Raw genomic sequence first — 72089 nt, forward strand, 5'->3', positions numbered from 1 at the left:
GATCGTCCTTGGGAAGTAGGATTCTTTACGATAATCGTTGTTGCAGTGTGGGATTTGATACGAGTGTTCTTGCATTCCTCTTGTTTGTCGAGTTGGTGGAATTAGACGATTTCTTTTATCGATGGTTACAATATCATTTACAATTTTGAACATCATATTAAGTCTTTACTCCCGTCTGCGGTCTTGTAGTGATTGCCAATCAAGGTGGCCTAACATTTCGGTCACACTAGATCGATTTCCGTGTCTATGCAATACGTATTTTGCCGCCCTCCTCTGAACTTGTTCGAGTTTAGATATATCTTGCTGAAAGAAGGGATCCCATACCGTTGCGGCATATTCGATATTCGAACGAACCAGACTTTTATACGCTTGTTCTTTCACTTTTGTAGATGAAATGTTTAAATTTCTCTTTAAAAATCCAAGAGTTCCATTAGCTTTAGCACAGATTTTTTTGCGATATGCTCAGTCCATTTAAGCTCAGATGTGATATAGACTCCGAGATACTTAACAACTTGCACTGATTCCAAGGTGTGACCATGTAATTTGTAGTTGTACTTAATTGGATGATGTTTACGAGAAATTGTTATCACATTGCATTTTTCCGGATGAAATGACATTTTCCATCGGTTTTCCCAGATAGCGAGAGTATCAAGATCTTTCTGTAGAGTATGGGCATCGGATTTTGATGACACTGTTAGATATGCTATTGTATCGTCAGCAAACAAACGGACTTTAGATGTTATGCCCTGGGGCATGTCGTTTATATAGTATAAAAATAAGCTTGGTCCCAGGACCAAGCCCTGAGGTGTTTAAGTATCTTAGAGTTAAATTTATTTGTGCTTTGACATTCCTTTAATGTTTTGACCTTTTATATTTTATCATACTCCTGTGTATGTGTTGTTATTTGTTGACAACGATACTGCTGTAGTTATAAATTGCAGGATGTATAGAAGCGACATGTGATGGTTGTTATCATGAAACTGCCAACTACGATATGACAAGAAGCGACATGTGATTGATGTTATGGAACTGTCAACTATGATATGACAAGAAGCGACATGTGATTGATGTTATGGAACTGTCAACTATGATATGACAAGAAGTGACATGTGATTGATGTTATGGAACTGTCAACTATGATATGACAAGGAGCGACATGTGATTGATGTTATGGAACTGTCAACTACTCTAATTTTTTGGCAGATGGTTATTACAATCATAAACATATATAACAGTTCTTTTCATGTGCGTCTATGATTATAGCGATCATTGACATGTACGTTTATGGTTATTGCGATCATAAACAAATACATGTAATGCTGCGCGTCTATGGCCGTTGCGACCATTAACAGAATGATTAGCGATCATATACGTTTATTTTCATGTGCGTCTATGATTAAAGCGATCACAGGCATAGGCGTTTGTGGTTATTGCTATCATAAACAAATATGTGCAATGCTGCGCGTTTATGGCCATTGCGACCATAAACGCAATGAGTGCAAGATATAAATGGGCATGACCTTTTGATCTTCGGTTCGCTTTGAATTGTCATAAATATCTACTCGGCAAAATATGATAACCGATAGAGATACCTGCGATCAAATTTTTCCACATAATTATATATTTTTTTCTCGTTTATTTGAATCAAATTGTTCCGTTACAAAAATGTTTAATTCTTGACAATGTCATTTTGTATGAAAATATGCATAATAACAATAATGAAATTATAAGTTGTTTATTGTTCATTGGCAAATATTTGTCATAAAATAATTGTAACATACTGTTTATCAGTAATATGGTAGAATATTTTGGACCTCCATATATCATAAACAACTTATTGACATGATGTCTCAAAACAAGGTCAGTAAACAATTAGTTATCAATAAAGCCTAAGGGGAAATGACATATACATAGAAAAATGCATATTAATCGTTGCAAATCTAACAGCAGGTCTTTTTGAAGCATATAATACAATCAATCAAATAATAGAGAATTCAATTAATTGAGTCTGTTCATGTGACAGGAAAGGCCGTACCGGCGACAGTAACCATCAGAACAAATCAACACCCTTTACAATATTTACAAATTTATTTACATAAGATGATTATTAACAATGAATAGATATGAAAAGAAAAAAAAACTGATTATAAGAAAAAAAAAAAAGTTCAGTATCTCTAGATACAAAAGTTCTTATAGTCCATTCTAATCTGACGTGACACAGTTCTTTAATGTAATTGTGAACTTTAAGTAGCACAAACAAAACATATCTCAAAATCCAGTCCCTTTAAACCGTGAATACGTTGATTCCGTATTGGCTCCCTATGGTGGTAGGTGATTGCATCCCTGAGCTGACTTCAGAGGATAACAAAAATCATCGTCTTTACGGTTTACGGCACAACCATGGGACGAAAGCTCTGCGCTGGGAATATCACATCCAGGCGAGTGAAGACAAGTGAACCTCGGGCATTGTACTTCCGGGTTATGACATCACCAGGAAAAATCGTCTGGCGGAAGAAGCTAAAATATATAACATATGGTAAGCACCATAGCAAAACAAATAAGTCAGGGCATAAAACTGCTCCTTTGGGTACACCATACCTCCGTAGGCTCCCATAAATAATACGTGCTACTTGTACAAAACATATGTGCTACTAAGTTCAAACATCACATGATTAAAATACGTCACTTATTACTTCCATATTACAAAGATTACTTACTTCAAAGACTAAAGTTAAAGTATGAAATGATATGAAAAGTATATGATGAAACATTATAGATACGGACATGATAAACTGCAGCCATTATTTACAACTACAAATTAACAAAATTCAATATAAATCAAACGTTATATCATAGTTGGCATCCATATAATATCAAAAGCCATACACTACAACGGACATTAATTAGATGTGCTATAGACTGGCACACAATTACAAATTACAATAATATATTACATACATGGTACTAGACTTGCCATATAGATTTATACATAACAATACAATGCAGTAATGGCGTTCCATAATTAACAAAAATGTTTGACATAAGTTTTTGAAACAAAGTACTTTATAAATATCATGTTACAAATTTCAGTACAAATTTTACATCTTATATAAACGAAACATTTTAGATTCCTCTTTCGAAATAATTTACAAAAGTCTGAAAAATTTAATAAATCATCCTGACATACCGAAACTAGCTAAAATCATATGCCGAAAAGTAAATGTTACAGAATTCTGTAGAATGAACAAAAATTTACCAAATAAAAATCGTAATGCAAAAATCATACAAAAATCTAACAAATAAATTTCTTACCTCGATCGAGCATAAATTTCTAGCAAGAAAATAATTCAGACATAGATTCGTCTATAATGTCGGAAGGTGGTGTGCGCAAGGCATATCTAGTCCAGTCTATTTAAAGGGTAATGTCCCGCCAAATACTAAATTTCATGGGATTCACGGCTAAGCCGTGGACTCTTACTATTTCTATTTTCACGGGATTCACGATATAGCCGGGGAATCTAACTACTTTGGCGCGAATTTAAATTGACAATTTGAGGCCCATTATAGTGGTTTTGGGGATAAAAACATAAATTACTGAAGTTTATAAAATATCAACTTTCTTATTACTGAACAGAATTTAATGAAATTTACATGGAAATTTAAGTTATGAAATACAGAAAAACATGAGAGGTATTTCATGCGTGAAATCTGACATTTACCTCAATAACTCAAAAATTTACAAAAAGATGATGCAATACCTGCATTTACAATACATATAAAATAAGGCCCGTATGTCAATTTGTGACAGTTCATCAGAAAAATAAGAATAAGCAACACCTCCCTCTAATGCCGCTAGCTTAAGCACTAGCTGAAGCAGAATTCTGTTATGAAAATAGAACTGAATGAACCCCATGGGCCCATAACTGACAATTACAAAGACTCAGTGTACTAGTATTTCACTAGCCACTTTCATTGTCAAATACTTTCATTTCAACTATTAATATTAAGGAGCAAACTGAGGAGGCGTGAGATAACTGTAAAGTATACAATGCATTTGGAAATAAAAAAATGTACCATAAATGGTTTAGGAGTAAAGATATTTTTACTGAGAGAGACAGTTCTGTCGTGAAGGAGATAGTCATGTCGCCTAGGAGATAGCTATGTGCTGCATTAACAGTTTTGAGCAGTTTTGAATGTAACATGAAAGTAGTTTTCTCCATTTACGAGATACAGTTCAGTTATTACGTTTTTATATTTACACAGCATTTGTATAATAAATATTGCTTTATATTTTCTTATATTAATTTTGCTTGTTTTGTTTGTTACTATTGAACTAAACGCGCGGGCTATATTTTCTTAGAATCGGAACTACGTATTTCACTTGTAAACTCAAATCTGAATATGATGATGCCATAATTACTTTTCTTTGAGGACACGGCCAGTTTGTTTGAAAGTACCTGTAAATAAAATATACTTTGTACAAATATCAGACTCGCTGTGGCTTCATCATTGTACGAGCACGTTCAAATGCACTTGTGAATATACAATCTGAAGGTTTAAACAGTCATGCGGATTTACTAGCTAAAACAATTGATAGGACAACGTTACGCAGCAGCTTATCATCATGCATTACGTGTGATGACAATGTACGCATTAAATGAGCAACCACAATTACACATACAATAACTGGCAAAATGGCTGAGGTGATCGAATTCTAGATTTAAGAGCTTTCCGTATATTAGAATTCTAATTTTCATTTCTACCATTCTATGTTTATCTGAACCAATCAGACACGTTTGACTAAAACGAATTAAATTCGCTAGCATGAAATTACGCACAAACGACAAAAAGACAGTTTCGTGCGGGCTTTAATTCGCGCATTTTAAATTTAAAAAGTATTTTTTTTATAAATCGCCAGCATCGCATGTGCCACTATTATGTACCGCCTGTCAATAAAAGCGGTCCATTTATGACCTTGTTAAAAATCAATATGACAGCGCAACTGATAATTGGTGACCTAGTTTTTGATCCCAGATAACCAATTTTCGAACTTGATTTTCGAGCATCTATGGTTATACAAGCTCAGTGTTGATAGACGGACAGACAGACGACGGACGCCAGATATCGAGTAATCACAATCACTCACCAGAGCAAAAGTTAACAGAATGTACAACTATTCAAAATTTACAATTCTAGCCTGATGTAAAAATCTTTATTAAAACAATACTTGGCAAATTCATTATGTGTATCCCACGGAACAGTGACTGCATATTTTTTTCAAAAGAGGACAACCCAACGTAAATATTGTAAACATTTCAATATAATATTACAATTATGAACACAGAGTTCTCATATGAAAACAGAGCTATCTTCTTGGCGACATGACTATCTCTTTCACGAAAGAGCTGTCTCTCTTAATAAAAAGTAAATATGTTTACTCTCAAGCCATTTTCGGTACACATTTTATTTCCAGATGCATTGTATACTTTGCAGCTGTCTCACGCCTACTCTGTTTGCTTCTTGATATCAGTTAAAATGAAAATATTTGACAATGGAAGTGCTTTCATATCGAAAAGGCCAAATTCACTGCTAAATCAATCACGAGCACAAATCAAGACTGAATTAGCAAACTTTAAATGCTCTGTAAAGTTAAATCATATCTACATCGTCTGCCATTCCCAGATTTTTGATATTCAATACAGTGCTTGTAAAAATGCAAAACAATATGACGACACTCACCTATGTTGACGTTCTTTTATCGCGACATGCACTAACTCGGAAGTTGCGACAAAGCCACTTACCGTATACCTCTGTTGTTTACCAGGCGAGAACTGCCTTTGGGCACGCTGTACGAGTTTAGAATACATTTGTGTCACCAACTGTCAGTTGCAACATAGTACACTAATGCATCATTAATGCATACGAAAACTGTATTCATTACTCAAATTAGTGTTTCAATGAAATATCTATGATATGATTCATTGATACAACACATGTGTTTTTTTTTTCAAATACCATAAGATAAGTGTGTGTGTGTGTGTGCGTGCGTGCGTGCGTGCGTGCGTGTGTGTGCGTGTGCGTGTGCGTGTGCGTTTGTTTAGCATCTTCTTTGGCAGCTTTTATTCATATAAACGATGGTGTCTACTTGTATAGTAGCAGTAAGCTCAATACCAAACCTCATAGTGCTTCCTCACAACTAGTGATGTCAGAGGAGTACACATATATCATATATCCTTAGAAAGGCATTATTGATAGAATAGAAACACAAGGATGCATTTTCAACAAGACAATGCATAAAAAAGTAATGGCTTTTACTTTTTTTTTTAGAATTTTGACCCTTATTTTAGTATGGACTTCTAGCACATCATTAGACAGAAGATTAGACAAGGCGAGAACTTTATTTACGTTAGACAAAAAACTGAATAAGTGTACCAATTTGAATTCTTCCTGATAATTACTTCTTCGCAAATAAATTTTAGGGCCTGTATGCCTTTTATAAACATTAAATGAAGGGCCGTAACATTGGCATTGTAGAGAGAACTCTAAATAATCATGGTGTACAATTTTACATGTAGAAAAATAATCCTATGATATTTGATGACTCACGATGAAATAGCTGTTTAGATATGCACAACAGAATTTAGACAGACGGATATCATGATGGACGTGCTAACACATGAGTACTTAAGATGACATCAATAAGCAGCAAATCTAATTATTCTCTTACGTGGCTAGATAGAATGCAGAGAAAAGAAGTAGCCACACTAATACCCATTTGTAGAGACGGAAAGAACATATAGACAACAGTAAATCTAAGAGATCCCCACGCCCACAGAAAGAATTGGGGAATGGGGCTCGCTCAATAATTTGAATAAAATGGTTTAAGTTGCAAATAACATTGCGAAAACACATAACTGATTCATAAAAAAGTTCGGTTCTGGTTTTTGCGGGAACATACATGCAAATATTTAACTTCTTGCACCAGCTTGCACTTCATCCTAATTAGCAAAAACAAGTTGTGTTAGGGATTACAGGCTTAGCAGGATTAAGTAATTTCTTTTCAGGACTTTTATATATTTTTCTATAATTTTCCGCTCAAAAGTAGGTTAGTTGTGCACTGTACAAAGTCCTTTTTCAGTTATTTTTATTACAAACACGTTATAAAATGGCGCTTCTTTTCTCTTCAGATGCACGCGATAATTATCATAATTCAATCAAAACTAAGAATTTAACAGCGTTTCAAAGAAACCCATCTGCACATGAAATTCCAAATTGGGGACATATATAAATCTTACCATGAGGTTAATATCACCACTTAAATTTATCGATTTAAATAAGCGTTTGGTACACCCTGTAAATTTGATATTTTATCTGTATGCCTACACTAAATGTTTCGAATAATACGTTTGTAGCTCGACAATTCAAAGAATAGGCAGAGCTTTCAGACTTACGCGTGCGTCGCGGCATTTTTATCTGGTTAAGAATTTATATATACGCTGGTATATCAGTAACAACATGTGAAACAGTTTTAAACTGGACACACTAACTCAATGTAATAAACTTTGTCACAAACTGACATACGGGCCTCATTGTATCTGTAGTTTAAATGCAGGTATTGCATCATCTTTTTTTGTAAATTTTTGAGTTATTGAGGTAAATGTCTAATTTTTCGCATAAAATACCTCTCATGTTTTTTTCTGTATTTCATAACTTAAATTTCCATGTATTTCTTATTAAATTCGGTCCAGTAATAAGAAAGCTGATATTCTATAAACTTCAGTAATTCAATTTCAATCCGCGCCAAAGTAGTCAGATTTCCCGGCTATATCGTGTTTCCCGTGGAAATGCAAATAGTCAGAGTACACGCATATATCGTAAGTCCCATGAAATTTAGTATTTGGCGGGACATTACCCTACAAATAGACTGGACTAGATATGCCTGGCGCACACCACTTTCGACATTAGATGAATTTACGTCAAATTGATTTTTCTTGGTAGAAATTTATGCTCGATCGAGGTAAGAAGATTTTTTGTTAGATTTTTGTATAATTTTTGAATTACGAATTCTATTTAGTAAATTTTTGTTCATTCTACCGGATTTTGTAACATTTCTTTTCGGCATTTGATTTTTGCTAGTTTCGGTATGTCAGGATTATGTATCAGTTTTTCAGGCTTTTGTAAATTATTTCGAAAGAGGAATTAAAATTGTTTCGTTTATATAAGCTGTAAGATTTGTACCGAAATTTGTGTAACATGATAATTGTGAAGTACTCTTTGTAAAAAACATATGTCAAACATTTCGTTGTTAATTATGGAACGCCATTACTAATGTATAAATCTATGTGGCAAGTCTAGTATCATGTATGTCATATGTTATTGTAATTTGAAATTATTGTGTGCCAGTCTAAAGCATATCTAAACAGTGTCCGTTTTATTGTATGACATTTGATATTATATTGATACCAGCTATTGTTTAACGTTTGAATTGCATTGAATTTTGTTAATGTGTAGCTGCAAATAATAGCTGCAGTTTATCATTTCCTTATCTATAATTTTTCATCATAAACTGTTCATATCTTTTCCATGCTTTAACTTTAGATTTGTAAGTAATTAATTTGAGAAATAATGGAAGTAATAAGTGACGTATTTTAATCACCTGACGTATGAACTTAGTAGCACATATATTTTGTATAAGTAGCATGTACTATTTATGGGAGCCTACAGAGGTATGGTGAACCCAAAGGAGCAGTTTTATGCCCTGACTTTTGTTTTGCTATGGTGCTTACCATATGTTATATATTTTAGCTTCTTCCACCAGGCGACTTTTACCTGGTGATGATGTCACGACCCGGAAGTACAATACCCGCGGTTCAGTTGTCTTCACTCGCCTGGATGTGATTCTCCCAACACAGAGCTTTCGTCCCATGTTTGTGCCGTAACCCGCAAAGACGATGATTTTTGCGAAGCTATTTTGTTTAGCTTTTGTGTTACTTACAGTTTGAAATTAACGGAAACAACTGTGTCACGTCACGTTAAAACGGAACTGCCAGTGTTAAAACTTTATACCTAGAGATACTGAGCTCAGATGTTTTTTGCTTCATTCTTTCTTACAATAAGTTTTTTGTCCACTTTTTATTTATTCATTGTGCATAACCATTTTTTTTTGTAAATAAATTTGTAAATATTGTAATGGGTGTTGATTTGTTCTGGTAGTTATTGTCCCCGGTACGTCCATCCTGTCACAAACTTACATTGTACAGGTTCCATAACTCTGGTTTGCTTTGTTTACAAGTGATGTTCTTTTTTCGACTTTGGTTAATTTTTGGTTATTTTTTTGTTTGTAAGCTGGTACCCACTGATGGGAATGGATTATAATTTCACACACTTGTTCACTGTCATGATCTGACATGCAATGCACAGATTCAATAACTCCTTCATGCATTTTTACAAAACTAAGCGCCTGTTTCGACTTACATTATAGCAGGGTTTTGGACAAGCTTTTGTATATAATCCAGTATCTCAGTACCCACTTATTAGAATGAATTGAACTATACACACGTGTCACTGTCAAGAGCTGATTATGCATTGTGCAGGCTCTATAGCCCTGTTTTGCATCTTTATAAAATTATGCACCTTTTTCAACTTTTATATCCACTCTATTGACAATGACGTTGAATAGTCGATCGTTGCTGTCCTCCTACAGTTCTTGTTTAAAAAATGTCACCGCCTTTTGAAAATATCTATTATTTACATTGGGTCAGACAGTAAATAAAATTAAGCATCATACGCTGACCTCGCTGTTACTATTACACATACACGTGGCATTATACCCCATCTAGTCACATTATACTGACCCTGATCTGACCAGTCCTAGAAAAATCTTCCTTATGTTGAGCGCAAACAAAGGAAGCAGAAGCTACTAGTTTCAAGTCTTTGATATGTTGTGGTCAGGTGGTGAACCCACGGCCTCCTGCAATGAAAGAGCGCGCTCTTCCACTAGGCTACCGTGCCGGTGTTAAGATATGAACACAATATTATTGTTAGTTGTGCATGACCTGTAAGTGTTATAGATATTTTAAGTATAATGTAATTCGATAACTGATTTTTATGAACGTTTAAACGAGAGAGACACACATTTTGACGCACAGAATATGTTTGTTGAATATAACGATACTTTAAACGGTGACAATGTCTACATAGTGTTATAATTTCATTCCTGAGAGTAAAGCAATTAAGAGTTTACCTTATCTATGTATGTTTTATACCACGTTGATGCCATGTTGCTCTTTCTGGCACGTTCAAAACGGGGATCTTCTTTAAGAATTTCTTTTGCATCTTCCCATTTTGTTGATGTCGTAATTTCCTCATAATCTTCGAGAAATTCACGGAAGTCTTTCTACAATTCAGAAAAATGGTTATTCAAAGTAAAAATGGTAAATGATCAAATCAATTTTAGATTCTATCGATAGTAAAAAACAATATTCTATATATTTAACAAAAAGATTTGGAACATATTAAAATTAAAATATGCATTCGGCTGATTTGGAGAATTGTTTTGAAGTTAATTATTATTATTATTACTATTATTATTATTATATCACATTTATATAGCACTCTTTTCATATAAAAATACGTTCAAAGGTGTTTTTCATAAAAACATTTATATAATGTTCAATAAAAAGTGGTATTAGACATTTCTAACGTAAACGTAAATCGGAAACGGATTACTGAATCCGTAAATGATATTTGCAAATAATGGTCTAAGGGTGATACGTTTGCATTACTATTGGATGAAATTGTCTCCCATAGGCCACAAATTAGCCTAAAATTTTGCGGATTCAGTATTCCGTTTCGTAATTACGTTTACGTTAGAAAGGTCTAATTGGACTATTATAGAAGAACTTATAGTTACATTACGGTAAATAAGAATGAAGGTAAGCAGATCAAAACAGGAAACAAAAATACATCGACAAACATTAAACACGCTATTTAAAACTATAATAACGAGTACTGTTCTACCATTTTCCTCCACTATTATACGAATATAATAAATAAATTAAAATGATTATTTCATTACATCTGATATTAAGCATACGTTTTTGAAATGACGATCGGCACAGTAAAAAATACCACAATGGATATAAAAACAGCAGTCTTCCCAAAGCGTAACCCACACCAAATGAACGTGCAGAAATTGTTTTCTATTCATATTCAGGCAATACAGAACATGTCAATAATCGCATTATCATTTACTTAGAATTATAAGATTTTTTCAGTTGGTTTTAATCACTAAACAAACCAACAACTGATATACAGGTACCTTCTTTTTGAAGTAGTCGTGTAAAAAAAAAATTAAATCTTTAAGTCTTTTCCAAATGTTACGTATCTTGTCAATGACTTGGTTTGTTGAATTCTGTGACTCATTGCCCTGATTGTCACTAGATGATGTCATTTCATGTTCTTGACCCTCTCCATGGTTATAACCTAAATTATGCCGACTTCTTCCGTCCATATCATCAACACTTGTATTATTTTCCTTGATACCTTCTTTCTGTGAATACAAATGTGACATCCTTTTATAACTGACATTATAAATATCACTAATATCAGATTTATCACTTTCAAATTCGCCCTATGATCCGAAAGGACAAAAAATATGACACTAAGTCTTAGTGCGGGGAGACTTTTTACACTGAATGGATGTTGGAATATTGAAAGAAATCTATAAGAATATCATTTGGCACTGGAAATTTCCGAAATACTTTTCAATGCCTCCCATCTAACTAAGAGGCCAGCGCTGTTTTTCCCAGGAAAGACATCTCCCCGTGTATTGGTCCTGCACGCATTGCACGTTAAAGAACAAGACTGTTTATTTGCATAAAGCGTGACTAAGATAGCCGGACATCTCTGTATCTAAAAGTATTTCTCTCTGGCTATTCAGGGTTTTTTTTTTTTTTCTTGCTGTGTCTCTCTGTAAGATGGCTCTACGTCAGAACTTGTAGGGGCAGCATTTGTTTTTCTGGGTGGCTCGCTTTGTATGTAAAGTACCTTTGAACCAGCTTGTCATGGAAGTGGCGCTTTACAAATCTGGTACAATGTAATTTACAGAACGCAACTTGAACGAAAAATTGATTTAGTCTTAATGAAGTCTGCATTACAACTCACGTACCCCAGATCGGCTTTTGTGGAATTCTATTATAATAGCATGATATTAAGTAATGTTTATTTGATTTCAAAGAGCGTCTTTTAAAAACAACCATAATCTAAGATCCAAACTGGGAAGAGCTTTTTCAGCTTTTTCCTTCTTTCGCTCTTTCTAAAATACAGGCCATGCCTTCTCATATGTTCATGAGAATTCTGAATGTGTTACTGTATAAACTGTTAATTTTTCATGAAAGTCACTGTTCCAGTAACACCTACGTACCAATCAATAAACGCCAGACAGTCATACTCGTTTCCTATGAAACCCTACGGACCAAAAGTATCAATTTGAAAGCTGAAATTGCGACGCACAGATTTAGTTCAGAGTGTTGGTCGTTTAAAGTGTATCCACTGTTAAAAGCATATTTTGTTTTGTTACTGTCAATGTACAACACAACAATCCGTATCGAAACAAATCGGTAAGTATGACGGACCGGTTTGGACAAGATATCTCAAATGAATTGTCAAAACAAAAATCAATTATTCCTATTTTTATAATAGTAACATGAACAATCCTCCGATAACACGAGAAGTAAACGAAGAATCAACAGACCACATTCTTTGTCATGTTCTGGTGACGAGCAGGAAAAACGGCATCGTGTGTATAGAAATATACAGCATCAAGCGAATAATTACACACCAGTTTTCATTCTCTTTTAAGTTATAGTGAAACCGGAAACATCTATTGTTTTCCATATTAACATCTGAATTTCATACCGGGTGAGTATGTGACATCATTCTATTTTTTTCTTTATGTCAGTTTTTTCAATTTTATTCCAAATATTGCACGTTTTCATAACATTCAATTAACATACGTATGTGTAGATACTTATGTATTAGGAAAACAGCTGTGCATCGAAACATATGCACTTGCTATTTCGCGGAATGATATTGTGCTCCTTATGTCGAGCAAAATATTTTCGCTACAGAACTCTTGCATAATTTACGATACAAAGGTAGCCTAGTAACTCATAATGTCTTGTATGGTATATACGTAAGGTTTGTGGGTCGCTGAATAACTTATGGAATTTTAAGATACATATGTGTCTTGTTGGAAACGTATAAATTAAAACAATTTTGATATATAACAATAAAATCTGTAAAAATATAGTTGACAGAATAGTAGTGCGTTCTATATATTTTCTCACATTATGGTGCAATTAAGTCCCAGAATATAAACTACTGGATTGTTTACATGTAGCTTTTTTATATGATGTAATCTGCATCGAAAATAGTTACATCTTGGGACAGATTGCACTAATCAACAATTTAATCATACATGTATAATGTTTGCCTTATAGAATGTTCAGTTAAGGGTCTCGGTAAGCATTTTATTTTATAAAGGTTTTCTGTAGCGATAAAGGAACATACCTCAATCGTATCGTAGGTTGACTGCTCATTTATAACAAGAGGACTAGTTTCGTCGATGTTTTTCACAATTTGTCCTTCTGATTGTTGTCGTGATGTGGATTGATTACGCTGCGTAGTATGACCGCTTGCCTGCATCTCCAAGTGATTGTCTTCAAGAACATTGTCATTGCGCTTATCGATTTTTGATTCCATTTTAATCTGTAAAATTGCAGCATATTCAATCAGTTTTATACAGCAATATTGGCTAATACAGCGTACCTAATAGTCAGTAATTAATAACAAAGTATCAATGAGAGAGGAAAATTGACTGTACTGACCATTGAACTTTCTATCTTGCGTCGTCTTCTGAATAAAGCCAGTAACCAATATGCTTTTGATTTCAGCCTGATATTACAATTATAACAGAACCTGAAATATGGCCGCTATGCTGTTCAGATACATGGTCACAGATATAGTAACACCAAATATGTCAAATGATAGAAAAAATTTCCATCATGAACTTTTGAAAAGCCATATTTTCCAGTACAAAAAAATAACCATTTCATTGGTCCAGGACGTTCCTTTACCTCTGCTTTGGGTCTCTTGGTAAATATTTTACTTACATTTTCCTTCTTTGTTTTCTGTTCTTTCATTTCTTCTTTCTCTTCTTTCTCCTAGTGATAAAATTGTATTTACTTTACCTATGAAGTAACGGGCTGCATGTGTAACCATACAATTATTTACAACGACTGATAAGAGCATCCATCTGTATCAACAATAATTAAGACACCTTGCTAGAGTTTCATTGTAACACAGTAGTGAATGTTTTAAAGGCACATGCTTCTAGACTGAATTCACATGTTTCAAATAAAGGTGATGATTCTATGAAGAAAGAATGCATCTACAAAAGTACCGTGTTGTCTACCGTCAAATGGACATTTTTACTGCCTGCACCGGTCAGACAAATTGCAATTTGTCGTTTGGAAATAATTTATCTGTACTTTAATATTTATTCGTTGTATTATGTTTTCTATCTGTTTTATATTGTGAGGTCATATGCACACGTGATACAAATGTACAATATTGTATTTAATACATATTTTCTCTTCCAACAGCGATTTGCTTATGTGCTAGATGACCGTCAGATATAATTTCGCATTAAATATAAACACGAGGCAACAACTTTGAATCGAATATATCAACTAAACGATAACGGCCGTTGACCGATGAAAGAATGCGCGTGGACAACATCATCAGTGAACGTAAGACGCGATGATTTTATATAAGTTTAAGATAAATACAAAATTTTACCCATCAGATTATATTTGTTTTCACTCTGAAGAATAATTAGAAATATGTAAGAGCTAAGCTAAATAGAACAAACAAAAACGGCGGATAGTTCCTATTTATTGATTGTTCTAAGTTTCTATCGATAAGAGACCTTCCGTAGGAAAACAAATATCAGATTCGCCTATCGTCTTGTTCATTATATTTCTCTCGAATGGGTACTCATCCAAATATATCGCTGTATTGAACATAGCTATGTTTAATAACCTAATCACAATCCTTATAAAATTCTTAGACAAACTCTTTTATCAGAGACCTTAACGTTGGTAAGGTTCGAAAGAATTTCGGATATAACACATTCGCAATATCATATAGACGTAATTAATACAGTCGAGACATTATTTATTATTTGTTTGCTGCAACTTGAATATCAAATACTTAATTCTTACCTTTAAAATAACAAAGTGGTATATAGCAGCGTTTATAATAATATTATATCCGATGAACACGAGGTTTCCCAGCATCCATCCATCAATATATGTTAGATCTGACACGGGTGGTAATTTGTTGTAGATCCCAGCCCATTGCATGATAAGTTGGGTTGAGGCACCAGTAGAAACAATAATTCGAGAAGATATACTGTCGGCAAGGAGAAAGGACGTTAACGATATAATGACCAGCACAACGGGAGGCGCAATATACATAATTTCAAACGAATCCGCCGTGCGATTGAAGGTGATATTAGCTGTCAGTGTTGAATAATTCCCAACTGAAATATACATAATGTATCACATTATAATGCTATGTGGCTGTTTCATGTTTGTCTGTCATTATAGAAATACATACAGCAACAGGATAAGACAATTATTGCTAGATATGGTTAAAGACATAGAAAGTATCAGTCTGTCTATAACTATTATAAAAAAAAAAAAAAAAAAAAAAAAAAAAAAAAAAACAGACAGGCTACCTAAAAGCAAACTTAGTTTGTTCGTGTTTTGTGATTCAGTCAAAAAAGTGACCATTGTGCATTTTGAGCCTTATCAATGATGATCAAACACTTTCAGGAGTCCAGTCTGCACTGTAAGTAGCTTTGTTAATTTACAAAATGTTTCAGTTGTAGCATGGAAGTAAAGGTTAGTTTGCAAGATAAAATCATTACACAGCTTGTTGATGGTGTCCCGTTTCCTGTCACGGACAAACAGTGTAACTAATAATAGGTGATCAGCAAATTGAAAAAGAAACAAAAAGTGCTTGTTACCTGGATGATCGTATGGGGAGTCAAAACTGTGCAGTAGTACCGTTTTCCCAAATTTCAGATTGACTGTATTGACTTTAACATTTACTGCATTATCACCGTTCCAGTATAAAAGAAGCTCGTCCTTAGTAAAAGCATCTAAATTAGAATAAGCATCGACCTATAACTGTGATATTAAACGCAACAACGATAGAAACGAAACAAGTAATAGGAAAAAGTAATAGGAAAAAACATATATAGAGGGTCACTCAAAAAAATCCTATATCAGTCTAAATTTGTTTTAGGCCGCATGACGACAATCCACCTTTAATGGTGGAGAAAGACCCCAGGTGTCCCTTCTTGTATTATTTCATCACGGGCGGGCACCTGGGTAGAACCACCGATTTTCCGTCAGCCAGCTGGATGGCTTCCTCACACGAAGAATTGAACGCCCCGAGTAAAGCTCAAACCCACATTTTTGAGGGGTAAGTGATTTGAAGTCAGCGACATTACCCACTCCGCCACGGAGGCAAGCGGTTTCTGACACTGTATTTCTATGACATACAATTGGTATCCTGAAAAATGATAGCGACAGCTACCATGTTTGTGATGGATTGCAATGATTTTAGCAAACTTGGTAGATGGTCTCCTATTTAAGATTTTAAAATTTCATCTAGTTGACAGCGGGATGAGTGAGCATGCCGGTGGATGGCCAGGTTTTGTGACGAATATAATAAATCAAATATTTTTGGTTTAATCAATAAAGAAACATAAATATCGACCTTTGTGCAGCTGAGAACAACCGTTTTAACATTTTTTGTAAGCAAACAAGCACAGAAACATTCGTGCCATGCGCCGCAAATTTCATCTATATTGTCGATATTGTTTCAGTGGAGACGTCAGTTAATTATAATGAGTATAATGATAAAAGGAATATGGTCATAACAGTTAAGACAGAGTCCTCTTCTATTTATATTTTGTCTTATATCCCAAACTATTTCATCTTTCATATTTGTTTTTAACGCAACGACACAAATGAAACATCGCAGAAGTCAAAGTGTACATGTTAGAATTATTATTAAATATTTGTGTAAATCTTCAAGCGCTTTGCAATTTAAAAATACCTGTTTCAAGAATAGCATAAGAACAAGAACAAAACAATAATGTTGTTTTTTTCGTAAACATGGCTATCCAAACAAGGCGATCTTTAAATCTGATCGATGCTCCATGAGCACTATAGCATAAGGGTTTTTTAAATCACGGACGTTGTGTTAAAGAAAAATATGGTCAACTAGAGTTTCGGTTCTTTAACAATGCACTCTCTCTCAATGATCTCTACGAATATGACATTGCAAAGTATCAAGTCAATGCTTCTCATAGTATTTGAGTTATGCCCTGGAACAGTTTTTAAAATAAAGGGAGGTAATTAAAAGAGTGGGGCCAGCTAGATTTATGGTTTCTTGTCACTGCATTCCATCTCACTGACCTCTGTCAATATGTTAAGTATGAAGTCAATACCTTACAGAGTATATAAGTGATACCCAGGACAAGGTTTACAAAAAGGGACATAATAAAATTAAAATGCGACCACCTAGAGTTAGGGTTCCTTGTGACTGCTCGTCCTCTTACTAATTTCTGTCAATACATTAAGTACAAAGTCAATACCTTACAAAGTATTCAAGTTATGCTCCAGACAAGGTTTTCAAGATGGGAGATTAAAAATAGGACCATGTGACAAGAAATAGCCGTACCGGCGACAATCACTATCTGAATAAATCAACACCCTTTACAATATTTACAAATTTATTTACATAAGATGATTATTAACAATGAATAGATGATATGAAGAAAAAACAACTGATTATAAGAAGGAAAAGAAATCAAAGTTCAGTAACTCCAGATACAAAGTTCTGACAGTTCCATTTTAATGTGACGTTGCACAGTTGTTTCTGATAAATTCGAACTTTAAGTAGCATAAAAAATATATAACATATCTTCAAATCAAGTCCCTTTAAACCGTGAATACGTTGATTCCGTTTTGGCTCCCTATGGTGGTAGGTGATTGCATCCCTGAGCTGACTTCAGAGGAAAAAAAAATCATCGTCTTTGCGGTTTACGGCACAACCATGGGACGAAAGCTCTGCGCTGGGAATATCACATCCAGGCGAGTGAAGACAAGTAAACCTCGGGCATTGTAGTTCCGGGTTATGACATCACCAGGTAAAATCGTCTGGCGGAAGAAGCTAAAATATATAACATATGGTAAGTACCATAGTAAAACAAATAAGTCAGGGCATAAAACTGCTCCTTTGGGTACACCATACCTCTGTAAGCTCTCATAAATAATATGTGCTACCTATACAAAATATATGTGCTACTAAGTTTATATGTCACGTGATTAAAATACGTCACTTATTACTTCCATTATTACAAAAATTACTTACTTAAAAGACTAAAGTTAAAGTATGAAAAAGATATGAAAAGTTTATGATGAAATGAAAAAATATAGTAATAGAAATGATAAACTGCAGCTATTATTTAAAACTACAAGTTAACAAAATTCAATGTAAATCAAACGTTATATCATAGCTGGCATCCATATAATATCTAATGCCGTATAACAAAACGGACATTGTATGTATATGCAATAGACTGGCACACAATTTCATATTACAATAACATATTACATACATGGTACTAGACTTGCCATATAGATTTATACATTACAGTGCAATGCAGTATCGGCGTTCCATAACAACGAAATGTTTGACATATGTTTTTGAAACAGAGTACTTTATAAATATCATGTTACAAATTTCAGTAAAAATCTTACATCTTATATAAACGAAACATTTTAGACTCCTCTTTCAAAATAATTTACAAAAGTCTGAAAAATTTAATAAATTATCCTGACATACCGAAACTAGCCAAAATCACCTGCCGAAGAGTAAATGTTACAGAATTCTGTAGAATGCACAAAAATTTACTAAATAAAAATCGTAATTCAAAAATCATACAAAAATCTAATAAATAAACTTCTTACTTCGATCGAGCATAAATTTCTAGCAAGAAAAATTAGTCTGACATAGATTTGTCTATTGTCGGAATGTGGTGTACGCAAGGCATATCTGGTCCAGTCTATTTGTAGGGTAATGTCCCACCAAATACTAAATTTCATGGAACTCATGGCTAAGTCGTGTACTCCGACTATTTTTATTTTCACGGGATTCACGATATAGCCGGGAAATCTGACTATCTTGGCGCGGATTGAAATTGACAATTTGAGGCCCATTATAGTGGTTTTGGGGATAAAAACATAAATTACTGAAGTTTTAAAATATCAACTTTCTTATTACTGAACCGAATTTAATAAAATTTACATGGAAAATTAAGTTATGAAACACAGAAAAAACATTGGAGGTATTTTATGCGTGAAATCTGATATTTACCTAAATAACTCAAACATTTACAAAAGGATGATGCAATATCTGCATTTACACTAAAATAAGGCCCGTATATCAATTTGTGACAGAACACAAAGAGTTTTTGTTCCTTGTAACTGCACTCCTCTCACCGATATAGATCTATCGGTATGTAGAGTGAAGTATGAAATCAATACCTTGCACATTATTCGAGTTATGCCCCGGGCAAGGTTGTCAAAAAAGGGAGACAAAACTAGGACTGAAATCAATACCTTGCACATTATTCGAGTTATGCCCCGGACAAGGTTGTCAAAAAAGGGAGACAAAACTAGGACTACCTATAGTTCTTGTTTCTTGTCATTGCAGTTACTCTCATTGAGCTCGATCATTGTATAAAGTTATAACTTGGTCACTTTAATTCCTTTCGAGTTATCTTTCAGAGAAAAAGTGTGACGGACGGACGGATGGACGGATGGGCAAATAGGTTGCGACTACATGATCTTCCCTCTTTGAAGAGCATAAACATTCCATTAGATATGGCTAATTGATAACAGGTACAGGACATGTTCCGGTCATTCGTTGTGGTTATCTAATACAAGCATTCATCTGACTTGTTATCGCCTATTCTACCAGGTATGTTTTGAAAGTAGAAACTGGTGGTTCTGTACTTAAGGTTCTGATTAGTATCAGATATTCCTTAATTTCGGTTTTGTTTTGGATTGGCAGACTTATCAACGGCAGCATTTCCTCTGCGGGATTTAGGGCTATTTGATCCTCGGACCAGAATCGAGTATTAAGACACATTACGTAAAACTACAAAGAAATATTCATTTCAGTACAACAAAACAAGAGGACCTTGATTGTTCTGAATCGTTCACCTGCCCCCACATGAACTGAGTATGACGTTATTTTTTCTATTATTTGACATAGTGACCTTTTGAGCTCATGTGACCTACTTCTGAACTTTACCTCAACATCATCAAGATAAAAATTGTGACCAATTTTCATGAAGATCCATTGAAAAAATATGGCCTTTACAGAGGTCACAAGGTTTTTCTATTATTTGACATAATAACCTAGTTTTTATAGGCATGTGACCTAGTTTTGTACTTGATCTAGATTTAATCAAGGTGAATATTCTCACCCATTTTCATGAAGATTTCATGAAAAATATGGCCTCCAGAGAGGTCACAAGGTTTTTCTTTTTTTAGACGTGCTGACCTAGTTTTGACCGCATGTGACCCAGTTTCGAATTTGACCTAGATATCATAAAAGTGAACATTCTCACCAATTTTCATGAAGATCCATTGAACAATATGACCTATATGGAGGTCAAATGTCTTTCTATGTTGAGACCTAGTAACCTAGTTTTTGACCGCAGTTGACCCCGTTTCAAACATGACCTAGATATAATCAAGATGAACATACAGACCAACTTTCATACAGATTCCATGAAAACTATGACTTTTAAAGTGGTCACAATGTTTTTATATTATTTGACCTACTGACCTAGTTTTTAACCGCATATAACCCAGTTTCAAACTTGACCTAGATATTATCAAGAGCAACATTCTGACCAATTTTCATGCAGATCCCATGAAAAATATGGTCTCTAGAGAGGTCACAATGTTTTTCTATTATTTTAATTACTGACCTAGTTTTTAATTGCACGTAACCAAGTTTCGAACTAGACCTACATATCATAAAGATGAACATTCTGACCAATTTTCATACAGGTTCCAGAGAAATATGACCTCCAAAAAGGTCACAAGGTTTTCCTATTATTTGACCTAATGACCTAGTTTTAGAACGCACGTGACTCAGTTTCAAACTTTAATTAGATATCATCAAGGTAAACATTCTGACTATTTTTTATGAAGATCCCATGAAAAATATGGCCTCTAGGGAGGTCACAAGAATTTTCTATTTTTAAACATACTAGTTTTGAAATTTAAGCCTTGGCCATATCGATATTTTACATGAAATATATAAAATACTTACGAATTGGTTAAAAATTGTTTATTGCCTAAATATTATGCATTAATTAATTGACGTTGTCCGAATACCACAAAGCGCTTTCTGACCTGTTTAACAGGTTAGTGCGATGAAAATGTTTTTCACTTTTGGTACATAGTTATTTCCAATCTCCCTTTTGTTTTTTGAAGCGATTGTTTGTGACGTGTCCATCATTGTGTTGCCCATGCGTCGGCACCCCGTAGCAGTAATGCAACATCTATCACTACTGTGCGGTGTGACATGAGGCTAGGTAAAAGACCTAAACCCATTGTGACGGGATGCCTTCGTCTAAATTACCAATTTAGATTTACCTTGCTTCTCCTCATCTCATGTAACATGTTTATGTCAACTTCGTTTTCTTTTGCTTAGAATGTGTATGAGAAACAACTGTGGCATGAACATAAAACCGTGTTTACGGAGAAGATACCTATGTTCACAAAGGCACGTGGATAACATCAGGCTCACTATTAACTGTATTGTGATCTTCATCTCAGTGTCAGTTCTGTTTTTGGGTTACTATCTCTTCATTGTTGTAATCTCTGGAGATGTTCACACTAATCCAGGTCCATGTCAAGATCATTCAAGATTATCCTCGACTTCCTCTGACTTTTATTCCAATTCAATACAGAGCATAGACCTATCAAAACACATCTCTTTCATTCATTATAATGTTCAAAGTATTAGGAATAAGATTGATATTCTTCAGTCCGAGTTTCAAGACTTTGATATTCTCTCCTTTTCCGAAACGTGGTTAGACTCTGCCAACAGTACAACTGACCTGTTACTACCAAATTTTAACGAACCAGAACGGCGTGATCGAACTGGTGATAGTCATGGCGGTGTAATGGTCTACATAAAGAATTCATTGCGTTATGTAAGACGCCGAGACCTTGAATTACCCGGGATCGAATGTATTTGGATAGAGCTAACCACTTCACCCAAACGTCTTCTGTTTGGTAACTTCTACAGGCCGCCGAATACTGACAATTATCAACATTCTCTTATAGAAGAATGCATTCATCTTGCCTTTGACAATGGTATCCAGAATATTATTATTACTGGTGATTTCAATCTTGACATGTATCAAACAACCTCTCGCCACAAAATAGACTCATTATGTCAACAATTTTCATTAACACAGTTAATTTCTGACTCAACACACTTCACTGAACAGTCTTCTTCAACGATTGATCTTATATTCACTTCAGATCCAAACCTAGTGACTATGGCTGGAGTTTCCGAACCTTGTCTGGAGCAAAACCAAAGATATCACTGCCCATTATTTGACCTCCTTAACTTTAAAAAGAAAAAACAACAGGCATTTAAAAGACACATTTGGCTTTTCGACAAAGGTAACTACCAACTTTTGCGAGATAAGGTAGCAAATATAGACTGGGATACTATCAAAAATAATAACATTAACACTTATATAAATAACATAACTTCAGCAATTTATAATGCATGTAAACACTGTATTCCAAACAGAGACATTACCGTGACCCTCCCTGGCTCACTACACACATATGCAAATTAATACGTAGAAGACGGAGAGCGTATAGAAAAGCTAAACACACTGGTTCAAGTTCCAACTTCAACAAGTTCAAACGCATTCGTAATATTGTTGTCGATGAGATACGAAAAGCAAAACAACTTCACACCTCTACACAAGCAAACAAACTATTATCTTCCACTAACAATTCTAAATCATGGTGGACTGTCATAAAATCATTTATCACACCAACTACTTCTTCGCACCTTCCTCCGCTCCTAGATGGAGATAAAACTTTAGAAGATGATGTGTCGAAAGCAAATATGTTAAATAACTTTTTCCGAGACCAAACACTTCTTCCTGAATCCGAAGCACCGCAACTTCCAAACATAGAACCGCACTCTACATCTCTGCTTGAAAACATTATAATCACTCCTACTGAAGTCAATGTCGCCTAAATTCTTTGCCCACGGGTAAAGCTTCTGGTCCTGATGGCATCGACAATAGAATCTTAAAAGAATTGTCTTCAGAACTGTCCCAACCATTGTCAGAGCTTTTCAATTATTCTCTATCAACATCTACATTTCCAGATTCTTGGAAAGAAGCTATTGTAACTCCGATTTTCAAATCTGGCGATCGTTCTTTTGTCAATAACTATCGCCCTATATCTCTACTGTGCAACATTGGTAAGGTATTTGAAAGGGTTGTCTTTAAGCACACATTTAACCACCTTAAGAATCAGAATCTTATCACTCCTCTGCAATCAGGATTTGTACCTGGGGATTCCACTGTCAATCAATTGACTTTTCTGTATAACTTCTTTACTGAAGCTGTAGACTCAGGCAAAGAGGTCAGGGCCGTATTTTGCGACATAAGCAAAGCGTTCGACAGGGTATGGCACAGGGGACTCCTTTTCAAGCTGAAACTTCTTGGTATATCCGGTACACTTCTCAACTGGTACTCTTCTTATCTCACTGGAAGAAAGCAGAAAATTGTAATTCCTGGTGCCCAGTCATGTTGGAATGAAATTAAAGCCGGTGTCCCTCAAGGGTCAATTTTAGGCCCTATGTTATTTCTTATTTACATAAATGACATAATTACTGATATACGAGCGAAAATCCGTCTATTTGCAGATGACATCATTCTCTACATTGTAGTTGATGATCCAGATTCCGCTGCTGATACCATAAATACTGACCTTAACACAATCTCGTCTTGGGCTTCTCGTTGGTTGGTCAAATTTAATCCTAAGAAAACCGAGTCCCTCCTATTCTCTCGTAAAACACGGCCACCCGTACATCCCGATCTTTCTACGAATAATACACAAATTACTGATGTAACAACACACAAGCACCTTGGTGTCTTTTTTCAATCAGATCTCCGATGGAAATCACATATCGATCACATACTAGAAAAGGCATATCAACGTATCAATATTATGAGGAAACTTAAGTTTACTCTTGATCGAAAGTCCCTCGAAGTAATTTACCTAACATTCATCAGACCAGTTCTAGAATATGGAGATATACTCTTTGACAACTGTACTCGCACAGAATGTGAAGCTCTTGAGAAAGTTCAATACGAAGCCGCTCGGATCGTTTCTGGTACGACTAAATTGATATCCATTGCAAAACTTATGTCCGAAGTTGGCTGGGAAAGTCTTCAAAGTCGTAGACAAAATCATAAACTTATATTTTTTTACAAACTTTCAAATGGCATCCTTCCATCCTACCTTCTTGATCTTTGTCCACCACTTGTTTCAAATGAATCCTATAGTCTTCGGAATGCAAACAATTTTCGTATCCCAAGAGCAAGAACTTCTCTCTACACTGATTCTACAATCCCATCTGCTGCGCGACTCTGCAACAAACTCTCAGAAGACAGACGTGCGGAATTCTCCTAACCTTAATAGTTTCAAAAGACAAATCTCAACTATCACTAAAATTCCTAATTACTACTACATGTATATAGGAAAGCGCCACTTACAAATACATCATGCCCGACTACGCACTAACTGCAGTTCTCTTGCTGGTGATCTTTTCAGTAAAAATCTAGTCGAAAATCCTCTTTGTTCCTGTGGCCAAAGGGAGACAACAAAACACTATCTCCTGGAATGCAGCCGCTATACTGCAATTCGACACGCATTAATCAATGCAATATCACAAATATGCCCAATTTCCCTTCAGGTCTTGCTTTTTGGAAATCCCTCTTTGAGCGACAATCTCAACGTCAATATCTTCTCAGCTGTCCAAACATTCATAGATAAGTCACAGCGTTTTGACAAGCAAGGTAACAATCTTGAGACATGACACCCACTATCAATCGCTTCAAACATTTTTTTTCCCTCTATCCCCTAAAACTGTTGATCTCACGTTTAAAAATGCTGTTACATTTTGCTAATTGTAACTTTTGGATGCTTATATTGCAGCCAATCACTTTTGTATGTATTTCATTATGTCATAACCTAACCACCGTGATTTTGTATCGTGGAACGAACCTTTCAATAAGCAATTTGCTTCCGGTTCAATTTCCACTCGTCAGTTCATTGTATTATCTGTTGTGAACTATATGTATGTAAAAATTATTGGCGAATAAATAAGTTTAAACTAAACATACTGACCTAGTTTTAAACCGCAGTTAACCCAATTTTGAACTTGACCTAGATATCATCAAGATAAACATTCTGATCAATTTTCATGCATATCCCATGAAAAATATGGCCTCTACAGAGGTCAAATATTTTTCTATTATTTGACCTTCTGACCTAGGTTTGGATTGGACGTGACCGAGTTTCAAACTTGATCTAAATATCATCAAGATAAATATTTTGAACAATTTTCATGCAGATTCCATGAAAAAATATGATCTCTAGAGAGGTCACAAGGATTTTGTATCATTTGACCTACTGACATAGCTTTTGAACGCAGTTGACACAGTTTCAATCTCGACCTAGATATCATTAAGATGAACATTATGATTAATTTTCATGCAGATCCAATGAAAATGAAAAATACGACCTGTAGAGAGGTCAAAAGGTGTTTCTATTATTTGACCTACTGACATAGTTTTGGACCGAACGTGACTCAGTTTCAAACTTGACCTAGATATTATCAAGATGAACATTCAGACCGATTTTCATGCAGATCCCATAAAAAATGTGACCTCCAGATAGGTCACAAGGATTTTCTATTATTTGACGTACTGACCTAGTTTTTGACGGTACGTGACCCTGTTTCAAACATACCCTATATATCATCAAGGTAAACATTCAGACCAACTTTCATGGAGATCTTGCGAAAAATATGGACTCTATAGAGGTCACAAGGTTTTTCTTTTTTTAGACCTACTGACCTAGTTTTTGATGGCACGTAACCCAGTTTCGAACTTGACCTAGATATCATCAAGTTGAACATTTTGTCCAACATTCATAAAGATCCCATTAAAAATGTGACCTGTAGAGTCGTCACAAACAAAAGTTTACGGATGCACACATGCACGGACGGACGGACGATGGACGCAGCGCGTTCACAAAGCTCACCTTGTCACTTTGTGACAGGTGAACTAAAAACGTTATCGTTGAAAGGATTGATTTTCGACAAGAGCCGCTAGAGATAAAAGAAATACAGATGAACATCGTGATGTTGGATAATAACTTGTTACCTACCGGCTTTTTTGTTCCGATGAGGTCTATAAACACCTTATAGACCACTTATAAGGTCTATAAGAATTTCCAGACCTGTCCCATTTCTACTGTCTTCACAAAAATCTCAAGTGCCTGAAGTGGGAATCGAACCCGAGTCGCTTCGATGCAAGTCTAATGATCTAACCACTGAGCCAAATTGTCGACACACTTACGCACTTGTCAGAGATTAAATTTAAAGTTATACGTAAGCGACCGAAACAATGCAGTAAAATCATGAGAAGATCGTGCATGACATTTAAAGTGAACGCGTGATTGACTCCGTAAATATAGTATCAATTGTTTCAAAACGTACGTTTTAAGGGGACGCATACTTTGAAATTAGAAAAAAGGTGGGTGGGGTATTATAAAATTTACCTGCAAAAAAGTACAAGGTTTTGGTAAATGAAATGAATACTGTTTCAACTGTTATAAGTACACAAAGGATTGCTCACTAAAATAAAAATGAGAAAAACTGAAACAAGAAAGTTATTGTTGAATTACATAAGACTTCTTGTGTACATTCAAAGTCAATAATTAAGACTTTTTGGTGCGAAAATAATAGTGCTTTATCTTGTCCAAGCATTTATCAATGTCCTACAGATTCTCATTTAAAGAAAGAATGTGAAATAAGTTCACTGTCTTGCTTTTCTTTTCGCATATGTGAGCTAAAACACATTATTTAGTTTGTTTACAAAGTAGTGCATAAGAAAAGATACGGTGGTCAAGGAATGCCACATTCAAAAACTAAAAGAGTATATTCCCCTTAATACATTAAACATTTATCGTTACAGAAGTCTAGTGGCTTACAATAAAGGCCTAGAAATGTTGCCATTATTAATTTTTAACTTGGTATTCATGAACTACAAAGCACTTAAATATCAAAACACATTCAACAAACTTTTGAAAATGTATTGTCTTAAAAATCCCTAAAATAAGGTATGAAATTTGGTTGAGAGGTCCAATCAATGTGTATATGTGCAAAAGTAACATTCTAATCTTGTTCACAAAAGTTACTAATACACAGCAGGAATGTCAATGATCAAAACTGGACGAATATACAGTTATCCTCACTTTAATGTCATTTATGGTTTGTCCTTGAATTCTCCACCATACTTTTCATAACTCTGTTTGCACGAGTTGCACGAGAATGCTGTCATTCACGTAAAAAAACGGGGTCAAATAAGTTGTAAATGCAATATCATCTAAACGTAATTAATGGATTATGCAGTTCAAGATAAACTTTATCTCATAACGTAACGAACATGTATAATGTTATAACAACGACTTTACTTACACTGATTTAAGTAGCAGTCGGTTTATAAGTGACTTTATTGATTCATTTTGTGTTTCGTTATTTTTGTCAAAAAGTATAACGGAAGTGCCTCACAACTGAAGCGGAAACCATTTGATGCGCAAAGTAGTCCACTGTAAGTAATATTTTTTGACAAATGTCCACAGAAATTAATAATTTTCTAATATTAAAGACAAATATCTGAATAGGATTCATTATTTGATAAGAAATTATAATTATCGACATGTTTTTTTTTTTAAAAATCGTACACGTGCTGACACCTAAGTTGTCTCCCGTTGTTTATTAGAGTTACCTTTCGTCCGGCGCAGTAATACATTTGCAGTGAATCGCCGAGAAGTCGTGGGAAAATTAAAAACCATGTAAATAAACTAAAATTAACCACCTTTTCAAGATGAATTTCAAGTGATCGACATTATGCATTTAACCCGCCTGACCCGTGTAGCATCTTAGATATCTGTTCTAAGGTATTCATTGTGTAGAATGTCATGTTATGCCCTTGCAATGCTCATCCCACTCTGATTTTTTTTTTGTTTACAATTTTTATCAATGAGAAATATGGCGTCCATCCCGAAAAGAACTGACGTGGCGTTAATTTTTTACATGTTTAAGCAAACCTGGTGTGTTAGAAAGAAAATCTCATCCCTTCAACATTATTTGGAACACTGTTATTGTAACAAAAACCTGTTTTTTCCTTATACAAAAGCTTAATATTTTGTGTTGAATGTACTTTCACAAAGACCTCTGTTTTCCTATTACATTCATAGTACCACATCCTTATCCACAAAATACTGAATATTACAGGTGTCCATCAGTATTATATCAGTTTAGGAATATGTTTTTTATTTTCCCACCATCGATTTCTTGAATATGCACCCCTTCCGCATTTCTGTATGAACTGTGAATGTAGCAATATGCGTCCCCTTAAGTGAAAAAAATTTCGACCAGTTTTACATATCTTGAAAATTGATCTAAACATGACTTTACTGTAAAATTTTAACATTCAAGTTCTGAGCAGGTCTGGATATTTGTTAGAAAGTTAAAACGGGTATACTTATCCGTCAGAAAATGCTTCATGAAACAGAACAAATTATTTTACATAGAAAAATATTGAGAATGATATAATTGCAAAAGCTACAAACTGCACACATTTCCTCCAAGTTAATTAATAGTATGCTAATGAAAATTGTGACGATTTTCTGTACAATTAACATGGAACAGACATTCCGAGCGTGTCTGAAATTGGACTGACAGTTGAAACAGTTTTAAAGGCAGATTTTAGGTAGTGGAAGTTGATGGGAAACTGGATAAAGCACATTTCTTGTTTTCTAAATTTGCTAAATGTCTTTAATTCATATCGAACTAATATTTGACATTTTTATGCCTTTGCACTGTACAAGGTTTCATTGATTCTATACTTGATTGACATCCACAAGTATATGACAACTCTTACACGTGAATCAGATGTGGAGAAACAAAACAACATTAAACTGTATAATGTTTATTCAAATCGTTGCCATGTCAATCAAAACGGAGGCCTCTAACTACAAACATCTTAATTTGTTGTACTCATTACTTTCATTTTCAAGCAAACTGAAGCTTTTTATATCTTCTCGATGTTGTCAGCTCAGTTTTTAGCACATTTGGTTGTGTCTTTTTGACGTATGCTAAATCTTGGTATATTATGTTACGCATTTCCTGAGATAATGTAATAATAAATCTATAACAGTACATTTTTATACGGCAATGCATATTAAGTGTCAAATTAAAGAGCTAATAAACTTATTTTTTAAATAATTATAAAAATACAACATAAAATATCATTAACGCCAAATTTTGACTGATTGACTAGACACATATTGATGATCTCAGACAGAGACTATTTTCTAAGTGCGCACGGATTTTTCATGCAATACAAAATGTCATGTCCTAATTGCTGACAAATATTTTTACCGGTTCATAGGATGTTGGGCATTATGTTATATCAATAAAAATTGTGACACATATTGTCTTGTTCTTTCTTCAAACTATTTTTTATCAAACATTCTTCAAATCCAAAAGCAATCTGGACTACGTAGAACAAAGAAGCATGTAGGTAAGTCAGTTACCATTCTCGGAATAGGTCTGCATTGTGTTTATAGACCTGGGAGAAGATTTGAAAACCTCGCTCGCTACGCTCGCTCGGTTTAAAAGTCCCTCACAGGTCTATAAACCCAATGCTGACCTATTCCTTTGAACAATAACTATTACTTATAAACTTTAGGTCAATATGTAAGGTGAAGAACCTCTCTGTTTTAATGTATTTCTTGCATAACAGAGATAAGGAGTGTACCATATTGGTATGTATAGCATTTTTATAAAATGAATACACATTTAAATGGGCCTTCGAGTAACTTCGAGGACAGATTTAAGATTACTCGGAGCAGAGTGATTATATTTACATAGTGATAAGCGAAATAACACAGATTTGTAAATAATACTGTAGTATTTTTATCTTACTTCACAATAAACCATTTTCTTTTGTTTGCTTATGATATTTTATCACTTTTTGAGTGGGTACGGCAGTAATAGTTTTATCCTATTCACAATTCCTTCCAAATAAATACATTAAAGGAAGATCATTTTCACAATGAAAATTAATCACTTCAATGCAAGATTTTACCTTCGAGGTAAAACGGAAAGCGGGTTTTCTGCGTGAGCTGATCTGTAGTGCAAAAGAGTTCAGATGACTAGTAAACAATCTGCTATGATTCATGAAAGTGTATCCACAAGAGATTCATGTTAAGGCTACTGTAGATGTTATGTAAAGTTTTAGAATGCATAAACTTTAAGATAAGCAGTTGCATCATTTACGACGCCAACTTTAACCTTTTGACAATTAATAATCTCGCGTATTAAAATTGTAAATACGCTGATGCATAAGTACTTCGATCTACGTCTAGAATAATAATAACTAAAACGTTTACTTTTCATAATTTCTGTTAAGTCATAAATGGGTACTCACAGCTTTGAATGACTATTGAACATGTCTGTGTGTCGTACGGGTAGTATGTCAAGTCCATCGCGCAGTGTGATTTAACGCTGAACCTGTTGAGTGTAACTCAAATATTAACACAAAAATAATGAAAAAACGTCATGTCTATATCAGTGGTATAGTTAAACATGTTTACAGGAAATAGCTGGATGTAAAAAATGCGACCAGGAAATTTCAGTGGTACTCTTGTAATGTGTATATGTAGTTATATGAACTATTTTCTTTAGTAAACTTTCTCCACATTAACTTCTCTTATAGCGATACAGTTGTACTATTAGAGGTTGAAGACGAATTATTTCATATCAAATCATCACGGAAAACATACGCCTCGGCCGGGGATAGAACTCACGACCCAGCGATCCATAGATGATGAGTTTTGTACAATACCTTAAACACATATATATACAAAACTGTCAGGGCACTCAAATAAAAATAAGCTGTACATTCAAGATTCTCTGGACGTCAGTAAACAGAATATACACTACCTGCCACTGTAAAGCACACTACCATTTTTGTATATATATGCTAATTGATTCTTCGTAAAAAATCCATGTAGTTCTGCCTTTCTTTCGTGGTGGAAAAACAAGTCCGGTATCCAAAGTCTGTCTACAATGTCATCACCTAATGTAAGTGAGTCATAGGAAGTTCTATTGTCCGTGAAATTGAGACGATTGTCTGTCCAGTTCAAACGCATGTACAACGTGAATTCAAGCTCCTGTTCGGGAAAAAAGATAATTTTGTCAAGGAAAACGCTATTAACGATTATATAATTCTGTCTCATGTATGCAGATTGTTTTAGTTTTACGGTCATGGGTAAATGAATTTCTATAACATTGTGTAATAGGCCTCAATTTCACCAAAAACGTACACATAACTTAATAATGTAAGCTTCAAAAATGTCAAACAATAGAAACAAGATGCATATTGACAAGTTATTTAGTGACAGAAGTTCTCAAAAATTTCTTTTAGATTACCTCCCCTTATAATTTTAGTTTTTCGTGAGTTACCTCCCCTGAAAACCTGAAAAAATATTTTCTCCTTTTCCCTACTGAGAATTTTTTTTGTTATGTGTATCAGAATCATAAAATGCAGCTTTCTACCGCAAAATTTTCTCGAAACTCAAGTTTAGATTCTCACAATCAAAGAAATTACAAAATGTATATATTTCCTATAGGCATCAGTGTTAACTTCAATACTGATTATCTCCCCAAAAAATGATAACGATTGAAACATCTCTCGGTGAAAAGTTTTAATTTTAAATGTCTTTAAAGTGATCTAATTTAATTTAAATATTACCATCCAGTTACAAGATATGAAAGATGGATATTATAACATGTTTTCCTTAAACAAAAATAAATCATTGAATGGTAGGATAATCATAACTAAAACCGTTGTGTTAATTTATTGGAAACTTTATATATGCCTACAAACATTGGTAATTTGACCATTAAAAGTGCAAACTATCCTGACAATAATCATTTAAATGCACGTCTTTGCATGTTTTATGATTAAAAATATAAGTCAGTCAGATATTGAAACATTTATCAAATACATATAGGTTTTAAAATAAATATATATGTATTGCAAAGGTGGGGATTGTCACTGCGTATACAATAGATCATAATGGGGAGTATGCATGGAAGTAGAAAATATCAAATGACACGAAAATGTTTCAAATTATTTTAGTAAACGTGAAAACATTAGTTCGCCATACTCAGTTAGATAGTGAAGCTGTCTATTAACCATATGTGTTACGGTCCGGTCTATTGCTATAGATAGATTGATAGAATTTATTGTGGTAAAATAGACAATATATCGTAAAACAAATACAAATTAAATTTCAGCATAATAAATTTGAACATTAAAGTGCAATTGTATATGACAAATAATCAATACCTAAGATAACATAAAAAGTGAGCTTTAAGGTTTCTTATTTCCATTGTGGTCATAAATTGTGTATTGTAACTTACCTTTTCTTTTCTGAACAAAAACTTTAGCCATTGGCCTTTTTAATAACCTGATTGGCTATGGACTCGTGTACGTTCCACACCTAGGTATTTGATGGTTGAAATTGAATTTTCATTGCAAAAAATTATTATCACATGACCTCAAATTAGGATCAGAACCAAATTGGACACGGTCTTACCGGGATGCAAGGAAAAATTGTTATCAGAAAGTCAGTTACTTACACTAGTAAGATCATCAATATTAATGTACTCAATGTTTTACCTACTACTAATATATCCAAGTCATCGGCATACAGGAGTAATTTATTACAAACCACGGTAATCTTTTAACAGGTTCAACTAAAAGACGTAATAAAGTAGCATTCTCTCTAAAAGCATGTGAATAAGCTTGGTGTAAATTATGTTTAATTGCATACACTAATTTGTCACCTTTGTATCTTTTTTTTCGTCGTTATATACAAAACACCATCAGCGAAAACTGAAAACTTTTCAGATTTGATTTTGTACATCTATGTGAATTCAAAATAAGCTGATGCAATTGTTTGAATTTACACTTGACTTAATTAAAAATGCTATATGTTTTGAAATCATACAGCTGCCCAAATCTCAATTCTAGATTTCATTGAAGTATTATTTTCTATTTAATGACATAAGAATGAAAAATACGTGACAACTGAGTGTTTGCAATGAGTAGGTAAGTAGAGATATGTTCTAAGTCCACTGTAAAATGAATGCCATTGCAAAGTTTGTCTAGCTGATTATTAGCGTCTTATTTGATGGTTAATAAATGTTTTTGTATTTCAGTAAACTGATTAAGGAAGACTTATATGCGCGGATGTCGACATAGTCTCTTATCTACTTATACTTTATCCATAGAAATGAAGTTGGCTGAAGTGTGTAAAAAACCATTTTGTAATAATTCGGAGAACTATGGAATGCTTTTGTAAATACACTATATTCGTCACATGCTGATGTCAAACAAATAGAGATATTAAATTGTTGCTACAAATTTTACCTGGCTTATAAAACAACAACGTACTGATGCATTATGACTCCAAAATGGAACCTGGTAGTAACTTTGCTCTGTCGCACTGTTGAAAGATAATGATCAATTACCGAAGGTTGCATGCTTACCATGTCTATGTCACTCTCAGAATCAAGATCAGTAATGGACAGTTCTACCGAAACGTTTGTGACGTTTGCTGAAATACAATATTATTATTATTATTATTATTATACCAGATTTATATAACGCCCTTTTTATTATCAATTTCACGTTCAAAGGCGCTTTACATAGTTCAAATGCAGTCACATAAGGCGCATTATTCATCCTCTACTAGTACAGACACAGAGCGATCTCACCAGAGGGACAGAGTGAGACAAAGCCCCCACGACAGAGATCAGAAATCAGATACAGGCTTGTCCGGCTAATTTAGTCTAGCTCGTTGCAAATATACAGCCTGGTTCCTTAACGTGCTCAGTGTACAGCACTGATACACGCAAGGAATACCTGGGCTCCTGGCCAGTACACCTCTAGTTGGGTTGGAAACACTGAAAAGCGTTTCTGAAAATTCCCAAATAGCTGCCGGGGTTCGAACCCCCGACCTCAGGATTGGAAAGCCAGCGTGCAAACCATTGAGCTATCCGTCCACCCGTAGTTGTTTATATGTACATGTACTTGCTTTCTCACAAATGCCTAATACATTTTCGAAATGGGGGAAAAGAATTCAGTGATTAAAAAAAGAATGTACATGACTCTAACAATGTTTATTTTTAATATGCTTGAATTCAAAGTAAAGAGGAAAATAGTTGTTGTAACTCTAAATAAGCGTATTTTATGTGACTAATGCCTATAATTTGTCTTAGCAGTTAAGGTACCGTTGTAAAAGTCCGGCGGTAGGCTATGGTCATAGCGCTGCTCACTAAGTAGATAGTGAATCAAATCATATCTGAAACACAATGAAAGAAAGACACGATTAAATGTACATAGGTTTTCGTGTTGAGTTATTAATCACGATTGATGTAGTTTTTAAGATTATGGATTTTGGAGTATAACAAAAATTATCGGCTATTGATTACACATACTGGAAACTCTTGTGCCTAATTTAGATAAGAGTGTCCGATATGCAAAAGCAAATATTTTAATACAAGTATATTTTATACATACATTTATCAAGAAGAATACCATGAACTAAAACTAAACTATAACCTGATTTGACTCTACGGAACTTCTATTTACGGAAGTAAATTTCCGCGCTGACGTATAGGCCATTATCAATAATGGTTATAGGTCTAATTGTGATAATGTGATAATACATCAAGCAATACTTAAACAGGAGTATTTCGAGCATAACATTTTTAATTTTTATAATTCACCTTATAATCCTGAAGGTTAATGAATGGCAGGCGCGCATCAAACACCGTTTTTTGCTTACCACTGACCGGTTTAAGGCGATGCCTTTGATTTTTTGTTTTATCCCCCAGTGTTTTCTTTGTCTGAATCTACTTTTTTACAAAAGGAGAAAGTAAGAAATTGAATCGATATTTCGGCATTATCTGGTTTTAAGTTTACTTGAAAAATATTAACAAAAAATATTTTCTACTTGAACGTACACATTTTCTTCATATGAATTTTATCGTAAAAAAGCACACTACTCCGATTATTAAAAAAAAAAATAGAACAGAACTTACAGATTACAGATTCATTTATAGGAAAAAATCTCTTTTAACACGACATTTAATTTTCAGGTCAACATCTGGATCAATGATTTTCTTGTAGATTTTATTCGTATATACTTGCATTGTATTCTGTATACAAGTATCAGGACTCTCATCCAGTACAAATAACATTGAATTTGAAATGAAAAAAAAATCATGCATTAAATCAAGCGCCTGTGTTAACAATATACAGTCATATTTATCAATCTAAGATTGACTTTTGAAAAATCATTGCAATAACAAAAGCTATCATATATGAAAAGTACAATCACGTACAATTTCCATTTTGTGATACTTTATGTACTAACATACAGTCTTGAGGCATGGGAATTATAGCCAGTATCCAGTGCAAAACCATTGTTTCGACATCATCAATGCGACGGTTATGGGATGAACATGAAAATCTCTGTATACTATAAACATTGATCTACACCAGCTCTCTTGCGTCTGATTCTGTGCTGAACAAGACAAACCGGACAGGATCGCAAAGAAATGTCCTGCTATAAACAATAATGTAACTTGTAACTCCTATATACAATCTAATGATCGGGGAGATGCTCGATTTAGTTTTTTTTATGTGGTAAATGCTTCATAATTGAATTGACGCTTTATTTGCCTTCCCTGGTCCTGTATGAATGTATTTGAAAGCAAAACGTTTATTTGTATACACTGATAGCTATAACGTTAACATGTAAGTTCATGTTATGTCGAACTATGGATTTTTGTTCATTTGGAAAACAATGGGGTTAAATCGTCAAATTTCAGTAATTCAACAAATCGGTTATTTTAACAGTTTCTAATATTCTGATTTACCTCCTAAGTCAGTAAATCGGTTACGTAATTTGTTGTAAATAAAGATTCAATCAGTGATTTTACTTCAATGTTCGTATTTGGCTTTTTTTTTACATTTACATAGCAGTCTGAAATGACAATATTAACCTTGACGTGTAGTTTTTTTAGGCGGTTAAATCTATATAGTGATATTAATATAATCATATAACACATGGAAATCAGGTAACATTCAATGAGTAAACATAAAGAATCATATCCACATATAAATGTGAAGGAATACTTCAGATGCCTTGTTCATATTGTTTTGTTTACCTAAATATGTAATGTGTCTGCACTGACGTTCCATATTTACCTGGTTGGTTCGATATATTGACCAGAGGTTACTGTGACGGTTATGAGACATAGGAGGTACTTCAAATATGCCACTGATGAGGTAGACAGTCTCCTATTAAGCAACATTTTACCTGTAAATTTAAAACATGAATTTATTGACTTGAAATAAACTGACTGAATGTGGTAAAATTTGATAATTACAGACGGTAAAATGTACACTGCAGTTTTAAAGTTTACAATATTGTAAAATTGCAGTTACGAGAATCCAAAACAGCTGTTCAAATAAATAATTTTCAGTACCTGGCATAGTGGGTTACGAGAAATTACTGCTTCTTCAATTCGAACCAGCTGGTCGTTTTAACAAATTTATATTGGTGTTTTTGTCATATCACTAAATGTCTGTCATAATTGAAACCAAATGCTTCGTTAATCAGAAGAAACCCACTATGATATGAAAGCCCCAGAAGTCATGCTATCTTTGTGAACAGGACTTCTGAAATAGAAATTCTTGAACTTATTTAATGCGTTCCCTATATAATCTTCTTTTGCTAATGCGTCTTACATATCAAGAAAAATCACATATTAAACAAACGCTACAACACAAGGGATAATACTTTGAACAACTCTAAAAGATATTATTAGTGAAAAAGGAACGAGAGCGTTATTTAACTAGTCTAAGCCTAAACAGCCAATTAGCAGCCTAAACACCCAATAAGCAGCTTAAACAGCCAACACGCAGCCTAAACAGTCAATAGGCAGCCAGAGATTTCGAGAGTTTTCACTCTTTCGTAAATTATTAGTTGTATTACCATTCATAATTTATTGATAATATTATGCCTTCATGGTTCTGTGTTGTACTGACTAAAACACAGTTCATGAGATCACTTTTACATTTAACGTTATTTCACACTTTAGACTTTATAAACAAAAACCGGATAAATATCCTATATGGAAAGCCAAGTTAAAACAGATCGCGGCATTCTTAAACCTCAACGCAGTGCATGCGAATGTACACACGATCAACACAATTTCGCACACTAAACAAACACTGAAGGACAACACAAACAAATTAAGGACACATTGGGGCACCGTCTTGGGGAACGGCCAGTGGCAAAATCGCCACTGGAGCACACCTATAGCATATAATAGAAAGTTTAAAATGTTTTTCACATCTTTGACATTAACATATAGAATTGGTTTACATATATACACTTTTTCCAGTTTGGGGTTAAGCTTATGGTCAATGACATTTCTAAATTTCGAGCTTTTGTTTTCGGTATGGCGGATCTTGTGACTACCAGCTATTTGGACTACTTGGCCTTCGGACTTTTGTTTGTTTGTTTTGGGTTTAACGCCGTTTTTCATTAGTATTTCAGTCATGTAACAGCGGGCAGTTAACCTAACCAGTGTTCCTGGATTCTGTACTAGTACAAACCTGTTCTCCGCAAGTAACTGCCAACTTCCCCACATGAATTATCAGAGGTGGAGGACGAATGATTTCAGACACAATGTCTTTTATACAATCGTCACGGAAAACCTACGCGCTGCCCGGGGATCGAACTCGCGACCCCGCGATCCGTAGACCAACGCTCTCCCTATTTAGCTAAGCGGGTGGGCTGGCCTTCGGACTAATTGATCTTTGGAATACAAATCAATTTACGCCATTGTTTAACATGACATTAACCGGAAAAAACATTACTTCGAATTAATTAGCAGCTATCAATCAAAATAGAGGGGCCTCCGTGGCCGAGTGATTAAGGTCGCTGACTCGAAATCATTTGCTCCTCATCGATGTGGGTTCGAGCCTGATTCGGGGCGTTGAATTCTTCATGCGAGGAAGCCATCCAGCTGGCTTACGGAAGGTGGGTGGTTCTACCCCGGTGCCCGCTCGTGATGAAATAATGCACGGAGGGGCACCTGGGGGTCTTCCTCCACCATTAAAAGCTGGAAAGTCGCCATATGACCTATCATGTGTCGGTGCAACATTGAATCCAACCAAAAAAAAATCAAAATAGCAGGTACAGACAGCACGATATCGTTTGCGGGATTAATGTTTTGTAAGACCACCAGAGTAGAGCACTTAAGGAAATAGAATAACAGGGTAGTAAATATCTCTCTATACACTTTAAGCTATAATGCACTGCTTGTTCTCTGAAAGTTGGCTCATTTTTTGCACATCAGCTAAAGATATGTAATGTAGAGTAAATCATTGACCTTTAACAAAATACTATGATCTTAGAAAATAATGAAGGTGTTTAAGACCACATTAAAACTTCATGGTGTTAAACTTACAAAACATTTCATCAACACTATAATTTATAACATTCTCATTAATATTTTCTCAACAATCCAAAAACCATGGCGATCATCAAGTCGCTAAACTGATATCTCGAAGTATCAGATCAATCAGAATGCGACTGTTATGTCGTCTATCTCATATATCGGAGTCTAATTTATCACCATGGCGACCGTCACGTATTTAGATCATATCTCAAAAGCCTTACTGAGCAGCTTCGACAACACTTCCTAGAAACTACCCAGAGTCTGTTACTTAAACAACATTTGAGAAAGTTAAGTGTATGTCAGAAGATGATGCCCTTAAAGCCTCTGTAAAAATTATCAATATATTGTACCTTTTGAACCAACCATGACTTTTAAACGTCCTAAGAATATAAAGGATATTCTAGTAAAACTAACTTCAGATGTTGTCTGTTTTTGAACTTATTTCAGTTTTGTAACGGCGGGCAATTAATCTAACCAATTTTCCTGGATTCTGTAACAGTACAAACTTGTTCTCCGTAAGTAATTTCTCCACATAAATCAGAGATGGAGGAATAATAATTTCAGACACAATATCTTAATCAAATCGTCAAGGAGAATGTACGCCTCGCCCGAAAACCGAGCACACGGTCCCAAAATCCGTAGATCTGCGTTCTCCTTATTAAGTTAAGCTTGCGGGTTTCTCTAGGATACATATTGGTAAATGTAACGTCATGTATAATATACAGATTATTTTCCTATAAAATACGGGAAATAATGTGTGTTGAACATTTTTACGTTTATTACTAAAATGTTAAATCATTTTATAAGTGAGTATAATGCTTGCGTTTTCTATCAAGACACTGGCTATTTGTTACAGTACATGACTCATTTTTATCATCAAATATGATTCAATATTTAAGAATGGTTGACCTAGCAGCAACTTATCAAAAATCTAAATTTTGAAATCCTAACATAAAAAGTTAAACCAACGGAATTTGCAAATTTATCTTATATGGAATTAGGTTATCCGGTTTCAAAGTTTATTTTTCACTTGAAAAAAAAAATTCTTTTCAAAATCCCTTTATGGAAACTCTGTCTCGTTTTCTTATCACATTGTGTTTATTCAAATACTTGTATGATGATAAGAAATCAAAAATACTGTCAAACTTCAGCAATCGTTGATAACGAACATGTTCGTTAAATCTATTGCGAAACATGTATATTTTAGTTATTTGTGGAGAACAGTTTTGTACTGGTACAGAATCCAGGAACACTGGTTAGGTTAACTAAGCTTACATTACTGAAATACTGTTGAAAAATAGCGTTTAACCTAAAACGAACAAACAAACAAATATTTTGAATTGTAAAATTAGTGACAACCAGAGATAGGAACAAATGTTTGAATATTCGAAAATCGGCCGAATATTCGAATATAAAAATCAAATTCGAATATTCGTAAATCTAACAAATAAAAAGTTCCCAAACATAGTTGATCGTAGAATAACCTGAGTTTTGAGTTTTTATCTTTAAGAATATATCACGAAGGCCGTAGGCCTGAGTGATACGGCCTTCGTGATGTATTGTTTCGCACAAGAACGAAAAACTCGGGTTATTCTACGATAAATCACATTTGGGAACTTATTATTTCGATTCTAACACGACATACTAGTATCAAAAGTGTTAGAACAAATGGTAACTACTTTTTACGACCGTGTTACTACGCACCTGGATCGGATGACGTCATTGCACGCGATCGGTTTATTGCAAAATAACCCGAGATATATTTTGCTCTACATTTACTGGTCGTGTTATAATAGTGAATAGTATTTTTTTCAAAATAAGTATAACTGATTTTGGGCAACATAAGCATGCTAATTCTACTCTGCAGAGTAAAACCGTTTGTTCTGTCGTGTTTGTTTATCACGTATCAAAAGATGTCCAGTTAACAAGAAAATTGCAATGCATAATTGGCAGGTGCCACCGTCACGGATTAACAGTTTACAACAGGTGTAAATGTGATGCATATCAAAAATCGTCCAATTAACAAAAAATGCAATGCATAATTAGCGGGGGTCATCGTTACGGATTAACAGTTTGCAATAGGCGTTAGTGTGATGGCTTTTTATCTTTTGTTAATTTTTATTGGCAGCTGTTTAATGCTACGAATTTTAGACATTTTCCTTCGAAAACAGTACCACACTTGTAGATATTTGCGATCTTTTTACAGTATTTTGTACGACATTTCAGACAGTCCGCAGAATTGGTTTCATGCACAGCGCCCGGGCAATTCATTTATTGAAATCGGCCGTATTTAAAATAAATTTTGAAGTAGTTCATAATAAAATCAAGAAATAACATGACTGATGCATAAGATCATGTTGAAGGGGGTTTAAGTCTGCCCTCGTAAAGTTTATCGGCTTTTTTTACACGCCGATTGAAAATTTTTACAACGGCGGCGAAAATACAACAGCGCGACGCTGCTTAAATTGAACGACGTGCTATTTTTAGAAAAAGTTGCGACGGTCTAAATTTTAATCGATTTGAATGCTTTTTTGTAAACATCTGAAGCTAAAACACTGAATTGGTATAATATGTTCATGATTATACTGACATAATCGTGAAATAAAACGCAAGGATCGACGGGCTTAACCAGGTAGGGTCGGGTTACCCGAGACAAACATTTTGTAGGCCTTATTACGTGCGATGATTCACATCTACGGCATATATTGTGTATATGCCAATCACATAATAAAAATTTAAAGCTTTCATTAAACAAGCCGAATATTCGAATATTGATTTCAGTATTCGTTCCCATCCCTAGATAGTGACAACTAATAAACTCCTAATAATGTCAAACACTCTGTTTGAAAATCGTTTGCTTGATACCTTTAATCAAAAATAAACACATGAACCTGTATATTTCATATTACTCCATAGAAAACTGTATGTTTATTTGCGACCGTAAGAAAGTATTTGAAATTAGACTGTTACACTGTGCATGGCCATTTTTCAAACAAACAGAAACAGTCATACACCGGGATTGCATGGAATTCGACCGCTCCCGACTAAGGTGCGCAACTCAACATACATCTGAATTTGCCTCGTCATGTTCTACTTTCACTGTGTTCCCAATTGATGCATACCAATACCCATTGATTGGTCGTTAGGTACCATAAAATTTATATCTGAGGCTATTTAGTTTGTAATTCCAGATCTATGTACATGTTAAAATGTTCCCCTCGTAGGCGTGGTACTGGTAAAAATAATTGTTTATTTTTCTGTTTTGAAAAAAAAATACATACAACGGGTGATACAAAGTTTCTGATTTTTCTGACATTTTTAAACGAACAAAGTACTTTTTCTCTCTGCAAAACAATAATTTCAGTTCGAAGTTTTGTATAATTTATATATGGTCTAAATTTCATATTAAGAAACGTAAACAAATGTATAATGTATGCAAACTTATTAATTACTAGTTTATGTGTATCTATAGTACAATACGGAGGGTTTAAAATAGTACACACGGTATAGATAAATACAATACAAAAGTGTAGTGCTACTACAAACTGGTGTTTTTAACAATCAGCTGTTACTGCACGGCATTTAATTATGAATATAGCACTATATACAACAAACTACATGTTTAGCAAAGATAAATAATGAAATAATATAAAATCGCCAAGTCTTGGCATGTTCTAGACATCTCTAAGTTTATTTTATATAAGTTATTTAGCATTGCCCTTTTTAGCTGGAATGATATTTTCCTCTTAGACGGCTTAACCATGTGCTTGTCATGAAAGGTATGCCAGGAATGTCATTATGTTGATTACTAAAATTATGTTAGAGGTTGCAACGGGGAAACCCCACTATTAAACACAAAGTTGAATTGTATGTACAATTTTAACCAATATTTTGCTATATTTTACTTAAAGGATCACAGAATTTAACTTTTTTTGAGGTATTATAATGCAATGTTTCTACATGTACACGATATAATAACAAAATCCAATTTTCAGAGTATGTGTAGTACAGTATTAGTTCATTCATAAAAATACTAGGGTTAGTTAGACAAGTCCACAAGCGTACAATTATATATAACCTTGTTGTTGCACATCGTATGTCACGTAAAGAATGATATATGTGACAGCTTCATCGTCAAAGTGTGCAAAAGAACTTCAAGAACCAAAGCTACTTTTTCTATATGAAGAATAGTCTAAGTTAATATGTACGTATCGCCAACAGTATGGATGACATATTTCTGACGATAAACTAGCGATACCTTATTTGTTACATTGGCGCACCGATATGTGGTTTGTCGTTTTGGCGGGTTTGCGTCAGAACGACAAAACCAGGCCGCTTATACTACAACTATATTATTTCTCATACGAGCGTGCATATTTTCATATGGTATTTTATGTGATAATGTAATACGATGTATAAATATAAAACAGAAAAAGATAGATAGATACATATATTATACATATCTTACCGCTCACGATTTTAATCCAAAAGTTTTATTGCATGTTATTCACTGTTATCTGCCTAGAACAACCGTTTTCACAGTTCTTTTTTGCACACTTTGTATTCACATATCTTTTAACAACTGAAATACAATTTAAATACATTTTCATATTTGTAGTAACTTACATAAATTGCTGGTCTCTCTAGAAATTATCTTGTCAACTGACACTAACATTTTATTAAGAGCTTTTTATTTCAAGTTTGAGGTGATAAGATGAGACCGTGTTCATTGAAGATCAAACGTTTTAACTAAATGTGTTTTAGTTATCAGTTGTTTTTATTTAAATGAGTCGTATTGAAGAATATTCCTCAAGCAGGTAATCAATCGGATTTTTTATAAATAGTTAGAAGGGAATTATACATTTTCCTTAAAAAATAAGAATGATTAGGTTCAAAACGTGCATCCATTTTAAACATCTGATTCGATATTTATGGCAGCGTCCTGTTGTCAGCAGAGAGATTTAAATTTGTCTTACAATCTCCAACGTAGGACTTCGTATTTTCTTCGAGGGACATAGTATCTCCTACGTAGGACTTAGTATCTCCTACGTACAAAATATCTTCTACGTAGGAGATATTAAATACCATGTAGGAGTTAGTATCTCCAACGTAGGACATAGTATTTCTTAGGAGATACTAAAATAGAAAAAGTGGAAACTCCACAGGTCGCTCAACACAACAAAAACGAAAATGTTGCAGGCTCGGTTTGATTGAGCCTGTTCATGGACGGTAGTGGAAATGCATGCTACTGTCCACGCCCTCTAGCCCCGGGTTGAGCAAAACTCAACATTTACACATGCTAAAAGTACAAAAAGCAATTTAGAGACATCCTCAGATGTAAGTCCTACTTAGGATATACTAAGTCGTACATAGGAGAAACTAAACTAGTACTTACATAAAAAAGTAAATCTTGTTAAGTTTGGAATAAAAAACACAAAGATTTAATAATATAGTTTATTATATTTTTTTTTCTGTAAAACACGCGAAGGATACACATAAACAATATAATACTTAATAATATTTATTTTTGCCCATCAAGCTTGGTGTGTATCCAAGGTTACCAACCTATGTTTAATAAAAACAAGATGCAGAATGGATCTGTTCTAAATGGGTTCTTGATTACTGATGTTTTGCAGATACATATCTCTGTATAGATAGAGCATATACTATTAGTCAAGTTGTTAAGTTTCACAGAGAAATGAGACCAGTTACACAAGTTTGTTTTTGGTGAAATAGCTGGTACATGTATGGCGACCTATCTTGCTGTTTACAATATTATTTATGTAATTTGAAGTATTCTGCCGTTGGAGTTTTATATATTTTCAGGCTGTTGATGCAGAAAAGGGAGGAACATTGTGTACAGACAGAATTAAAAATGAACAATATACCAAGCACAAATGGTATACCAAGCAAAAATTTAATGGAGTACAAAAAGTTTTGGAAATCATAATGTGACATCAGTTTAACATGTATATACATACAAGCAAGATTAACTAAGCCAGTCAAGTGGATTGTATAAATCAAATTTAACCAAACTTTCGTGGAATAGAAACTTGAATGTAATGAAAGTTTAGAAAAGAGAATGACTAACTATAAACAGCTACAAAATTAATGTCACAATAATTGTTTTAACATGAACATTTAAGTAGGCCTACTTTATCTGATGAGTCATGTTATCAGTTACAAAGCAGGAAAATTCACAAACTCTGGAATCTTTAAACTGACATACAAATCAGACTATACTGTCACATGCAAACAGTGATTTCCTGTAACAAAACTAGGAGACATACAAACCGGGAATTATTTGAAGACAATCAGCTGCAGTGGCACTTGGAAAGACATTAGCTTAGTATGTCACACCAGGACAGTGAATAAAATGAACCATGTTACAACAGCAAGTCACATGGATGAATATAAATATACTCTCTTGTAGTTATATATATATATATATATATATATATATATATATATATATATATATATATATATATATATATATATATATAACTTTAAGACAAGTAAGTTTGTAAAGGCGTTTAAATAACTTGCAAAACTAATAAACAGAACAGGAAACACTAATATACGTAACAGAAACAATTAAGCCTGGAAAGACGTTTGTTCAAATGTAGTTTTATCAACAGACTTGGGCAAATGGAAACTAAGAAGTGGTCAGCTCCTTAACATTGAAGAATATTAATCGACGTCTCAACAATAGTCTTAGCATGAACACGAAGTACTTTTTCAGCAGAGTGAAAGTAATATTCCATGATTCATTTCGGAGATGTTCAGTTGCAAGCATACTTTTCTATTGTGTAAATTAGCCATTGTTGTTTTTACATGTTGAAACTTGCATAAAGAGTGCAATGAACTTGGATAGTATGAATTTTGAACAGTCATTGTTTTGTAAATATAATTGATGTACTTTCTATGTTGTATAAATTGTATAGTCATCCAGGTCTCGTAATCCAACGCTTCCCCGTACTTTTCTCTCAAGAGTTTTTAGGGTTTTGGTGCGCGGATTACAAATAACACTTGTACATAATTTTACCGTGTTTAATCTCAGTTCATTGCACTATTAACTGTTATGCCACAAAGAACTAAGTTGTTTATGATACGTTATTCTGATTCATGTCTTTCAATTCACCGTTTATGTTATGTATCTAGGATGAGTGCTTACAACATTAGGTTAGAGGGCCATATGTTAGACGGGCTACGGCCAATTATGTTATCCATTTTTTTTAAAAAAAGAAAAGTTTCTATTTGAATATGAAATCAATCTGATATTTGTCCTTTTTGTGGGAAATATGTTATGATGTTTCAGTTCTAGATACACGATTGGAAACACTATTTCTTAAGATTCTGTTGTCGCCTCTGAATATATTGAGCTGAAAATGAAGAGATATAGATGCAATGACTTAACTCTTCAAGATTAAATAACCTATTATATATTTTAATTTATAGTATTCTGTCGCATTCATGAATGTCTCAAACTGACATCGAGTAAGCACGTGTATTAACCATCGCATATCCAATTCAAGTCTAAATTTATTTCAGTGATATGTGAAATCTTGTAGATTTAAGCTTTCTATACTATGCATGGGTGACTATGGTTGCAATGCTTCTTGTCCTTGATAACTTGGGTGGCTGTGGTCACAATATCCTTAGGTAGTTTAGGTTTGTCGTCTACATGCTAAATTTGCAAGAGTTACTTTCAATTTGCATAAATCAGTTTAACATTTCAATGGATAAGGCAGCTTTTGCAGTGATAATTAAAAATCTTGTAGATTTTAACTTGCTATACTATGAGTGACTATGGTCACAATGCTCCTTGTCCTTGGTAACATGGGTGGCTGCGGTTACAATGCTCCCAGGTAGTTTACTAAATTTGCCTGAATGACATTTGCCTAAATCAGTTTATTATTTGAGTGGATAAGGCAGTTTTAGCAGTGATAATTGAGATCTTGTAGATTTGAACTTGCTATACTAAGGGTGACTAAGGTCACAATACTTCTTACTAGGTAGTTGGGTTGTCATCTACACACCTAAGTTATCCTAACTGCTTTTGCCTATATCCTGTAAACATTTTAGTTAATGTGTTATTCTCATAATATAACTAAATGGGGATAATGTTACAACACATAGGTTGGTTTCATGTAGCAGTAGTGATGTAAGCTACTTGGGCAGTTAGAAGTGTAACAACTGTTTTATGGTTGTATACGTAGTTATAGTGATGTATTCCGCTAGGTTGGTTGACAGTATATCGAACCATTGGTTGCTTGTCTGTTGTTCAAGTGATGCTAACCGCTAGCTCTGTTAACACTTTAGTGAGTTAACCGCTAGGTCAGTTAAATTGTGTTAACCGCTAGGTCGGTTAAAGTGTGTTAACCACTAGGTTGGTTTAAAGTGTGTTAACAGCTAGGTCGGTTAAAGTGTGTTAACCGCTAAGTCGGTTAAAGTGTGTTAACCGCTATGTCAATTTAAAGTCTGTTAACCGCTAGGTTGTCTGTTAACAGCTAGGTCAGTTTTCAGCGTGTTACCGCTATGTCGGTTAACAAATAGGTCCGTTTACTGTGTGAACAAGGTTTTGCCCATTACTGCGTAGCGTTATTCCTAGTTTCACAATTTCGCAGTCCGCAGTTGCTATTTTAGTCAATTTATTAATGAAAACTTGCTTGCTCGTCAGTCAGTGAGCCTGATATCATGCGGCCTTTTCTGCCATTAATTTATATTATTGATATACAATTTTGTTTGATACCTTTGGCCTTGTTTGTATGTTGAAGTGTTGACCTGGAATAAAATTCTATTTTATATATGCTGTTGTTAGTTATTGCTTGAGAAGTCTTAAAATAATGACTGTTTCGTATAAACATTTTTATTAATTAGTTTTATATTGAATTAGTTTTATATTGAATATTAGACTGAATACTGCTTAAGCCGGTACTAGGGAGCGTGGGCAGTGTTGCATTTTCCATTACTGCTCATGAACAGACTCAATCAAACCGAGTCTGCAATGTTCACTGTTTGCATTGTTCTCGGTGCTTCCGAGGGATCTACTTTCCAGATTTTATTAATCTAATAGGAATTGTTTCATTATTTCCTTTTATCAATATGATTTTGGTAACCTGCACCAACTCTAAATCACTTTTGTCTGGCGAACTAACGGGGTTATTTGTCGTTTTTATAAGATATAGCGCAGGCTAAGCAGCACAAAAACCTCTTTCCAACGGTATTTCACCATAACGTGTAGCTTTGCTAGTTTCTTAGATTACCCCGAGGTTTTGAGCGGGTTTGCGAATTTTTTTCCAAATAAAATCGTAGAATGCCTTACAATTATCAAAAATAGCCGCCGGTTTCGTTTTGCCACGCCTGTATTTGGCAAATTCAGCCAATGTTTATACGCGCTTTACAAAAATGAAAATTGCCTTTAATTATTACATTAACCCACCTATTTTAATGTTCGTATGTTTTGAAATGATATCATTACTACATTTTTGTAAATCAGTGCGAGACAATTACATTTGCCATGGCAAGAAATTCATTATTTTACCATGGCAATTTTTTATTTAATTTTTCTTAAAAAGTGATTTTAACTATTTCTAAAAGAATGTATTAGTAGAAATATGTTGTTTAAAACCGATAATTCATTTTTATTTTATTTTGACATGGCAAAATCTTACCATGGCAAGGATCTGCCAAGGCCATTTTGCCATGGCAAGGATCTGCCATGGCAAATTTGACATAGCAAGATTTTGCCATGGCAATTTCTTTTCAAATATTTTAAAGGAAGTTATAAAATTTTAGTAATTATGAAATACAATACTGGCAGGAACAGGAAAGATTTTAGGTCTCTTCTGATGGCACATTTAAATCGACAAGCACAGAATCTTGCTACATGAAATGTCTCACAATTGTTGGGGTAAATGCTTATTGATTTTCAGTGGCAAGGAGTAGTTTTGTACTTCCTTGTTTTGATGAATAAAAATGGGTGAAATGTAGTTGTAATATTATATAACGGTGATCACATGCCATATAATTTTTTCTGTTTAGAACATTACATATATTACTCCAATTACATTTAATATAAGTATGTTTCTTTCGTTTAATATGAAATACGATATTAGTTATAATCACAGTATCTTAATCTTTGATATTATATATAACTCGATGAATTTTGCAGGCTTGGATAATCTAAGCCGCGCAAAAGAGAAAAGAAATCCGAATAAAAAGGTTTAGCGCTTTAAAGTTTTCTTTCATTCTTTATATTAATTTAATTGTGAACATTGAGGTACTTAAGCCTTCTAGAAATGATTGTGAACATAGCAATTTATAATAACGAATAGGAAAATATGTATTAGATAGTTTTGTGCAATATATGCTATGTTACTAAATGAGCATTTTGCACTACCCGTAGAAAGTCACCCACTGGCTTATAATGTCGTTTTTGTCGCAGTCAGTGACCCCGCATTATTACTACAGTCCCTGCCTGGCGGATTTTTTAAAGTCCGCGCTTCCCCGTGATTCGACCCTAGCGCGGACACTTTTATGAGCCGCGGGGATGAGCATTTTTTCCTGCATCCCCGTAATACAATTTACAGCTTCCACCGCAACCAAAAACAATAAATCGATTGCGGTGTATTGCGAAGACAAATCGCAGGGCATCGCGGGGACGTGCCGGTGGTTCGCGGTGAATTGCCGCGATTTACAGGTAAGGGAATGACGTTATAAATGACAATATACAGTGTAAAATGCATATAAACTGACCGGAAATTTAACATGAATTATTTAGAGAAAAAAAAAGTAAACGGCTTTTCATCATCTTTAATAAAAAATAATTTCAAACATTCCATAGATTATTTCAGTTATACGTATTTTCATAATATAAAATGTATCTGCCAACAAGATTTGATAAAAACTATCTTTATAACGAATGCATTCTTTGTGTTACTATTTATAATATGAGCCGTGCCATGAGAAAACCAACATAGTGGGTTTGTGACCAGCATGGATCCAGACCAGCCTGCGAATCCGCGCAGTCTGGTCAGGATCCATGCTGTTCGCTGTTTGGCTAGAACGTACCAAAGTTTCTGTAGGGTACAACTATTGGCACGACGGAGAACCAAGCGCAAGTGAAGGTAACGTGGAGTACTGCATTATGTTGTATCAACGGCAAGATAACACGACTTACACATGGAGCGACGCACCGTGTGAGAGTGAGAACTTTGTGCTCGGAAGTTTGTGTGAATTCGACTATAAATGGCATATGTATATGTACATTCACATTTTGAGAAATGTGTGTTTGCATACATCAAATACTAGCCAGTTCTACATCAGTTTAGTTCTATCATCTAAGTATTTTTCCAGTCGAAACAATAATATACGATGTACACGTGTTTTGGCTGTATTAGCTCTGTATTTGGGATAAATCAAATCAGTTTAGTTAGACTCCTAAGGTCGAGAGGTATATATGAACAATTCCTCATACATACACTTCTATAAAAAAGAAATAAATATTTTGATGTTTGTGTTTACTTTCCGCCATAGTTAAGGTCATAAGCTGTCCATTTTACTTCCTGTTTATGATTATGGTGGTTATCCTATTTAATGTCCATAATCACTGAAGTTTGTAAGCCAGTCTGATGGCCTCCACACAGGGAGAAAGCTGGAAGGTAGGCAAACAAAAAAAAAAAATTCCCATTCATGCGGTGTGTTTTAAAACCCTAGAAAACATGGAAGAAAAGTATTTCTGTATTTTATTTGACGAGCCGACAATAAAGTTCTTCCTGCGAAGTTTAGAAAATCAAAAGTTCGATGAGTAAATCTTATTTTTACCCTTGCATTTCATGTGTGATTATTATATCAATAACTAAAAACAAGCAAATTTGATACATAATCATTTATGAGTATTAATTTCTACTGAAAAGTGGTTTAATATATATTATCATTATCGTTTCATGCCCTTACAGAAATTAGAAAGTACAAAAACTTTAAAGTACAAACTTAAACGACATTATCCAAACAGCTGACAGGTCAGCCGCCCCGGAAGCTGTCATCGAATGTAATTAACTTAAACTTCCCTCTACAACAAATGTATATGAATAAGAAGTGAAGAAAGCTATGTGTGTAATCATTGTAACATGAACCTTTGCATGTATTTATGCTTAATATATATCTGTGACTGACGTTTTCATTTGCAGAAAATGATTAACAGTTGAAGAAACAATACTTAAAGGAAGTTATTTATGTTCATATTAAATGATGCTGTGCTTAATAATTCTAATTATATGAAGAACAATTACACTCACATAGATGTTTACTCGTTTGGTAGTATAGCAAGAGGAACTGTTTGGAGTAGTAGTTTGTTTCTGTTGTGACAATATTAACCACTTAGTTTGAGAGTGTCCGGATTATATTCCTATTGTGTACATTTCTGTAGGATATGAACACATATTGAATGTAAGGTTAAACACACAATAACTGCAGAAAGAATGAATATCAGACCAATAATTTTCACTTTGATCGTATCTGTGACTGGATCAAATACGTTATCTTGTGGGCCTAATAGAGCATGCTCCTGTGATCTTTATAACAAGATGGATTGCTCCGGAACAATGCTTCCAATATGGAAAATTTGTGAATTTATAAGCAACATGACATATAAGAATATTTCGTATCTACATATGGAACAAAACGGCTACAAAAGCATAGACAAACTTGACATAAAGGGATGTGATAAGCTGTACGAGATGTACTTTAGAGGAAATAAAATCAGCGTTATAGAGAAAGGTGCATTTGCCAGTCTTGATCGTATCACTTTACTCGATATTAGCAACAACAGTTTGGCTGTCTATGATGAAAGCGTTCGGCAAAACCTTACATTTCCGTCAACAGTCAAGACGCTGATGTTGAATGGGAATTTGAAAGTAAACATCAATGGCAATTTATCATACCCAGATTTATCATATCTCATTAACCTTGAAAGGCTATATATGGATGGGATCAGGGACAAAACATTTCCCGTGAGTTATCGTTGGCTCTCAATGTTGCAAACTGTAGCACTATCTGGGTTAAATGGAAAATGTAATATTAAACAAATAACAAATTCGACACTGGAAAACCTTCCTTATGTAAAAAATTTGAATATGTCTTCTTGTCATATAGAAAACATTGATGCCGGTGCATTTAACAATATGCGACACTTAGAAATATTAGACTTGTCTCAGAATTTTCGCCTTGGATTTCGTGTGTTAAAAAACATAACATACAGCCTACAATTTACCAATATCTCTTGTGTTAATTATTCTCAAGTGCATAGTACTTTCGGCTTAGGCACCCAAATCAGAATGCAGGATGTATGTTACGTTTGGAATACATCTTTGACTGAAATTGTCTTCAACAGTAACCGCCTTCAATCTTTTGAAACAAACGCACTGATGTTATTGCCTCACACTGTTAAAATAATGCGAGTGGAGGACAACACATTTACGTTTGGACCTTATTTACTGCAATTGGGATGTATAGAGAATGTAAAAGAAATTTACGCAAATAAACAAAATACAGCACACAACCCATTTCTATTTCAAAATGAGCCTTTTGATACATACAACGAGAAAAGTAGAAACACTTCTTATTGTCCATATATGCAAAATGAATTCTTGAAAAATATAAGCAGGTTGAATAACAGATGTCCTTATTTTAAAGACGACAAAATTAATATATATAAGAATTGGCCAATGTTCCCAAGGAAATTAAAAAGACTTGAATTTTCTCAGTCAGATATGAGATATAGACTGACACAATTTCGAGTTTTTCCACCCCTAGACTTTATGGAATACCTAGACGTTTCTGGAAACATTTTGTATTCTTGGATAGGATCCATTGGTCCCTTTCCAAATTTGAAATATTTGAATTTATCACGAAATTATTATTGACATATTGAATCAAAATTCTTCGATAACTTCTCAAGCGTTGAGAATCTGCAACTGCAAGAAAATTTCATCGGTTTAGTGCTTTCAGATAAGAAATATGGATCTGTAGTGTTTGATAAACTAGTAAATCTTAAAGTTTTAAACTTATCATCAAATATCATTTCTTCCCTTCAGCCAAAAGTATTTGCAAAAATGTCAAAGCTAGAGACACTAGATCTGAGTGTGAATAACATTGAAACTTGGACTATAGAGACGAATACATTGCACAGTCTGCTACATTTAAATTTGAAATTAAATTTTTTCCACACTCTCCCTACCATGCTCACAAAGAAGCTGGAAGTTATTGCAAAGCGATTGGGAAAACAATTCACAATTGATCTTAGAAATAATGTTATTACAAGCACATGTAAAGAAAAAGAATATTTGAAATGGATGGTTGAACACAAAAATAATATGCTTCATTTCAATGAGTATATATTTCACGACAAAAGAGGTGCAAAACTGTCAGTGAATGATTTTCTAAAATTTGTAAATAATATTGAGAAGGAATGCCACTCGTACTTAGGTTTAATAGTTATAAATTCCATTGCAATTACCTTATTTCTTGCAATTGTTACTGGTGGTTTTATCTATAAAAATCGATGGAAACTAAGATACATGATGAGGATAACTAAAATTAGGCATTTTGGCTATAAAAACATATATAATCATCCGAAAGAAGAGGAAAATTTTATATATGACGCTTTCATATCATATGCAAATGAAGATTTGCGTTTCATCCTAGACAAGATAATCCCGAACCTGGAAAGACACGGGAAACAGTTGTGCATTCACGATAGAGACTTTATACCCGGAAACAACATTGCCGACAATGTTATAGATGCTATAAGAAACAGCAGAAAAACTGTCTTCGTTCTTTCGCAAAACTTCTTGAAAAGCAAGCGGTGCCTTTACGAATTCAATATGGCGAGAATGGAAAGCATCTATTCGCGAGATGGAGCTAATTGTCTTCTTATTATAATGTTTGAAGACGTTCCGACCAAACTCATGACCACAGAGATGTTAGATTGGATAAAATCAAATACATACATAGAGTATACAACTGACAAAGAAGGGGAACTGCTTTTTTGGGAGAATATGAAGGACGCTTTAACGAATAATTAAACCCAACATGACAGCATACAAGCTGTTTGCAGCGGCGGAATTATTTAAAAGCAGATCAAATAAGTTAACTTTGTGAACGATTAGAATTTAAATTTGATTAAATATACATTTTTGTATACAACCGACTATAATCATGTTGAAAGCATCGGCTTTCAGAGAACATTAATTACGCCTAGTTGTGTAAATATTTACACGATTTATAAGCAGCCAAGATCTGGTGCTGTTGACTTTCTTAAATAGAAAAAAAAGAACTTTAGTTTCATATTGTTATTATGTGGCGGTGCTTTATATACAATTAAACGCACAGTAATTGTTAAACAAAATAGTACGACTAGTTTCAGTCAATCTGACTAAAGTACTTGATCTTCTGAACGAAGATCTGAGGACGACCCATTCACATTCGTCTTCTGTATATTTTGGACTTCCAGTATTGCTATTTTTATTTTCGCAAATGTGTTTTTATTTCAATCAGACAACTTGTTCGAATGTCAAAGAGTAAGAAAAATTTGCAGTCGATCAAGGGCTCGAACCTGGGACTTCTCGCTTACAGAGCAAGTGCCCGACTAATTGAGCTAACCGGCTATCCGACATCTTTCGACATAAAAATTGTAGATATCAAAAGTCAAGGCCTTTTAAAGCTTGCAGAATTTTGTAAGTTAGGTTTTGATTGGCTAGCGGAAGGGTCGTCAGAACGAGGCTACCAATAACTCGTTGTCAGATCCTATGCGTAACGTAATAGGATATGTACTTTAGTCAGATTGAGTTTCAGTATACATTTCTCTAATGACCATTGTGGTAATGAAGTAAAACAATAAAACTGTTAGGATGTAGTTAGATAACATTTCATCCGCTTCGTGTTGCAGAAGTAGTAATTTTTCTAAATATATGAAGCAAACACTTCCGGTACTCTCGAAACACTTGTATAAAATCATATGAATAGTCATCGTATACGTTGAATGTAATATAATCACTTCCTTGTCATGAACTTCTTAAGTACTACAATTACCACGCAATCACAGAGTCATGAGAAAAAGGAAAAACAGAATCCCCAATATTTGATCGTGAAGTCTTAACTGGATTGTAATAAATGATTAAATAAACAGAAATTTTTGTATCAATTTTACATCTTTTGATAACATTAATGTTGCATGTTTAGTTGAATTATGTCAAAGTGCGTTCAGTCCTGGTTTATATTAAGTAAACAGACTCAATAAAAGTTTGCTATTATTCTGCTTCTTACCGAGATGATTAAGTTCCGTATTAACAGTTGTAATACCTTTAGTATGGAGATGTCAGTTTAGGCAAAATATCATTTTAACGTTAAACATACGAAGTATCTTTTAACATTTATAACAATACGTTCAAATGCGGAAAAAGATATTGCCAGGTACTGTTCGCTTTTATAATAGTTTAGCATAACCAACCTCAAACGGGCTAATTAGGTTAAAATTTATAGCTCAGCCTTTTAAAAACTTATGAAAACTCACAGTGACTTCTAGTGGTAATGCCGTTTACTTTTCTGATATATTTTGGTAATAAATCAACATAGCGTTTACTATTGAGGTAGAAGAATACTTAAGATACAATTATGTAAAGTCATTATAAAATCATGCAAGCGTGTTGTTTTTTCTTTTTTTTTTTTTTTTTTTTCTTTTTTTTTTTTTTTTGAATTGTCGAAATAGTAGACCAAGTTTTTGTCAAAATGCATGGCTTTTAATGTTTTATTGATTTAAAAATTGCAACAATGAAGGATTGTTATGGTTTTGCAAGTATGTTGAAATCTGTCCAGCACACTGTTACAAGAGTATACTGTAACAGTTTCTATGACAGTAGAGGCAAAAAGCCAATAGCCTGGCTGCCAATTTTTCTTACAAATCGTACTAAGCTGAATAATTTTAGCAAGAAATCATGTAATACCCTCCCCCACCCCTCTGCCAATTGACATTCGAAGCGGACCTGCAGATCAAGAATTTTCGATGTTTTATATTTAAGGACAGTCATAAAAGAAACATTCAACCGCCTGGTGGCCATATTTGTTTTAGAATAATATAGATCATAGGTTACCAGAATAAATAATTCTGTGCATTTATAATGAAAAAGGGCTATCAAATGGTTTCTGACTAGACGATTTCAAAGTTATCACTGTATTTGTCCAATGTTTTAAGTACATAAAATGTAACTTGCAGTTAAAGGCTCGTAATGGCTTTGTTGATGTTGTGGGTACCACACGTTTTTTTCTATGAGCATATAATAAATCAATTTCTTGTTAAATCAAATTTTAGTTGTTTTCTCTTATAATGTATGAATATCAATTACAAATAAATAAAATAAGGTTTTTATGAACTTATTGTTTTTGATTACCTCTAACTTTATAAGTTCATGCGCAGTTATAACAATAGTGCTTTTTCAACTCTTTAATTATGTATATAAACCACTTATCAGTTAAAAGTTTTCAAACCACTCATCTTTAATGATTTGACTCGATTCACGTAATGTAACTAGGTCAATTACTTTGTTGTTTCCGAACTGAATTTTTAGAGTACATTCAACATTAGGGCTACGTGATGGAATCTTCAACTACAGAGGGATCAGTAAAAAGTCGATAGAAATAATAATGGATTAACATTACACAAGCTATCTGAACAGGTGAATCTTGTCATTACGATCTTAAAAGATGAAAATAAGGAAAAGACGCGAAACATAAGGGAAAAGATCCAGCAGGGAAAGCTACATTCTAAAATCACTGCCTCTTTAACGTGCGCACACGACCAACACATACACTATCATACAAAGAGAGCACACTAGGACGAAATAAACAAATAACGGACCTCTTTCCTCAGTGTATGATGAGTGTTCTCTGTTGTTAAGAAATAGATAAATGGGATGAGATTTAACTTTGACACTCCCGGTAGCCTAGTGGTAGAGCGTCCGCTTCGGGTGCGGGAGGTCGTTGGTTCTATCAGCGGCCGCGTCATACCAAAAGGTTTCAAGGGCGAGAGGGTTATATTAATTTTACATCATTTAATAACGTTTAACGTTGCTTCTTTGGTTGAAGTATGTCAAAGTACGTTCAACCTTGGTTTAAATAAAGTGTTATTTTTATATTCCGTATATACACATTTAATACCCTTAACCTGGAGATGTCAGTTTAGGCAAAATATCATTTCTAAGTTTAAGATACGAAATAAATTTTAACATTTATAACAATAAACATATTGCCGGGTAATGGTTGCATTTACCATACCCACCCCCAACCGGCCTAATAAGTTTCACAGCTCAACCTGATAAAAACATATGAAAACCCATCCTGCCTGCTAGCGGCAATGCCTTTTACATTTCTGATAGTCCTAATATAAAGGCTTATTTTAGTAACAAATCAACGTGACGTTCACATTGGAGGTAGAGGATTGAACAAGACATGACTATGTAAAGTTATTCTAAAATTATGCAGTTTCAAGCAAGAAGATTTTCAAATTGTCGAAAATAAGCCCAGCTAATAGTAGGCCATGTTTTCGTCAAAATCCATGGCTTTAAAAGTTTTAGTATAAGTGCAACATTGAAGCATTGTTGCTCAATTATGTTAAAATCTGTCCAGCAGATTGAAACAAGTGTATATTTTTAGTTTCTAACAATACATAATAGAGGAATAGAGCCGATACTATGCCAAATCTTATGACAAATTGCGATGGTTTAAATAATTTCAGCAAGTAGTCATCTAATAACCACCCTGCCAAATGACATTGAAAGTGGATCTGCAGATTTAGAGTTTTCAATATTTTACGTACAGCCATATAAGAAACAGTAACTCACCTGAAGTCCATAATTTTGGAGAATATTTTTGGAAGCAATGTTTCTGTGGATTTATTTTGAAATAGGGTTAGCCTAGTGCTTTCTGACTATATGGTTTTTAAAGTTATCACTGTATTTGTCCAATGTTCTAGGAACATAAACTGTAACTTGCAGTTAAAGGCCCATAATGCCTTTATTGATAATGCGGTTGCCACACGTTTTAACTATGAGCATATTATATATTAATTTCTTGTCAAATCCAAATTGTTGATAGTTGTCATCTCTTATATATATATATATATATATATATATATATATATATATATATATATCGGAAAGTGCAGACTCGTTTGTACTGCTAGGCGCTTTGCCGTTATTGGTCTGGTATGTTGTGGTGGTGATTAGGTCGTATAAATTCTCTCTACTTATAAAATAATTTATGATGCGAACTTGTATCCCCGCGGATCTCACGTATGGGACAGTCAACCGTTCTGAATTTAATTATATCCCTTAATTCAAACCATCTCATTAAATTCAGATTATCCTTGAGATCCAGTTAACTATCAGAGGGAGAAAATATAGCCTCTCGGGTCCCAATTAGTTATAAAGATTAAAATGTTGCTGCTGATTTGTGAGACATGTTAACAGAGATTAGACTATATATGCAAATGTTTAACTAATACGAATGTGTAGTACAATTCAGGTGTGTATATAAAGCAGTATCAAAACTAACCGTATGTGTCAGTGGACTTGTTGTGTGTGTGTGTGTGTGTGTGTGTGTGTGTGTTCGGGTTTAACGTCTTTTTCAACAATTTTTCAGTCATATAAACGACGGTGTCTACTTGTAGCAGTGAGCACAATGCCCAACTTTATAGTGCTGCCTCACTGGAATATCACGCCGTAGACACGTGGCATGATACCCCACCCAGTCACATTATACTGACACCGGGCTGACCAGTCCTAGCACTATCCTCTTAATGCTGAGCGCCAAGCGAGGAAGCTACCAGTACCATTTTTAACGTCTTTGGTATGACGCGGCCGGGGATCGAACCCACGGCCTCCCGCACTCGAAGCGGACGCTCTACCACTAGGCTACCGAGGCGGTCGTGGACTTGTTGTGGAATATGCAGGTTCGTTTGTACTGCTAGGCGCTTTGCCGTAATTTGTCTGGTTTGCTGTGGTGGTGATTAGTTCGTAAAATGGTATCTCCACACAATGCTGGATATAGATAACATAAAAGAAAGTTCTGATGAATCCATTGTTTTCGATTACCTCCCTTCTCGCCTCTAACCTCATAAGTTCATGTGCAGTAATAAAAGTAGTGCTTTTCTAACCCTGTAATTATGCAAACTATCTATTTAGACAACTGTTTCATCTGGTTGTATCATATTAATTCGGCTTGCTTCATACAACAAAACAGCCATGTACTGTGGAATTTATCAATTCATAACCATGCACGGACATTTAAGAAATAGAAATGGCTGTAAATAAAATCTGGAAAGTAGATCCCTCGGAAGCACCGAAAAAAAAAGCAAACAGTGAAAATTGCAGACTCGGTTTGATTGAGTCTGTTCATGAGCAGTAATGGAAAATGCAACACTGCCCACGTCCCCTAGCACCGGCTTAAACAGTAAAACATTATCAGTCATAAACATGAACTTAACTTCTATTACGACTTAATTAACATAACATAAAACGACGTCTGACGTGTAAAACGTAACAATGGAAATATATTTGTTTCTCAGAGTATATACTGAACACGGTGTCAACATATTTTCAACAGTTCAACAGAAAAATGAAAACTATTCAATAAATCATACCTGTCATATCAACCTGCGGCTGAAAGCGTTATTCCTATACATGAGACCACAACCAACAACATTCGTGCCACATTTTTCCAATATTTATTTTGCTTTCCGTAAAATATGTTTCATTCACGTATGAATTATTTAAACATAAGAACACGAGGATAAAGGGATGTTCAACCTTTACGTTACCTATCCGTCTTAGCTGCACCGACACCGAATTTTCAACTTCAGTGGTAAAGATAAACTGGGGAATAAGATGTTAGAATATGTTTTGATTCAGACTACTATGTTTTTGATTTATTGCACTTCTAAAAGTGTGTACATTGTACTTAGAACATTTGACACATGTATAAAGTACACAAGTCGGGAAATATGGTAAATCTTATTGTTGTCGAATCGGAATAGTTAAACCAACCTTAGTAGAGTAGTGTCACTCAAGAAACACCTAGATCAACTGAGAAATTATTTTTACGTCAGGGCAGCAGTTTCGTACCAGAGACTGGCAAAACAGGGGAGATATTCTTTTGGGAGAATATCAAGGACGCTTTAACGAACAATTTAACCCAGCTGTTTGCATCGGATGAGATATATGATACCATTCTTATGATTCTTAAAACTCTGGCACATCAGAAGGAGCTTAAGTACCGATTGAATGACAGGAATGACAGAAATGTAAAATGTGAAGAAAACAAATTACGAATTGAACAGAATTTCAATACCATACATATGATACAGTATATTACCAGCCTGATTATTTGCTATATATCTATGCCAGTATATAACTTCTCTAAAACTGTAGGCGTGGTGTAGACTAAATCGGCAAGCCATTTTGTGCAGAACTCGTTAAAAAATAAAACATTTTTATTTGTTCGTTGGGGTCTGATTCCGTGGATTTATGCTACAATGTACCATGAAATACACAAAAATTAGTCACTGATTTTATGCAAATGTATGTGAAGAACATAATATGTCTTTTAAAATCACAGTTATTGAACACTCTAGGTAAACAAGTTATTATGTGTATTATTTTTACAATCGGTCAAAATGGTCAAATCCTTCGGTTAGTTAGTGTTTAGCAATAGTCTTATTGTAGTTATTTTAGGGCTCTGTGGATTATTTATCAGTTAAAAAACCTTTAAACCACTTATCTTTAATGATGTCACTATGTCTTTAAGGCCATCATAACTAGATTAATTACTTTGTTGTTTCATATCTGAATTTCAGGGTATATTCGACATAAGGGCTGAAATCTTTGAGTTTCAATCATAGACGGATCAGTAAATTGTCACCTGCTATATTAAAGGGTAAACATTGCACGGGCTATCCATACGTGTGAATCTTGTCTTTAGGATCTTGAAAGATGGCAATAAGAAAAAGACGGGAAAAACAAGGAAACATATCCAACAGGGAAAGCCACGTTCCAAACACGCAGCCTTCCGAAACGTTGAAGCAGCACGCGGACGCGCACACGACCAACACATACACTCTCACACAAGGTAAAAACACTAGGACAAAACGAACAAATAACGGAGGTCTTTCTTCAGTGTCCGGTGAGTTTCTGCTGTGGTTAAGATACAGATAAACGAGTTTTAGTTTTGACACTCGGCTAATTCTTTTCGACAGTGCCCGGCGAAATGCCAACTAAAAGCTATAGAAGAACGTTTAAATTGGGAACACTATTTTACTCAGTGCGACATGTTTTATTAGAAACATTTATAATTAGTTTTGGAAGAGAAAGTAGATATTTATTTTATTCAGACAACAATTCTTCTACGACGAATATTGTTAAGGAAAGACATCAATTGAACTTGTAGACACTAGAAAGTATTTTAGTAATTAATTATCCTTTTACAAGCGATATAATCTGACTATTATTATAATTTGTACCGGTTAAGTAATATTATATTTTTATCAGGAATGATAAATCCTAATTCTTCATGCAAATATCTAGAAAATTCCTTTTCCATTGAAAATGGTATTATTTTGTGTTTGTATAGCTTTCAACATTTGCCGTTTTATTCGTGACGACTTGATAATAGGACATTGTGTCTAAAATCATGTGTACTTCACCTCTAATTCATGTGGAAATGTTAGCAGTTATTTGCGGAGAATGGGTTAGTTCTGAAAATGATTCACGAATCCTTCCCACGAAAAATGGCGCTAACTGAATACAAATCATATGAAAAAAAGACAATTTTATTTGCGCATTACTGGTTATGTTCCATATACTGTCTTCATAACAATGACGGAGAGCATATCATTGGCCTCCAAGAAAACGTGTTAGGCGTGTTTTCTTTATCCTAAATTATACCAGAGGCATTCAGAGACACGGAGGTCATGGTGGATCTAGATAACTCACCCATGTTCCAACGCATAACAACGACCATGTTCTTGGACAAATAAAATAAGTTTTGAAGAAGGTCACCACCCAATATTAAAATTGCGGTGGATTAAATATCTTTTAAACTAGTAGAAATTAATTAAAGAAAATATTCCTGCAAAACTTATACTGCAACACGGCCAGCAGCACAAAGCAAGAAGTTCTATTGATACCTATAAAGAAAAAGAGTCTACATCCCTTGCAGCCATGTCTTTTGAAATATCGCGAAGGCTTGAAACATTTTGGCGGAGAGTCATCAAAGAAGCATTTTGCCCATATTACATTTAAAACCTGCGTGTAGATTAAGTAAAAATGATTTAAACCATATAATAAAGGCTAGAACCGCAACCTGATGGTCATTTGATAACGCAGATGGTTCGAAAACCTTTTGTCATTCAGGAATAATTGCTGTGAACTGTTTCAACAATCTTAGATTGAACTCAGTGCTATCATATTCTCAGAGATTTGAATAATACAGTCCTGCTTACGCCGGTGCGGCGTGAGAGGTAATACACTTTCATTACCTCTCATGAGCAGACCCAAATAAACCCGTACTGGTTTGGTTGGTTCGAGCTATGATTCCAAAGGATCAGCTTTACAAATTTTATTACACGTATAACGTTTACCAAATGATAACCGGAGACGCAATATCAGAAATTCTAACACGACACGATTTATTTTTACTATTTTCCTATTGGACAAAGAAGATTGAAATTGTGTTTTATTATGCAACAAAACCACTGTTAGTACAAGGTAAATCTTTTGTGGATATTGCATAGTGTCATTCAGGATGAAACAAAAGAATTCTTCCGCAAATCAGCCAAACACGGGATACCTACATTCGTTTCGGCCGCATTTTACAGATCTAATTCAAACATGCTAAAATAATCAATGTAGTTCCTTTCTATAGTTGAACTTCAGAAGAGAAAGTTTATTGCATGATAATGGCTATACTTTATTACACACTTCAGAAATGCTTGTCACCAGAAACTTTTCTCTACCACACTGTCAGAATAATTTGTATGTTTGATATATTAAGAACGTTACACATAAGCACAGATAGTGCTTGACTCCCTTTTCATGCTATCATTGCTAAAATTATTGTTGAATTGCTGTTAATAATAGGATTTGGGTCATTTGTGGCTGATTTGGGTTCATTATGTCAATAGCTGGATCCTAGCATCACACATTTTGTCATATACAATAGTTAAAGGGAACCAGATATTTGATAGAGCAAGGACTCGTTGTAAAATACTATGTATAAATTTGGACCGATCAGATACAAGTTCTATAAATAGCACCAATCAAAGCTCACGTCTGCTACGGTTTAAATAGGTAGATGGATGACAGAGAGATCATTCTGTATCCAGCGATTGAAGAAGACACATCGAGGATTCAACTAATAATTTATCACAGTACCTTGATGAGGAAGTTATTGCAACTACACTGTCAGAACGGATAATTTATTAAAAAGAAAACGTTTGAAGTTCATAGACTAAAGAAGAGTTGCAGAAATTCAACAAGGTTTCGAGCTATAGGGCCAGCGCATAGGAGTTTAACCTTAAGGGTTGTTGAGAGCTATAGACGATAGCAAATATAGGCTGAGCATCGGAAAGCTGAGTGAGAGACATAGGTTTTGGTGATTTACTGAGAAAGTAGGAGAGCTCCAGCTTATAGACGAGGTTCAGCGTTATTGGCGAAGTACAGCCAAGACATCAGGGTTATACCTATATGGTAGTTGAATGCTATTAGTGATAGCATATAGGCTCTGAGCATCCAGGAGTCAGGGCAATCTTATGGAGTTGCAGCTTTCATCAAGAGAACATAGGCTGAGCATCTATGCAATAGGACTCGTGCGTTGTTGTTCAAAAACATTGTCTCCAGGGAACTTCGACACAAAGACCAGTCTAGTAAAGTATCTCCAGCCTATAGGAGTTTAAGCTGCTGATTTCGAAATTGATAGTTGAAACTTTGAATGATTTTTGCCTGATCCCTGAAATTATCTAGCTTATAACTGAAATACTTTACGAATCATTGGTACACAAATCATTTAGGCAAGGTAGCCGGAGGAAAATTTTATATACGATGTATTCGGTCTCACCAGCTATACGTTTTAACAAAGGACATTCTACATCGTTTGTCAGCTAGTCTAAGACATAGTCATCTTAGCGATTGGACCCATTTCATTGCTCAAGATACTAAAGGCGTTGGCACTTCCCTGGATCATATAACTCGTACCCTGACACACACCTGTTAATCTGTTTTTAATTGTATTTACTAATTATTAGAAATATTTATGATATTTAGCTAGACCAATATATTTGCTAAATATACAGACAGATACCATTAAAACTGTAAACAGTGTCATTCAGAATGAACGCTTTAAAAGTTATTATACAAAATGCAAAATTGAACATTTTCATCCAATTAGCAAGACTGTTGCATAAATCTTTCGTGTAGCTAAAACACCTATGCTACGTTATCAAGCAATCTAATTTGCCAACTTAGACAGTGGTAGGTCAATGTATTCATAAGTTTTGTTGTCGTGTGTGCGTGGGCGTGCATGTGTGTGTGTGTGTGTGTGCGTGCGTGCGTGCGCACATGAGTGTGTCCACGTGTTGTGAGTTGCGGTTTGGGTATTTTTGTTCATGAAAGTTAATTCAATCCGGACAATGTTTCGATCGTTCACCTTACTCATCTTCCCTGTTAATCGCACGTTTGCAATATCTATATTTTAAGTAGAACAGTGGTGCATTCGTCATGCGAAATGTTATTGTACTATCTTATATTTTATTATCACAGTATAAACAATGCATATTTATCTTGAAATACTGGACAGTATAACATGGTACAAATATTCAATAAACATTACGAAATGTACATGAGTATTGAGTCACAATGAAAATATATTATAAATATTGTGGTTTTTTTTTGTCAATGTTGTTTTATTACTACAGTAACTGTAAAATTTAATGCCAGTGACTAACATTGATATTCGCCACGTTTGTAAACCTTTCGCATTGTCTCATTACTCATGTATATCTATGTAGTAAATAGTACCATGTTTATTGACCATACTTTGTACATGATTCCAAAAATGCCGATAAAGCAGTAAAACAACATCTAAAACAATGTCATACATTTACTTACTGAAAATATCAAAATGGAATAAAGCACACATTTTAGTAACTTAAACAACAGTGAATGGCACTGCACAATATTTGCATGATATTTTTGTTTTGTATATGACTTGCATATAAGATTGTAGAAAGGTATTTCTCTTGTTATTGCAACATTTAGCTGAGACGTTATGCATTTCCTAATTCTTTATTTTATAAGTTATAGAAAATAGTCCATCCTTAGAAGCATTGTCATGTGTACAGTTTCTATATTTCAAACTTAGAAATATGCTGATTTAATGATAATTATCAATATAAGAAATTTGGATACAATGGCATTTAAAGATATTTATCATATATTTCACCATAAATCGTAACAAATAGGCTGTCGATTTCAAATGTACAGATGTCTCATAAAAAGTCTTGTCCTTTTCGTCATAATATTAATTAGGAATCTTAAGAGTTCTTCCAGGTATCCACGTACCAATATGCGACAATAGCATAACCTACACCAAGCACAAAGAAAGCCATGAAGTTGACAGACCATACATTTCTTTTCAACGACGACAATATCCGCCGGCACATATTTTCCTAAAATAAAAATCAAATATTCAATATCCATGTGACCTATTTTGATATTCATCCAAAACTTTAAAGATGTGTTTTTTTTTGTATATTTCTCTTTGCATTTGTGTGTATGGTATTTTTTCCATCTATCAAATAGTCACGTAGAACATTGCCTCAACGGTATATGACCCGTGCGACCTCTTGACTAGTCGTCGTTATAAACTACTTTCTGAGCTAATCTGGCATGGCGTTTTCTTGCAAACTGCTTAAATATTAGCTATGTGGTGTCAAAAGGTATGACAGTAAAGTTGGTAGGCAGTTGGTAGTTGGTAGTTGAACATTTGAATAACTACATTTTAAACTCAAACTAAAACACAGTCTAGCAAGACTTATCAGTTTGGAGGTGTATGGTTTTCAATTTCGCATGAATATGCAACTTCTTACTGGAATCTAGCTAGTTATTCAAATTTTGAAAAAGATCCATTGGCAGCTTGTTCTCCTGAGTGTTTCAAAGACTGACCTATATATTGAAAGTGTTGGATGTTGATATATAAAAACAAATTAAAACATAAATTAAATGCTTCTGTTGTTTTATGTCTGAATTAAATGCTTCTGTTGTTTAATGTCTACAACAGATTTTTGGAACATTTCGCGAATAGCAACTTGCTCCCTTGGTTATTGCGAAGGCTACTGAATGCACTAAAAGGAATAAATATTTTAAAATACCTAAGAACAAAACAAGCGTTAAAATGAATGTTTTTATCATATTGACTTTCTGGAAAATATCGAATTACCAACTGCCTACCTGGCAACTGGCTCACCTGAATGTTTCAAAGATGGATCTATATATTGGAAGTGATTTGTATTGAAATTTAAAAGCAAATTAAGTCTAATTGTATGATTTGATCCTTTTAAAAGAGGTATCTTTTTTTCAAAATTTGAATAACTATTTTCTTTCCAGTACGCAGTATTAATGCGAAATGAAAAGTGGTAAACAATACCTCAAAATTGATAACATATGCTATATTGTGTTTTATTCTGAGTTGAAAAAGGTTAATCGAACTTGCCAATACATATTGAATAACCAACTGGCAACTAGTAAGTAGTTGGTTATTCGAATTTTCAACTACTAACTACCAACTGCCTGCCAACTTTACTGTCATTCAAAAGGTTTATACTACCCGACGCTAGGTTAAGTTTTAACAGAACTTATTCTAATCATACATTTTTGGAGCTGATAAATCGCAATACCAAAACAAAAATTAGAATGATACCTGAACGACTCATTTAATTCAACTAAAGACATAAAAATGACTCATTTTATTCAACTAAAGACATAAATGTATAAGAACGAAAGTAAATAAATGCAACGTACAAATTGAACAAAATAGAAAGCGTTTATTTCCGAATATGCACAGCATACTAGATAACAATATTAACGGGAGTCCACTAATACATTGGCCACAAGAACGCTACGAGTTCCGTACGAGTAGGTTTTATAGTCGAATTTTGGTAAACTCTCACGGCGTCCGTACGGACATCGTTGACTCGTACGAGCGTTGTACGGATTTTGTGAGCTCGTTTAGGACTCGGGAACTCGGTGAGAAAGTTTCACCGAGCTTCCGATTTCTCTACGAGATCTTAAAGATTTTCGAAGTCGGGAGCAGCTGACAAGAGCCCTGTACAGGAATCGCACGGGCCCGGAAGAGCTCGTACGAGCATCGTACGATGTCCGTGCGGATTTGGAAAACTGCAAGGCTTGCCGATGCTCGCACGACTCTCGCAGGGGACTCGCACGTTCAACGTACGCTGTCCGTACGATATTAAGAACAGCGTGCGGAGTGCCCGCAGGGCGTAACGATCGCCGTACGGACTCCGTACGACTTCCTTGGTAATTCAGTGTGGTATGAAAACAGGACCCTGTACGAGCTCCGTACGAGCCAACGGAAATCATATGAGGTAAGGCCGGGCCCCTTTGGAGCTCCGTACGACTTGTCTGCGATGTCCGTGCAAATATCCTACGATTGAAAATGATTTTTTTAGACGTCTCCGAACTGATTTGTTCTTGTCGCACGGACACCGTGCGGACACCATACGAGTGTCGTGCAAGCGCCGTACAAACCCAAGAGCAACAGCTCCGCACGAATTGTCTGTGATGTCCGTACGGATATCCTACGATTGCACCCTCTAAAGATTGTACGGGGCCCGTAGGTACTGTGACCAGATGCAACGATTGTACCGAGACCGTAAGGATTCTAAAATTGATGGGCTCATACGATTTTTTAAAACCGTACGAATATCGTACGGTTTTGTGACCGAGGCATAACCCAAACATGAATAGTTTTGATGCTTCTATATATAAACACCAAAATTATACTACACATTCGTACTGGTTCAACATTTGCATACATACTCAAATCTCTGTTTTCATCTCTCACAAATCAGCAGCGACAATTTAGTCTTTTAACTGATTTGGACCAAAGAAGCTATATATTCTCTTTCTTAAAGTTAACTGGATCTCGAGGATACACAGAATATATAGAGATGATTTGCATCAAGGAACATAATTAAATTCAGAACAGTTGAAAATCCCATACGTGTGATCCGCTAGGATACAGGTTCTTGTTATAAATTATTATATGATAGAGAGAATTTATACGAACTAAATCAGCAAAACAATATACCAGACCAAATACGACAAATCGCCTAGCAGTACAAACGAAGGTGCACAGCAAGTCCACTAACCCAAGTAATCATATGCAGTAGATAATACAAACCTCATGTTGTCTCATAGGATGTTGGCTGCTGTCATCATTTGCCATTATTTTCATTTCCATTGACTTTTTTGTAGATATTTCTTCTCCCTGTCATAAGATCTTTATGAGAAACAGCCAGTTCAAGAACGTATTTTTACGAGTTCTTATTTGCAGATTTACAGGTTTATGAAGCGGCATCCGTGTTTGGCAATTTAAATGCAAATACTTTAAGATGTTTGACTAATTTCTAAAATGTTCAAGGCAAATATACATACTGATACATCACGTAAGCTGTCAAAACAATCCAGTGTAATGATGGTGAAATTGTAAATAATACAATGTGCGTAAAAAGGAGTAAAGATTTACATAAAACATGACATATTCATCGCAAAATAGCATCCAAATCGCAAACCTAGATACTTATACTAATATATTCTCTCCTTCGAAATAAAATTACACATCACTATTTTATAAGAGTGATAACTCCACAACGCGATATATTATATGTTAAAACTGAATTATATCTACAAGAGTGATGTCTTTGTCACTCCCTTTTAATATACTGAATTTTGTAATGGCATTGAGGCAAGTAAAACCATTTGTTTTGCGTACTTTGAAATATCACGATCATTCATTGACAAGATTTACGCCATCCGTAGGATGAGACAAATGATTTGTAAACGTATAACAAAATATGTATGTTTGTATTCTATCAGATCCAAACCATTAAAACATCAATGGTGTAAGATTTTATTGTCAATTATCAAGAATCGTAAATTTCACAATGCATCTACTTTCATGATTTTAATTGCAATTTCTGTGTTTCATACGTACGGGCCAGTGTTGATTTACATTAATTTATTTTGTCTGTTTATTATAAGCTCTTCGAACACATTCTATGTTATAGAATGTCGCAAAGTTAAAATTTCCAATCACCATGATTGAGAATCTATCTTAGGGCCATATTAATCTATTTGAATTCGTTAGAACTAAGAAAAAACTGTCAGACTCTGCAAAAATGTCTCGCAGATGATAAAGTTGAAGTCCACGTGTCGTTTAATTACTTGATTAGGACGCTGTCAAACTGTATCTGTGGAAGCAATGTTAATCAAACAGAGTCAAATTACTTTACTATTGTGACAAACATCTCAAATAACATATGGCACATTTAGAATATATAAATACGTACTTTCGAATAAACGAGATGGCATATGCAAGCGTTGACAAAGAGAACAGTTCCAACGCTGATCAGATTCATAAGCATCCATTTATCAAAATATGTAAGAACAGGCACGGATGGTAATTTGCTATATATAGCAGCCCACTGCATGACAAGCTGAGTTAAAGCGCCTGTCGGAACTGTGATTCGTGATCCTGTGTTTTCGCCAAGAAGGAAAGAAGTCATGGATACCACAACAATTATAATAGGTGGTGCAATATACATGATGCTAAGTGAATTCTTTGATCGCTTGAACGATAGCATTGCAGAAAGAGTTGAAAAATTCCCCACTGAAATATATTAGTATTTTAGACAAAAGACGCACGTGGAGGTTCCAAATGCCTACATTGCAAGTTATTACATGACCACATATATTAATTTCTGTAGTCGTCCAGTAAAACACTTATCGTTTAGCTGCTGGTCAATCATCAGATCCTTGCAAGCTCGAGCAATATTTTTGAATTTCGACCGGCAAGCCATTCAAGAAGTGTGAGCTGTAAATTTTATACAATATAAAGGTTAGAGACAATGAAAAAGGATCATTTCTATATTTCGAATGAAAAAATAAAAAAAATAACAAAGTTTTAGATGAGTTCTTCTTGGTTTCCAACAAGACCTTTAAGAAATCTACGCTCACGATAATGCAGCATAAAAAGTTATATAATTTCTTTACATAAGATACGTTTCTGAATAAGCCTTTACAAATAAGACCAACATAGAAAATTTCCGTATCCAAATGTGTACTCAGAAGATAATAGTGAAGTCAAACACAATATGATATGATACGATATGACTCGATATGATATCATACGCAAACATAAAAAAAAAACATGTACAAATTCATTGAAGACTAAACTTTTCGCTGATATCGTATATGAATGCAAAACGTTTTTTTAAGCAGAATCAAGATCGTATGTTCAATATTACCTGGGTTATCGTATGGAGTCATACGTATGTTTCTGTGATTTGACAATATTTTTAAGATTGACTTCTTTATCAATTTTTACTGCATTAACCCCATTCCAGCGAAGCATTAGATCGTCCTTGCTTAAGGAATCTGAAGTTACAATTGAAGGCTTAAATAATCTGTCTCAAAGGTAGGTTTGAGAAATAGCGTCGGTTAAGTTTATGTGTTGAATTGATAGTATCATTCTTATGTTAAATTTTCACGGACCACCGTGGTCTCTGACTTCGAATCACTTGCCCCTCACTGCTGTGGACTGGAAACCTCGGTTAGGATGTAGAGTTCTTTCATGTGACAACGACATCAATCTGGCGTACGGAAAGTGGTGATTCTACCCAGGTGCCCGCCCGTGTCTAAATTAATGCCCAGAGGGGCAGCAGGAGTCTTCCTTCATCATCAAAAGCTTACAAGCTGCCGTACTCGAACTAATATTGTGTCAATGTGACGTTAAATTCAACATGAAAGAACACTTTTGTAATAATATGTACCAGAAAACAACGAAAAAAACAACAACATAATTTACTGCTACAGTGAAAATAAATAAGTATCACACCTCTGTATTATACAGTATCTCAGATGAGGCTGTATCCATAATGTACTGCTTGTTTTGGTATATCGTGGTTATACATAGATAGTTCAAGTAAAATTTGAAGATTTGATTTAGGACATGTCAGATTAAACAACATTTTATTCAACTTAAATATTTTTAAATCATTTTTCAAACGATTATGAATCATTTTCATTTTTTTTGTCCAAATGAAATAAGCAGAATTAAAATATGAGTAATCAATAACATCAAGCATTTCTTAATATGAGCCGCGCCATGAGAAAACCAACATAGTGGGTTTGCGACCAGCATGGATCCAGACCAGCCTGCGCATTCGCGCAGTCTGATCAGGATCCATGCTGTTCGCTAAAAATTACCGTAATTGCAATAGATTTTGAAAGCAAACAGCATGGATCCGGATGCGCAGGCTGGTCTGAATCCATGCTGGTCGCAAACCCACTATGTTGGTTATCTCATGGCACGGCTCAATTATGTTCATTTCTAATTGGAAAACAAGCAATTCGCACTAATTGTCTGTACATGTTCGTTATTCCTATGAATGTTGATTACCGCTATAGGTTGTTCGATTTGCCGTCTGCTAATAAGAGCATACACCCCTTCTAAATTCTGAGGACATATTCAAAAAGAGAGCTTTAAAAAGCATGTGGTCTGTTGCTGGAACACGATATGTAAGCAGGTTACAAATAATGAACCCCATGGAAATATCATTTTCT

General features: G+C 34.5%; 2 protein-coding genes and 1 pseudogene across 2 annotated transcripts; 1 reads left to right on the forward strand and 2 right to left on the reverse strand.

Moving 5' to 3' along the window:
• Nucleotides 1-4346: 4346 nt before the first annotated feature.
• Nucleotides 4347-36959, reverse strand: LOC128551300 (glutamate-gated chloride channel-like). Its single transcript, XM_053532109.1, has 13 exons — nucleotides 36854-36959; nucleotides 34870-34940; nucleotides 34126-34193; nucleotides 31510-31739; nucleotides 30995-31077; nucleotides 16097-16231; nucleotides 15288-15607; nucleotides 14175-14225; nucleotides 13573-13770; nucleotides 11321-11551; nucleotides 10244-10396; nucleotides 5802-5879; nucleotides 4347-4457 (listed from the first exon to the last, which is right to left on the reverse strand). Exons 3-13 carry the CDS (start codon nucleotides 34126-34128, stop codon nucleotides 4347-4349), a joined length of 1593 nt encoding a protein of 530 aa, XP_053388084.1. The 5' UTR covers nucleotides 34129-34193; nucleotides 34870-34940; nucleotides 36854-36959.
• A 14285-nt stretch (nucleotides 36960-51244) lies between these two features.
• LOC128551138 (toll-like receptor 4) lies at nucleotides 51245-56445 on the forward strand (annotated as a pseudogene).
• Nucleotides 56446-65307: 8862 nt separating this feature from the next.
• On the reverse strand, nucleotides 65308-71034 carry LOC123543191 (uncharacterized). The gene is made up of 4 exons (XM_053531437.1): nucleotides 70772-71034; nucleotides 69815-70134; nucleotides 68647-68733; nucleotides 65308-65893 (listed from the first exon to the last, which is right to left on the reverse strand). The coding sequence occupies exons 1-4, from the start codon at nucleotides 70791-70793 to the stop codon at nucleotides 65759-65761; spliced, it is 564 nt and encodes a 187-aa protein (XP_053387412.1). The 5' UTR covers nucleotides 70794-71034; the 3' UTR covers nucleotides 65308-65758.
• Nucleotides 71035-72089: the final 1055 nt, after the last annotated feature.

Source organism: Mercenaria mercenaria, chromosome 19 (assembly GCF_021730395.1).
Source record: "Mercenaria mercenaria strain notata chromosome 19, MADL_Memer_1, whole genome shotgun sequence".
NCBI classification, from domain to species: domain Eukaryota; kingdom Metazoa; phylum Mollusca; class Bivalvia; order Venerida; family Veneridae; genus Mercenaria; species Mercenaria mercenaria.

What these genes read in the sequence shown, in the direction of transcription:
- LOC128551300 (XM_053532109.1), bottom strand. An exon ending in AGAAAACAAAGAAGGAAAAT is followed by an intron (nt 13,771 to 14,174) that starts GTAAGTAAAATA and finishes GCAATTTTACAG; the next exon opens with ATTAAAATGGAATCAAAAAT. An exon ending in ATAAAACATACATAGATAAG is followed by an intron (nt 5,880 to 10,243) that starts GTAAACTCTTAA and finishes TGCAACTGACAG; the next exon opens with TTGGTGACACAAATGTATTC.
- LOC123543191 (XM_053531437.1), bottom strand. Translation starts at nt 70,793, where the DNA reads ATGACTCCATACGATAACCCAG. An exon ending in GCCATCTCGTTTATTCGAAA is followed by an intron (nt 68,734 to 69,814) that starts GTACGTATTTAT and finishes ATCTTATGACAG; the next exon opens with GGAGAAGAAATATCTACAAA. An exon ending in ATCCTATGAGACAACATGAG is followed by an intron (nt 65,894 to 68,646) that starts GTTTGTATTATC and finishes TTTTTATTTTAG; the next exon opens with GAAAATATGTGCCGGCGGAT.